Source organism: Physella acuta, unplaced genomic scaffold (assembly GCF_028476545.2).
Source record: "Physella acuta isolate Inbredline_101_S28 unplaced genomic scaffold, ASM2847654v3 ptg000638l, whole genome shotgun sequence".
Classification (NCBI taxonomy): domain Eukaryota; kingdom Metazoa; phylum Mollusca; class Gastropoda; family Physidae; genus Physella; species Physella acuta.
Window position 1 is genome coordinate 36,189 of NW_026732157.1, and position 60,413 is coordinate 96,601.

The following is a 60,413-nucleotide window of genomic DNA, read 5'->3' on the forward strand; positions in this document are numbered from 1 at the left end:
CCTATCGGAAGTGATGTTTAAACCATTAAATAAACGAATCGAAAAAAATTGGCGGGAATTGATTTATTTACAACACATTGGATGAAGGGGAGATGACTCACAATATAATATATATATATACAATAAAAACATATACATACTAAAGTTTCCAGACTACATTGGTCTAACCTAAACAGCCGACACCATGTAATTGACTTAAGGGTGTTAGTTTACATCTTCCTTGCCAGAAAAGTATTTTTTTTTTCATTTCTTTGAGAGTTGTTTAGTTATTTGTTTTTCCTGCTCGCGTCTGCTATTGTATATTTTTCCTTTATATTTATAATTCGCCGTGGTCAAGTCGGTAAAGCTCATGGTAAACCGAAAAGTCTTGAGTTCGAACCCGCGGGCAAATGAGGCTCGATAGCAGGGGACAACTCCAAAATCAAACCACTGCTGCCTTGTAGCTTGTTCTTGGATGGATAAAGGCTATGGAAGTAAATCCAAATTAAAAAGCAGGCTGAAATCGGAGTCAACCTCTATAAGTCTATATGGCGCATAACAAATTGACACGTATACTTATTTGTGTTGGAGGGAATTTCCCCCAACACTAAAGTTAAGAACGAAGAAGAAAATCACTAAAACATGTCTAGTTTTTAAAGTGGAAAAAACATAAACATAAGTCAAGAACTCAATGACTGAAGCTCACATGACTGAGACTTTATGATTTGAATAACATGACTTAATTGATGATCTACGTTCACTTGACTTTTCCTTTACTGCCTTTTTAAAACTAACTCATTAGTATCACAACATCTTCCTATAAAAGCTCTTAAGTAAACGACCTTCTTACTAAAACTTTCTTATCAAACCGCTCACCCCAAACAACACGAAAAACGTCAGTTAATAAATAAAACAAATGTATTACTCCGCCGCCGATGTACATTAGCTGTTTCAGAAAATTCCTCCGAGATCCCATTTCATATTTCTCTACCATCAAGTGTAAAGATCTATTGGCGTGATACTGTCTATGTAGATATGTGTTTGTTTAAGTGCTACTTTTTCTTCCCAGTCCAACGTTCGTGTGGGCAATGAAATGTATGGTAAAATAGTAGATTCTAAGATGGTAGGTGGTATAAGTGGGGAATTACGTACTTGTTTATTAAAAAGTAGGGTATAGTTTTAAGAATGGTGTTTTTTTCTTATATGATTGATTGTATGAATAGATGAAGTAGAGTTTATCAGTTAGAGAAACTAGTCATATGAATGGATTTTAGGGTATTTCGCTAACTTGCTATTAATTTCTCATACTCGAGTCAGGTGCCCATCAGAACCTGTGGACTTAATATATAGAGGGGACAATAATCGAACTCGAGACGTTTGGGTTGGCACCAAATCGCACGGCCTCATGACCGCTTTATCACACCGCTTATTATATTGTAGTGTAAAGTAAGAGTGGTCAGTGGCGTAGCGAGGTCGGGTGTAACCCGGTGCGGCACTTAATGGTGTCACCCCCCCCCCCCCAGAGGCGTAGCGATCCTTCCCGGGGACAAACTTTCAATATTCGATTTGCACCCCCCCTCCCTCAAACTTTCGATTTGCACCCCCCCCCCCCCCCCTCAAACTTTCGATTTGCACCCCCACCCCTCAAACTTTCGATTCACACCTCTTAAAACACTATTTAACACTCGAATTAATTACTTAATTAAGTGGAATTATCGTTTTTCTTTTTATATTTTGCTATTTTTTGCCTTGGTGTCGCCCCCCCCCCCTAAATGGTGTCACCCTCGCTACGCCTCTAAGAGTGGTGTATGGTAAAGTGGTATATTACACAATGGTTGCTTGTCTAGCGATCTATCTCTCTTTCATTGAAATTAAAAACATTAAATCTTTAAAGTTTAACATCGCTTTAAAAGTTGAACTTGATAAAATTAATTTCTTCTCTGTTTGCTGCAAAGGACAATAACTCTTGACTGTGTTATCTCCCCTGAAGTCGTGTCCTTAAACCTATGGGGTTGTTGGTAACTATGTAGTGAAATGCTGTGGCACACACGGCGGGACCAGAGCGCAAACATCTGCTGCTAATCTTGTTGTCTGGTGCCAGACCCAGGGTCTCTAGCGTGACCCTGCATAGATGGGGGTATAGTGCTGTTGTGGTGGGGTTTGGTGGTGGTGGGTGGGGTTGGTTGGTGATGTGAGGGGTTGGTTGGTGGTGTGTGGGGTTGGTTGTTGGTTTGTGGTGTTGGTTGGTGGTGTGTGGGGTTGGGTGTTGGTGTGTGGGGTTGCTTGTCTGTCTGTCTGTCTGTCTGTCTGTCTGTCTGTCTGTCTGTCTGTCTGTCTGTCTGTCTCTCTGTCTGTCCGTCCGTCCGTCCGTCCGTCCGTCCGTCCGTCTGTCTGTCTGTCTGTCTGTCTGTCTGTCTGTCTGTCTGTCTGTCTGTCTGTCTGTCTGTCTGTCTGTCTGTCTGTCTGCCCAGTTTTGTTTAGCAGTTGACCACACTATTAATCTGATAATTCTAGGCTGGGATTAGCCTATGGGTGATGGGGGTGAAGGTCGATTAGTCACACCCACATAAATTAACTCCTTATTTAACTAGCTTTAGCCTTAACCAGAACGTAAGCCCAAACTGTTATCTTTAAAACGACGATGCATTATATTTTACGACTGCTTGGGTTCTGCTAATGGATTAATACCAATGCGGATTGGGATGGTGGGTGGTGGTGGAGGGGGGGGGGGGGGGGGCGGGGAACACGCTACACACTGTGTGATTAAAAGAAAATATAGCTCAATTTGGTCTCATGAGACAATGGATGCACCATCAGAAGTGGAATGCTAGGGGCGCGGGACCTAAGATAGGGAGATCATGGGTTGCCTATGCATCGTGATCCCCCTCTAGTCCTTGGACGGTATAGTCCAAAAGAAATGCTAAGCCTTATGTTGGGTACCAATTTCGGCTGAAGTAGATGCCGAAAGGAAGTCCTGTGATTAAGAAAAGTTACAATGCCATGGCTATAACGTACGCATCTCAACGATGCTCCTCCATAAAATTCATATTCCTAACCCACCTCCCATCAACCCACCTCTCACAAACCCACCCCGTCCAAGACCACCTCTCATATTACATGTCTTCAACGTTAAGATAGTTTTTATGTTTTTAAATATTCTACATTTAAATTGACACCAAAAAATGTCAGCGCTCAGATTCATAATAAATATTTAAAACGTTTTTTTTCTCAATCTAAACTGTTTTCCTTCCAGGAACGACAACTCGATAAGTCTTGGGGATGTAAAGAAGGCGAGGCAACAAGTTAAACGGGAGTTGTATCCCTTTGTCGCTGGGCCATCGATCGTGTCGAACAAAAGATTGCCACACAGGGAGTAGGCGATTACCACTGGGTGATGGTGAGTGTGGGGTATGTGTGGGGGTGGGGGAGTGATAGGGTGAGCTGTGGGGGAGATAAAGGCTGGTATTTTGAGACGGTTGTTAAAACAGGGGCGGGAGGGGGGTGGAGTCGTCACTAGCAGTAACTAAAAGTGCCGTGTTGTCAAAGTTAAAAGAAACAGAATACACGTGTTAAAAACCATATTCCTACCGTTCACGATGTTGTATGTAATGCTAATAGATGTAGGTATCATTTCTTTACACGGTTAAATTAGTCTATCGGACCTAAGAGTTGTTAGAGTAGATGAAGTAGAGTTTGTCTGGTGTTTTGCTTTTGTTTTAATTAAATCTTATGCGCAAATTTAAGGAATAGTATTGTCTTAATTTCCTTGCTTAAGTTAGGCTTCCCATCAGTACTGGGAGACTAAAAAGTCATGGAATCACAGGTTTCAAAAAGCAGTGTTTCTTTCAGGCACCTTTTCAATGGCGTGGGGGGGGGGGGGGGGCAGTACAAAAACAACGAAATAGAATTTATATATAAAATATATACTTTTTATCCGTGTCTGCCTTCTCAGAAAATTTAGTCAACCCCCCCCCCCCCCACCCTCACCCTCCAAAGTTTCAACTGAACGGTATACCTGCAGACAGTTTGGTTCAACTGATCGGTACACCCCCCCCCCCCCACCCCGTCAGTTTGGTCCCACTTAGCGGTAGGCCTACCCCCCCCCCCCCCCCCCCCCCATACAAGAAGAGCTCCCCTATTACCCCCTACCCTAACATCCTTTCCCCTCCTTGGCCAGGCAAGTCACGCCAGATTTTATTACCTGCCTGGTTGGGCTGGAATTTGGCGCCACTGAAGACTGACCCTTACATCGGGGACACGACCTACTTCCTCGGCCGGACACGTGACGGAAAGTGTCACTTTATCCGGGGAGGGGTGGAAGGTCAATTTATCCGAAATATTTGGATAGCTGGCATTACCGATCATATTTCAAAACTTCAAAGCTAATCTAAGCCTCAATTTTGTTTTGAACCATAGCCTTAAAATTTAATCTTACCTTATTTTTAAGCATGCTCTCAAGATAATCCTACATAAACTTAGCCGTAAAATTTGGTTCCCATAAAAATGCGCTACGTAAAAAATGCGCAACTTAAAACTGCGCACACAGAAAAATAAAATTTTCGAATTCTTTATACCAATACACTTTTTAGCGCAATTTCCATACGGACAATTGCGATTATTTTTTCATAGTTCGTTGTTTAAATATTTTATTCAGCCCCAATGTACATGTGGTCATTCAATGCTAACGTCTTTAAATTATAGACTTTAAAAAAAAATTCCCGCTCTCTTTTTAGTTTTCGGTTGTGCACTTTTTTGATGACCCTAAAATTGAACTCAACAAACCATAAACTCACAGTGTTCAAAATTATTCATCTGCTATTCAAATTATAACAACGTGATGGTGCGGTTTGTGGATTTTGGTCAAATTGGGCTTAATTTTTTCTAACATACTAATTTTTTTTTAGAATATTTGTTGTTTTGTTGCCTTTTCCAAAAAAAAAAAACCTAGACGTTTCATAATTTTTACCCAATCAGACTGTTTTGTTTCGTTTTCCTTTCTTGTAAAAACATTAAGTGATAATAGAAAAAAAAACCTCACCCCCTCCCCACCCCTACCCCCACCCCAACCCCACACAAACCAAGTTATAACTTTCCTATCTCCGCCAATGAAGATCCCCTTCAGTCGTCTCGCCAAGTCCTCGTGATTTCTCCCCCTTTACTTCCGGTGTTGAAATGGCACGCGAGTTACTGCAAATTGGCACCGAATTATTTTCTAATCTTCGTCGCCATTTTTTTTTCCTGGTGTCGACAACATTCGTGAAAAAAAAGACAAAAAATTTAAATAATTTGTTTTATGGTCGGGAAACCCTTATTTAATGGAGAGCTTAATTTGTGTGGAAGATATGAACATGTGTCATCTTAGCTCTACCGTTCTACCCATGATTGCATATCCGGCTTTACAAGTCGATTACATACTCTAGTGTAAGCATTACTCACGTGTTGTGTGATATGCTAATTGTAGGCCTAGTAAAAAAAATAATTACGACTTAATTATCAATCTGATAATTCAAACGGGTACTTAAAATGACCATTCAACATTAAATTCAAACGGGTACTTAAAATGACCATTCAACATTAAATTCAAACGGGTACTTATAATGACCAGTCCACATTAAATTCAAACGGGTACTTATAATGACGTCCATTGTTGTGCTTAAGACAGATTGTATCGTCCACTTGATCCTGCTATATGTCGGTCTGTATATTCCGATGTCGCTGTAACGTGCCATTTCTTTAAAAATTTAAAATCTGTGACATCTTAAAAAAAAGAAATTTTAGACGGATGTGGTCGATCTAATACTGCAGTGGGTAAATCTTGACGTTAATCTGTTTGACACCTCCCCCCCCCTCCCCCACTCCCCGATACATTTCTTCTAAAGAGTTGGACATGATAGCCAAATGACAGACATTACATAGCCACGTGGCAGTACAATCTCCCAGCACATTTTTTTTTATTCCGAGTCCATTCGCGTCTAGGTCCTGTATTTTAATGTCTAAAAATCTTCATGAAAATGTACTCAGTGTCTTAATCCCTTGGGACTTCATTGGCGCTACATCTCTCTTCCCCCCTCTCACCCCTAACTAATGACACTAGAATTTTTCTGCCCCCTCCCTCCTTCCCCAACCTCACCCCATCCTTTTTGCATTGTTAGACATGAGAGTATTCTGTTTATTTTTACAAGGGCGGGCGAGGGTGGAAATGCAAAAAAAAAGTACTTTTATTTGCGTAATCTATAACAGGTCATTTTAAAGTACTTTTATTTACGTAATCTATAACAGGTCATTTTAAAGTACTTTTATTTACGTAATCGATAACAGGTCATTTTAAAGTCTCTTCTAAACTAATTTCTAACTTTTTGTATTATTTACTTTAAGGCTAGAATAATGTCCTGTTTATGTGTTTATGTTAAAGATCCTACTCCAAATGCTAACTCTAGAGATGTCGAACCCCACCCCAATTCTCCTGAATGTCCATTATTTCAACGCTTATATTATAATTAGAATTTGTAGACGGTACAAAAATGATGACGTAAATTATTATACTTAGTCTCATTATCATCATCTTTCCTGTGGACCCCTTGTGGGCCCACAAAATATACGTAGTCTACTGGTGAGAATATACGTAGTCTACTGGTGAGAAAATGATGGCTTTCCCCAACTCTGAACAAAACACTAGGGGTGGGGGTAGATAGGCAACACGATGTAGATTGTGATCTTCTTGAATTAACAGATACTGTTTAGTGGGTAAATATTATGTGGACTAGTGTCTGTTGATATAGGCAGCATCAATTTTCTTCTTGCTCAACCACACCACAATACGTGTATTCCTATTACAAACACAACACCACACAGTTCGGCAACACAAAACTTTACAGCAGTTTATTTCACAAAACTGCTTACGGTTTACTTCAACACAATATACCGCACATACAAGATAAATAGATCAACACAAAGTACATAGCCCAACACAGGATTATTATACAGTGCCCAACGCAACATTGCTACATAACACAATACAATTAAAATTAAAAGTTTTAAAATGTAAAGATGCCTCTTTAGACCGAGCGATCCATTGGGCAGATGAAGTAGAGTACATTTGTTTCTTGATCTCGGCGTATGAAGAGATGGTGTGGTCAGCACTATACTCAGCCGCCTTTGCTTTCACTGAGTTAGATACCCATCAGAGTTGGGTGGACTCAGGGACTTTCTACTAACTTGAACCAGGAATCGAATTCGAAACTTACAGGTTAGCAGGCTGGCGCTCTACTGCTAGGCCACTCCGTCCTACACAATTATAGATACTAGAAATAGGATTAAATTTTGAGTCTGACTCTATATCCTACCCCAGATAAAAATTCTACATCTCGTGTCGATTTGAACAGAAAATGTGTCCTGTTTTGTCTAGAATACCAACAAACACCATCTCGTGCTAAATTCTGTTTGGTATATTATAGAAAACATTTCATTGAAAAAAAAAAATAAACCAAAAAGAAATATCAATGTACAGTGGTTTTTAACTTTTTTCGTGAAGTAAAATATCTGAACTGTCCAAATCGTTGTAGATTTATATCTGACGAAAAAAAAATTGCGATTCGCGATCATAGCTTCCGTATTGGTAATTCAGGCCGGAAGATTAAAAAAAAAATTTTTTTTTTATAATATCATGAATGCTTCGATAATAATTCCCCAAATTTTTCCCGACAATTCTTTAAAATGTTTGTAAACGCACAATTTATGCCGGCGAAGCGCAAACGAAATTGCACGTTGGAATTTTTCTGTCCCCCATTTTAAAAAAGAACTCTAGCTGTTAGGGGGAAGCTATTTAGGGCGCTCGTGATAGGAAATTATGCCAAAACAATGAAGTTAGGGGGTGGGGCGGCGAGGGCTGGCACGAACGTGTAAGTATATATGTAAATGTCGTAAGCGCAGCCATTTTGGTTTCATAATGAGTTAATGGCAGGTCCCGCCTTTTGGCTTTTATCGGGAATTCCGAGAGGCTATTTCTGTCAATAGGTACGACGATTGGGTTTACTTGTTCGTTAGCAGTGATTGCCCATTTTATCTACTAAAATGAAAGTCGTGTGAGCGGAAGTGGAAAAGCCAGAAGTGAAACTACGATTTGACCGAAGGTGGAGATAGCGGTGAGTGTGGGTGTGGGTGTGTGGGGTGGTTAGGGGGATGGGGGGATCGCGTGTGTGGTTCAATTAAATGTTCTCGCGAGCACTTTCTCACATCAGACTTCAAGATACAGGCACACGCTACATTAGTACACACACACGCGCGCACACACACGTTCACACTCAGACACCACATTTTTACTCACACACACAGACTTACATAAACATTTACATCACACACAAGCAACTTTTACACAGAAATCACATTTTCACACACACACACACACACACACACACATACACACGCACACACATTAGTTCTCAATAACCGCACTTACTCTAACATGCCACACAAACTCACATATATACACACCACACGTTTACATCCACCCACACACTACACATACAGTCCTACACCACAATTTCTTCTACACCATGCCTTCACCCACACACACCGCACCTTTAAATCCACCCACACACCACACGTACCCTCACTCACAGTACACACTTTCACTCACCAACACACCACACTGTCACTCACCCACACACAACACTTTCACTCACCTACATATATAACTTTTACTCACACACACACCACACATACCCTCACCCACACACAACACTTTCACTCACCCACACACCACACCTAACCAGAAGCGTGACTGTCACTAGCAGTTAACCAGCCTACGACTTCACTAGCTAGAAGAGCGCCTTACGTCTCTATCAGTTAACCAGCCTACGACTTCACTAGCTAGAACGGCGAATCCCGGCTCCTCATTAAGACGTCATTGTAGGACACGACGTCTTTTTTAACGTCGCGTTATTTACTGTCGTGTATTAAACGTCGGAGCTGAAAGCTAATCACGGCTAATCACCGCTGTTAGCCCTGTCACTGTCACTGTACTGTAACTCCTAGGGTTACTTCCCCTTCCTACACCAACTCGCCCCCCCCCCCCCCCTACCTTGATGAGCTGTTATGGATTTGAATTAGCCATATCTCCTTTCACGAAGTTTTTGTCATATTTAACAAGGATGTTATGTCCCTTACATGTAGCGTCCCCTGATTGTGTGTGTGTTCTGTATATAGTTGTAGCCCTTGGTTGAGTGTGTTTTGTATAGAGTTGTAGCCCTTTGGTTTAGTGTGTTTTGTATCTAGTTGTAGCCCTTGGTTGAGTGTGTTTTGTATATAGTTGTAGCCCTTGGTTGAGTGTGTTTTGTATATAGTTGTAGCCCTTGGTTGAGTGTGTTTTGTATATAGTTGTAGCCCTTGGTTGAGTGTGTTTTGTATATAGTTGTTGCCCTTGGTTGAGTGTGTTTTGTATATAGAGTTGTAGGCCTTGGTTGAGTGTGTTTTGTATATAGAGTTCTAGGCCTTGGTTGAGTGTGTTTTGTATATAGTTGTTGCCCTTGGTTGAGTGTGTTTTGTATATAGAGTTGTAGGCCTTGGTTGAGTGTGTTTTGTATAGAGTTGTAGGCCTTGGTTGAGTGTGTTTTGTATAGAGTTGTAGGCCTTGGTTGAGTGTGTTCTGTATAGAGTTGTAGGCCTTGGTTGAGTGTGTTTTGTATATAGTTGTAGCCCTTGGTTGAGTGTGTTTTGTATATAGTTGTTGCCCTTGGTTGAGTGTGTTTTGTATATAGTTGTAGGCCTTGGTTGAGCGTGTTTTGTATATAGGTGTAGCCCTTGGTTGAGCGTGTTTTGTATATAGTTGTAGGCCTTGGTTGAGCGTGTTTTGTATATAGTTGTAGCCCTTGGTTGAGGTGTTTTGTATATAGTTGTAGGCCTTGGTTGAATGTGTTTTGTATATAGTTGTAGCCCTTGGTTGAGTGTGTTTTGTATAGAGTTGTAGCCCTTGGTTGAGTGTGTTTTGTATAGAGTTGTAGCCCTTGGTTGAGTGTGTTTTGTATATAGTTGTAGCCCTTGGTTGAGTGTGTTTTGTATATAGTTGTAGCCCTTGGTTGAGTGTGTTTTGTATAGAGTTGTAGCCCTTTGGTTTAGTGTGTTTTGTATCTAGTTGTAGCCCTTGGTTGAGTGTGTTTTGTATATAGTTGTAGCCCTTGGTTGAGTGTGTTTTGTATATAGTTGTAGCCCTTGGTTGAGTGTGTTTTGTATATAGTTGTAGCCCTTGGTTGAGTGTGTTTTGTATATAGTTGTTGCCCTTGGTTGAGTGTGTTTTGTATATAGAGTTGTAGGCCTTGGTTGAGTGTGTTTTGTATATAGAGTTCTAGGCCTTGGTTGAGTGTGTTTTGTATATAGTTGTTGCCCTTGGTTGAGTGTGTTTTGTATATAGAGTTGTAGGCCTTGGTTGAGTGTGTTTTGTATAGAGTTGTAGGCCTTGGTTGAGTGTGTTCTGTATAGAGTTGTAGGCCTTGGTTGAGTGTGTTTTGTATATAGTTGTAGCCCTTGGTTGAGTGTGTTTTGTATATAGTTGTTGCCCTTGGTTGAGTGTGTTTTGTATATAGTTGTAGGCCTTGGTTGAGCGTGTTTTGTATATAGGTGTAGCCCTTGGTTGAGCGTGTTTTGTATATAGTTGTAGGCCTTGGTTGAGCGTGTTTTGTATATAGTTGTAGCCCTTGGTTGAGGTGTTTTGTATATAGTTGTAGGCCTTGGTTGAATGTGTTTTGTATATAGTTGTAGCCCTTGGTTGAGTGTGTTTTGTATATAGTTGTAGCCCTTGGTTGAGTGTGTTTTGTATATAGTTGTAGCCCTTGGTTGAGTGTGTTTTGTATATAGTTGTTGCCCTTGGTTGAGTGTGTTTTGTATATAGAGTTGTAGGCCTTGGTTGAGTGTGTTTTGTATATAGAGTTCTAGGCCTTGGTTGAGTGTGTTTTGTATATAGTTGTTGCCCTTGGTTGAGTGTGTTTTGTATATAGAGTTGTAGGCCTTGGTTGAGTGTGTTTTGTATAGAGTTGTAGGCCTTGGTTGAGTGTGTTCTGTATAGAGTTGTAGGCCTTGGTTGAGTGTGTTTTGTATATAGTTGTAGCCCTTGGTTGAGTGTGTTTTGTATATAGTTGTTGCCCTTGGTTGAGTGTGTTTTGTATATAGTTGTAGGCCTTGGTTGAGCGTGTTTTGTATATAGGTGTAGCCCTTGGTTGAGCGTGTTTTGTATATAGTTGTAGGCCTTGGTTGAGCGTGTTTTGTATATAGTTGTAGCCCTTGGTTGAGGTGTTTTGTATATAGTTGTAGGCCTTGGTTGAATGTGTTTTGTATATAGTTGTAGCCCTTGGTTGAGTGTGTTTTGTATAGAGTTGTAGCCCTTGGTTGAGTGTGTTTTGTATAGAGTTGTAGCCCTTGGTTGAGTGTGTTTTGTATATAGTTGTAGCCCTTGGTTGAGTGTGTTTTGTATATAGTTGTAGCCCTTGGTTGAGTGTGTTTTGTATATAGTTGTAGCCCTTGGTTGAGTGTGTTTTGTATAGAGTTGTAGCCCTTGGTTGAGTGTGTTTTGTGTATAGTTGTAGCCCTTGGTTGAGTGTGTTTACATGGAGCGAGAAGTGTTCACGTGAAGATTGTCAGTTGACGGGTGACAGAGCGTGTGCTAGAGTTTGTGGCAGTTGGTTGGCGTGTGGGTTTGGAGGATGACGTGGAGTGTGTTAAGTATTGTGGATCGTAATTTGTGTCGTAAACCTTTAACATTTACAACAAAATTATAGTATCAAATATATATATATATATATATATATATATATATATATATATATATATATATTTATATATTTATATATATATATATATATATATATTTATATATTTATATATATATATATATACTAGCCGTCCCGGGTCCCGGCCAGGCCCTGCTCTGGCCTCTGTGAAAAACCTATCTGTAAAGGACAATGACATGTGTGTTTTGTAATCAGCATATACCCGGCATTGCCCACCCTAACCACAAGCAACCAAAACCAAAACACACAAAAAAAGAACTGCGAAAATAACACAAACAGACACAACACAAACACAACATTAACACAACAGAACCACAACACAACCCAACACAAACACAACACAAACACAACACAACACAAACCGGAAAGGCTAGTATTATATAAAATTGTATATCTTCTTGTAGTTTGGTGCAGGTGCAGGTGTCTATAAAAGAGCTTTCTGAAACCTATCTGTAAAGGAACATGACATGTATGTTTATTAATCAGCATATACCCGGCAGTGCCCACTTAAACCACAACCAACCAAAACAAAAACACAAAAAAGCAAACATAACATAAACGCAAACAAAAATACCCAAACCCAACCACAAACACAAAGACAAACGAAAACACAAAACCAGCCACAAACACAAATATAAATACAAACACAAACCCAAAGAAAAAAAACACAAACGCAAACGAAAAAGAAAGAACAAAAACGAACCAAATCAAAACGCAAACGCAACCACTAACGCAAACCCAACCTAAACACAAAAAAACACTAACGCGAACATAAACGCAAAGTGCTCACAGTCTAGCCCGGGGCGCCAAATCGCACCATGCTGGGGCGCCGGCGGAATCGCCTGTTTCAGCTTAATAAACGACTATAGTACCCCAACTTATTCATAGTCTTTTGCACTCACTTAAACGAAGTAGGCGCCAAACCGAACACGGGAGGCCCGGGGCCCCAAATAGCACCCTGTCTTGGCGCCAGAGGACGCCCGGATTCTATTCACTTAAAGACTATAATAACCTTTCTTATCCATAGTCTATCGCACTGTTTAAAGCGAAAATATGCATTATAGTGCTCACAGGTTAGCCCAGGGCGCCAAATCGAACCCTGCTGGGGCGCCGGCGGACGCGCCTGTTTCAATTTAGTGAACAATTATAAGACTCCAAGCTTATCCGTAAACGGAAACAAATAAAAATTTAGGACATGAAGGACCTGGCTTTCTAACTGTTATTGATTAAAAATAATCAGAAGAAAACAGTACGTTCAGTGTATGGAATAAATAAAATGCAGTATTAAAAATACCAATAACATTGCACTTAATCAATCCCCGCTAATTATATAATTTTTTTTTCCTAACACCAAAAACAAAGTAATAAAAATTAAATTCTTTCTCCCCCCCCCCCACCCCCGATTTAATGGGTTTTTTTAAGGGAAGTAACTGTGTTTTCCAAATCAAGGGACGTTATGAGAACTAAAGGACAAAATGCATATACATTTCAGACACAATTTTAAAAATTTTATAAACGCTGATACACTTTTTTAAATTTTTTTATGTAATGTTCATAACTGAAAATTATTATTCTAAGTATACAAAATGAAAATTGTTTTAAAAGACTTTCAATAGTAATTTTTTTAACTCATAAATTTATACCTTGAGCACTTTAATAATCTAACACTTGAATCCATCGACGTATCGTTTTTTTTTTTTTCGTTTTTTCTTATGTTCCTTTGTAATCCACGACAAACATTTTACATACAAACATACAGAATTGAACTTTATATTATATATATATATATATATATATATATATATATATATATATATATATATATATATATATATATATGTGTGTGTGTGTGTGTGTGTGTGTATATATACGTATATATATGTATATATATGTATATATATATTTATTATATATATATATATATATATATATATATATATATATATATATATATATATATATATATATATACATATATATATATATCAAACACCATAGTATTATTTCTTTTTTTTTTGACTCCTTATTATTATTTAGTATCACCAGTAGCGGTATCTCGTCTGATGCATCGTGTGCTATACGTTGTGTTGTCCTAAATACCGCTAGATAGAAGAGCCCAACAAAGGTTGTTCATGTGTAATTAAGCCCCAATCAAATATGCGTTAATTGGTGAAAATGAAACAGATATGTGCACTTTGTTTTATAACTGCTGTTTTATACATCTTTCTATTTTAACACTTTCTGTCATATAGCACTGATACCTTTTTATCTTCATTATCTCCCTTTCTTTACAATCATAGTAATCTCCCTTTTCTTTAACGTCTTCGTATTCTCCCTTTCTTTAATATCCTCATAATCTCCCTTTCTCGTCCTTGAAATCTTATTTTCTTTACTGCCTACCCAACAAAGTTCTCCACCGACCCGGCGACCCCTTAAGGAATCGACCCGGCGACCCCTTAAGGAATAAACCCCTCGACTCTCTCACAGGATATCACGTGGAATATGTCACGTGTTCGCGCCATTGGTCAAACGGGGCAACTTCCGGTAACGTTGGTCTTATCTGGGGGCATTTAAACTTCAATTAATGAAGCGTGTGTACGACGCATGAACAGATTCCTCCGCTCCGTTTAGCGCCATGCCAACAACACCGACAGGCTGGGGGCATCACAACTGTCCAACGATTCGTCTCTTGTCAGAACAATCTTTTATTTAAAGCTCTCGACTCTTCTTCATAACTTGACAAAAAATATTAACTTTGGAATTTTTATATATTTTTTTCGCATAATTACTTTAATTATTATCTTATTTTGTTTTAGATTTGTGTAGTTTTTAAAACGAAGATATTTTTCTAGTATTTTTGTATGTTTTTATTTTCATTTTTTTTTTTTGGTTATTTTTCTTGAGCCAAACGCGATTTTTTTAAAACGTCTCATATTTCTTGTTTCATGCATCATCACTCGCTTGTTTATGTAAATACGTCCACTCTAAGAACTCCCTCCCCGGCGGATCACGTGATGGATCTGACCAGTCATATCGCAGCAAACATACAGACGAGTTCTAATCAAAATTACATCCGCTGTGTTTGGCCACTCGTTTCTTATTTGGCAAGTCGGCTCGTGTAACTTGTCTGGCAGCCATGTGGCCCAAGGGTGAGCCTCATGCTTGAAAAACACATCTGACCTTTGAACCGTGACGGCGTTCCCCCCATCTCTCTCGCTCCACAACCGGCGGGAGAATCGGGCAATTTGTGGGCTTTTGACCTTCAGCCCTTCAGCTGAGGGCGTTATTTGCTCCAAAAGATTGGCAAAATGATATTTTGTATAATTGCGTGCATGATTTTTTGCAATGGAGTTGTACGCTGTTGCACTTTTGTTCATCCATCTTTTTATACATCCATTTATACGCGTTTCCATACGTCCATCCATCCATTTATCAATCCATCCATCCATCCATCCATCCATCCATCCATCCATCCATTTATCAATCCATCCATCCATCCATCCATCCATCCATCCATCCATCCATCCATCCATTTATCAATCCATCCATCCACCCATCCGTCCATCCGTCCGTCCATCCGTCCATCCGTCCATCCGTCCATCCGTCCATCCATCCATCCATCCATCCATCCATCCATCCATCCGTCCATCCGTCCATCCGTCCGTCCGTCCGTCCGTCCGTCCGTCCATCCATCCATCCATCCATCCATCCATCCATCCATCCATCCATCTATCCATCCATCCGTCCGTCCATCCATCCATTCATCCATCAATTAATCCATCCATCCGGCCTTTTCGTCCATCCACCCACCCACCCACCAATCCATCCGTCCACCAACCATCTATCCATACGTCCATCTGTCCATCCATCCTTCCTTTCACTCATTTATTCGTCCATCCACCCATCCATCCATCCGTTCAACCACCCATCCACCGATACATCCATTCACACATTCATCAATTCACCCATCCGTCCATCTATCCATCCATACGTCTAACATCCATCCCTCCTTCTATCCATCCCCTCTCTTCCCACCACCTATTATCCCCCTACTCCCCCCCCCCCCCCCACCCTAATGATTACACAACCCATGTCGTGCAGAAAGCAAACAGTTAACCAGACATTAAATTTATCGACATCTGTGCTAATCAACACAATTATTGAGCTGTAATTATGTAAAAAATAATATCCAATTACCGTTCTGTGGAACTCACGCATGTAATAATATCTATTTACATTGGTAGAGGGAGCCAATTAAATTACATAAATACATTTGTAGTATGTTTTGTGGAGTAATATAAGATAATTTTCATTATGAAAGTTGTAAACGTTGCCCCAAAAATGGTGCTAGATTAGAAAGAACTAGTTAGCTGGATATTTTAATACCCCTTCCCCCTCCATTATAACACTCCATCATTCTTCTTTTTATCCTTAAAAATTTTAATCAGCAATTTAGATTAGATGTTTTAATTTAGATTAAAGTGTTGTTGTTTTTTACTGAAAAAAAAAATATTTTAAAAGTTTTTTTTTCACATTCTTGAAAATCACCTCATTATGTTAAGAATAACATTTTGTGTTGTTGTTTTATGCTAATGTATGCGTCTACGCCCTACGTAATATGATTATATGGCCGTAGTTTTTAACCTCTTTTGTGCGAACTAAATATAAATCAATAGTTTCATCCATCGCAATTATTAAACTGTTCTAGCCGGTAGCATTGTTCGAAAGTAATTCATGCTGTCGATTTATGAAGTTAGCATTGTTCGAAAGTAATTTATGTTGCCGATTTATGAAGTTAGCATTGTTCGAAAGTAATTTATGTTGCCGATTTATGAAGTTAGCATTGTTCGAAAGTAATTTATGTTGCCGATTTATGAAGTTAGCATTATTCGAAAGTTATTCATGTCGTCGATTTATGAAGTAACATTGTTACAAAGTAATTTATGTAGTCGATTTATGAAGTGAACTATTTTCTCCGATGTGCCAATATACTGGTAACTCTGCCAAGGGGCGTTACTCCGTGTTATTTACTCGTGAAGCAATGTACACACTCGTAGAGAATATTTTTGGCAATGGCAGCCCTGTGAACGCTTTTGTTTTGAATGCAATCAATAGCTTTAAAAAAGTGTGTGGGGGGGGGGGGGGGGGGGGTGGAAGGCGAACCACACCGTGTGACACCATTTATGTGGGTGGCACCAAGTCAAAACATAAATCGCGAAATTTACCGATTAATATATTGTATTGTTCTTTCAAATTAAGAATTGATTAGAGTTTACTCAGTTAATTAAATATATTTTGACACCATATCAAAAAAGGGGTGACACCAAGATAAAAATGTTTGCTGATTAGAGTTAAAAAAACAGATTGACTACAGATTTAAAGTAAAGTAAAGATTCCTCTTTAGACCTAGCGATGCATTAGGCGGATGTAGTAGTCATGTGTTTCGACCTCGGTGTATAAAGGAATAATGTGGTCAGCACTATGTCCAGCCGCCTTTGCTTTCCTTAACGTAAGTTGGTTACCCGTTAGAGCTGGGTGGACTCGTTTGATTCTCGGTCTGGTGTCCATCTAGCTTTGAGTCTGGGAAAGTGGTGATAGCTTAACATTACAAAAACAAAAATAAATAAATAAAAACTCCACTTTGTATATTCTATGAATTTTTTTATCTGAGTAGGGTACCAAACCATACTTTTAAATAAGATGGAATTCTATAATTAGATATATTACTGTATTATTAAACAGCGAAAGAGGTAAATAAAATAACCAAGTTTCAGAGAACGATAGACGCATAAAAGATAATAACGATGTTGCAATGCTATGTATCATAGTTTAAAACTATGGAAGGGGGTGTAGAAAGGGGGGTGTACGGACCATGTAGAATTATTCGCTTTCGATTCGGGGACTTCTCCCGGGGGACGGAAAAAAATGGCTAATTTATGGTAGCGGTCTGCTGCCCGCCCTGCCCGTTCTGCCCGCTCTGCCCTAGGGGAATATTTTATTTTCAATTAGCTGCGAGATGTAAGCATCGTGTTACTCTAGTACGACAATAATGGAATATGGTTACATGGGAAATGGGGGAGGGGGGAGGGGGGGGGGCAGCTAGGACAAGTGTGTCACTGCAGGGGGCGCAGGGAGAGTGGGGGTGGGGGTTGGGGGGGTGGGGTGAGAACGCCTTGAGGGTATGTGTGATGTAACTGCTATTGACGTTATTTGAGGGTTGCTCATAGTTTCCAGAACATTCTTTGATCTTTGGGCTGGTGGTAGTGTGTTTGGTGCTGTGTCTGGTCTTGAGGGCGTGTTGGGTTTGAGAGAGGTGGGTGGTTTGTTGCTGGTAGATGGTGAATTTTTAGTGTCTTTGTGGTGTTTTTGGTGTTTTTAGGTTTGGTCTTCTTGTGTGTTTTTTTCTTTCTTCTACTGATTTGGTGTTCTTGATATTGGATGTATAGACATAGTGTTTCTCTGTGGTTACCGATGAGTGGGACGGAGCGGTCTAGCGGTAGAAAGCTGGATTGCCAACCCGCAAGTCGCGAGTTCGAATCCTGGTTCAAGTCAGTAGACCGTCCCTGAGGCGGCTGGGCATAGTGCTGACCACACTATCTCTTCATATGCCGAGGTCACAGAAACAAGTGAACTCTACTTCACTTGCCCTATAGACCGTCAGGTTTGAAAAGGGAACTTTCTTACCGTTGAGTAGTTGTGTATCAGCCCATCGCCACTGCTGTGAATGATGAAGAAAAAAATCGTAGGTACGAGTTTGGATTTTGTCTAGATAAGCCCCTCCAAAAAGTTACCCCCCCCCCCCCCCCCCCCCGCATCCCAAACAAAAAGGTTATAAGAGGATATGAAACTGGTACTTTTAGATTTTTTTTTTATTGAACAAGGTGAAACTGGGAAATGTCATTAATAATTTCCATGAAAAGGACTGTATTTTGGTACCTTTAACCCTAACCCTAACCCCAACACTAGATACGGACAAGAAGTTTATATGACGTGTGTTTAAATATTCAAATGTCTAGACACCAGCAATGGGTTACAAGTGGCGGGGCTTAACTTTTCTTCCATACACTTGTTGCTTATCTGGACAAGATCCCAGAGTTTAATGCTCGAAACACCTTTAATTCTTTGAATAAACCGATGGTTTAGTGCATTTTGTATTGGGTGAAACATCGGTGGTTGCGTTTCTTTATCAGGTGTTTGTGTCTTACCATCACATATGAGTGTCTTATCATCACATATTAGTGTTTTGCAATTATATAAGTGTATCTTATCATTTTATTAACGCGTTTTACCTACAAATAAATTATATTATTTTCATCTTTTTTGGTAAAATTAAAATAAAAATCAAATATTTGCTACGTGTAACTTACCTTGTGATTACTCCAATGTTTGTTCCACCACAGCCACACCATCATTATCATACAGCTCACACCACCAAACGATACGATCAACCTAAATTAACGCTAATTCTCACCACCAGAATATAATGTTTCAGCAACACCTGGTAATCCAATAGATTAGTACAGCTAATCGATACGACCCTCCCCTTTCAAATCTTTACAACCACCACATTATACCAGCTACAGCTTCTCCATTACCCCCCCCCCCCCCCCCCCATATCGTCATTCCCCTTCAGTCTCTTACCCCCTACCCACGGCCCCCAACTCTCACTAGAAACTAAGTCCCACCAGCCTCGCTACATTGTATTTTTAACTACCAATAAATTGTAAAATGTTCATAATAAACTTTACATTTCGACTTCCTCTGCAATTATCTCCCTCCCACACCCCCCCTCCCTTACCTTCCCCACATCTCTTTTAAAACTTGACCATTCCATTTTATTTTTTACCAGCAGTAAAAAAAAACAAATTAAAAAAAAAAAACAACCTAACCGGGTTTTCCCCACACCCAACTTTGGTCAAAAAAAAAAAAAAACTTTTTTTTTTACGAAATAAATTTGTCTCGGTGATAAAAGTTGTTATTGTGGGAGGCCCGCGTGGTCGGCTGCTGGGGTTACGTTTAGTGCCCGCCATTTTTGGTCTATCCCATAACTCAGTGTACCGTCTAAAGAACGTAATTTCCGGTTGGACGGGAAACTATCATGTTAACTTTAGCCTTGAAGCGCATGCGCCAGTCATAAGGAAAACAAACACTACTATCGTTAACAATGAGTTGTTGTTTTTTTAAGTATCGCCGCCATTAAAATGGATGATGATTTTGTTGTTGTTGTACCATTACATTTAAATTATAATTTTTCCTTTAAGGTCAGGTACAGTTTATGGTTTCAAATAAATCCTCTCATTACAAGGTTTAAGTTGCTTTTAATATACAGACGCTATTTTCGGAGTGAATGTCGCAATCGAAAATGTATGTTTGAACAAATTACAAATATGAAGGGGAGATCAGTGATGTTGATACGTTATGTGGTGGTTCTTGGAGTTCGCCCCTTGTGGCGCTACAGAAAGAGTTGTTTTCTCCTATGGAAAATGTGTAGAAACCTTCATTGGCGCAGGTTAACATTGAAACATTCCTTCAATTTCTTTTCCAGGTGAGGGAGGGCAAATGAAACTTCCGTAGAGAAAGTGGGAACGGACATTGCTGTTTAAAATATTTTTACTACATAAATTACATATTTTAAATATTTCAACCCCCGGGGGTTGGTGGACGTGTTTCAAGGGTAGGGGGAGACAATGCACCCAGAGTTTCTTCCAGGCATCCCTTCGGGGGGGGGGGGGGGGGGCTCCCCCGAAGAAAGTCTACCGCCTCCCCCCCCCCCCCCCCCGAACGAGATGGATTTATATAGTAAACATATACTTTTACTAGTGCCCCCCCCCCCCACCGGAAAATGTTGACCGCCCCCCCCCCCCGATAATGGAGAAAAAAGTCTGGAAGAAACACTGACCGCCGGAGATGTGCCTGAAAGAAACACTCTCGTTTTTTCGTGTTTATCGTCCTCTCATTGAGTCTAACTGCTCTGTCTGGTAATCTAGTGTGGATTTCACGCTTTTGTTGTTGGTGAAATTACCTCCCTTTTCCCCTTCTACACATATGTTCGCAAAAGTCTGTCCCCTCCAAATTTTTTATGGTCAGTCTTTTACCTCCATACCTCTCCCCCCTCCCTGTATGACACCCACCTTACCATTGCCTAAAATAATTTTTCTAACCTGATGTATGCCTAGATTTCCAACAGTCGAATATTTGTAATCGGGTCTGGCCAATGTATTGTTGAAGGGCAGCTCTACTAATTACTGACCAAACGTTGGGTCCTGTGTGTTATGCCTAGGTCACCTGTCATTTCTATAAGTCCTATAAACAAAACAGATTTTACATTTGTGCTTATATTCTGCGCTTTGTAGTTTTTCACAACACTCTATTCTGGTAAAAATGTGGATATATGTTTTTCCTCGATAAGTCTGACCAGAATGATTTATTTTTATTTGGAACTATTCTTACACTGAGTTTTTGTGCAGCTTTTATTCATCTTGATTTTAGTTGAATTGTTGCTGGTTTACTTATTACTTAGGTTTTACTGATGCTAAAACGTTACTGCAGTAACTCGTTTTATAACGAAAAGATAAAAGGTGGAACTTTTATAATTTGATGGCCCATTATTGCCAGATTTGGCAGGTTTTGTGATGATGTTATGTTAAAAAGTTATTTAACCGTCTGTAATTTTTCCAACTTAGGCTGAGTACCGATCAAGGCTGAGTAATTCAAAAATTAAAAAAAAAAACTCGAGACCAAACTTTTTAGCTAATTGATAAATGTGTTTGCTCTATTGACCTTCCCCGCATTATTCTGCCCAGGTACATACACACACAGCAACACACACAAGCACACACACAAGCACACACACTTGATGTACATGAATATTCAGCAATGACTCACACACTTACCCACCGTTGAGCGCGACTTCACGGTCCAGTGATCACGTGTTCCAACTACTCACCTCAGCCACACACCTGGCGCCACCAACATTTCTCAATTCTACAGTTAGTAAATTCACTACTAGTCTGTACATTCACATTTCTCAATTCTACAGTTAGTAAATTCACTACTAGCCTGTACATTCACATTTCTCAATTCTACAGTTAGTAAATTCACTCCTAGCCTGTGCATTCACTTTTCCTCTCAATTCTACAGTTAGTAAATTCACTACTAGCCTGTACATTCACATTTCTCAATTCTAACGTTACTTTTTCACTAGATTGTAGATTGTACATTCAGATTTCTCTATTCTACAGTTAGTAAATTCGTCACTAACCTGTACCTTCACATTTCTCATTACTACATTTAGTTAGTTCTCTCGAAGCTCACACATTCACATTTCTAAATTCTACCGCTAGCATCTAGATCTATCCCATCGCTTATTTATTCAAATTTCTTTTCCGGTATTCTTTGTTTTTATCTTTATTAACTGTAATTAACATATTCACGTTCGCTTATTATATTATATAATGTAATTTCTTATTAAAAGGACACAGGATGCTCTTTCTGTTTGTCTGATCATCAAGATAAAAAACAATATAGGCGTGTATACGTATACAACTTAAACAGTATGCCCTTAGGTATGGATGAAAATTAATTTATGTTAATCAAATGTGCAATTAAGAAGTGCACTTTGTAGTGTATGAAATGAATAGGTAATTAGGAGGTAACAACAGTCAGCGGCTAATGAAGGGAGTGTAAGTTTGGTAGAATACTCAGCCTAGTTCGTGTATGCATAAATGTGGGGTTGGGTGGTTGTTGGGGTTAAAGGTTAACAGTATGTGCGAGGCAATGGTAACAGACCCAGCCAATGAGCAGACGATAGCAGGTTTTGTTGTGGGGGGGGGGAGGTCTGGTGGTTGTTGTTTGGTAATGGAAGACTAGGCCGCACACACATACGTCATACGTCAACACTGGTACCTCACAACTACACACACACACGCCTCACATACAAACACACACAAATGTGTTCATGTTGAGTTATTGTTATATTCAAAGGTTCTAAATCTGTCGACCAGAACACAGCTAGTCCTAAAAGAACTCAGTAATTTATCAGTTGTTGTGATTGGGGTAGGGCAAAATTACAGCACTATATGTGTGTATATATATATATATATATATATATATATATATATATATATATATATATATATATATATATATATATATATATATATATATATATATATATATATATATATATATATATATATATATATATATATATATATATATACTCTGCACTATTATATTATTCTAGCAAAAGTGGGGGGAGAGGGGGTGGGTGTTAGAATGTACCATACGATGTCAGTGCGATAAACGGCATCAATACAGGTAGGATGCGGGTGTAACAGTATGGTAAAGAATCCTCTTTAGACCTAGCGATCGATTGGGCAGATGAAGTAGAGCTCATATACTAAATTGGGATTTGAAAAGATCAAAACTTTACATACAAATCTCTGTGGTACTGTTTTACGTTCAAATTTCACACATTTGAGAGTCCTCGAACTAAACTATTTTCAAGCTAAATTGTCACTTCAGATCTAGATATAATTGACAAGTCTAGTGTGAACTAGTAGCCTGGTGGCAACATGTTCTTGTTACTGAAGTGGCCAGGTGTTTTAATTGTGGCTCATGCAGGCACACTGAATGCCACATAACGACGTTGCATAAAGTCGGCTTGGGAGCCGTTGGATCATTAGCAAAACGGTTTGTAATTTATACTGCGATGTATTGTAGTTAAGACAAGTGTAATTTATACTGAGATGTATTTTAGTTAAGACGTGTTTAATTAATTTTGAGGGAGATAATTGTGACTAAGGCTAGAGTACACATGACCCAGTGAGTTCATTGAAATTAGCGTCAGGTTAGTGAGTTTATTTGTTTTGATTCTATTTATAAAACTGTAACACCAACAGTGTTGTTCAAATTTCTTAGATGTAAGCTAAATAGTTTAAAGATTCGTGTAGGTTAGTTCTTTTTATTTCGACTTTCATTGATATTGGATCTTTATTTTTCACCAAATTGAGTCGGGTACCAATTACAACTGGATAATCTTGAGACATATGACCGAAGAATGTATGGGTAGTTGTGTCTTCTACTACCAGACCACAATTACAATTTTGTATTAAAAGGAAGATTTCGCGAAACTTGTACTTGTATAGGATGGTACCCTCGTCCTTTAGGCGGTGCAGTCTTTCTTCAAGACGGTAAAAATTCAAGAACAGCATTCTTCGGTTCTCGGCGTATGAAGGTGTGGTCAGCACTTTGGCCAGCCGCCTTTACTTTCCCTAACATTAGTTGGGTACACATCAGAGCTGGATGGACTCAGGGGATGTCAAACTTACTCATATCTGGACCGAGATCCGAACTCAGTACTTTTGGGTTAGTGGGCGGGTGCTCTACAAACCCGACCACACCATTCTCATGTGGCATAGGGAATCCGTCAAGAACCATTTTATGCTACGTAGGGCTGTTGTGTGTACGATGACTTATTATTTACCTACACACTTTTAGAGGGGTGTTACCACTATATTTGTCAGTGTTATTGTTAAAGTAAATTTCCCTTTTCAAAACTAAGGGCCCTTGGAGCAATGTGAAGTAGAGTTCAACTGTTTCTGTGACCTTGGAAAATAAAAGGATGGCGTGATCAACACTAGCAACCTCCTTTACTATCCCTTGCGTGAGTTAGGTACTCATTAGAGCTGGATGGACTCAAGGACGTTGTACTGACTATTCACAATGTCCTCTGGCGCGTATTTCTAATTTCCGTTCACACTAGCGCATGCGCACTGAAACCGATTTGCCACGCCCGGAAACAGAATACTAAACACTCTCAAACCTGACACCTTTTGAACAGACGACTGGACTTCTGGTTCCAGTGTCAAGCAAAAACACGAAAACCGACGAGATTCTCGCCTGATCACGCGGTTGGCTGATACAAGGTGCAGTGGCATCAATCTTCCCGCCAAAAGTTGGCCGGAGGGTTTGGGAAGGGGGGAGGGTTTTTTTTTTTAGTAGGAGGAAGGAGGGTGGGATTTCGTTAGTTAAGAGAAACATGACCGCGTAACGAAAGTCACAGATCAATAATCTTGAGCCTGTGTAATGTACGGATGTTCGTATCTAGAAATGTATACATAGATGGGTTTTTATATGATGCTGTTTTACTGCTCGACTATATGTGACCTCACATTGTTTATATCATTTCCATTCGTGTAGTCGTCACAAATAAATGTCGTCAGGAACCCTCCCCCCACCCCCATTAACCCACTAAAAATGCTAACTAAATACTGCTTTTAACTGGGTTATTTCATGTACCTATAACATGCAACGTCGGATTTCTTAAAACTCCCTCATCCTCGCCCATGTATCTTACCGTCTCAATGTCGCCTCCACTCCCACCGCCTCTCCTCTTTACATTTCATGTCTTTTATAGAAGACCCCCCCCCATTCCCCCCCCCCCCCCCCCCCCCCTCCCAGCAAAAAATTATAATAATTCAACTTTAACTATAAATTCCGCTTATTTAACCTATATAGCACGACATTTGGGGAGTTGTTTCCAACACGAAATTTCCCACTGGATAAGAGACAATATAGAGCGCTAATTTAAACTATCAGTGTCAAACAAATGGCACGTGTATCAGTAAATATATTTTTATGTAATGTATGGAAGCCCACAAACCCACTTGTTATAAACCAATAAAATGTCACATAATAAGTCTCACATAAAAACACGCAAAACCACTTGTCACATATGAATGACATATGTCGGTTTTTATCATAATGATGATGTCATATATTTCGTCCATATATACATATATATATATATATATATATATATATATATATATATATATATATATATATATATATATATATATGTGTGTGTGTGTGTGTATATAAAGGTAGTCGGCCTATATCCCATGTTTTATGAGAGCAGAAAAATGTGCTTTCACGATACTCACTATAATGTAACTAAAGCATTGAAATCGACACGATGGCTGTATTAAAAATTGCTCTTCAAATTAAGAGGAGTTGGGGGAGGATGGCGGACAGCAAAATTCTTTGTTAAATACATAATGTCACATGATATAACTCCTGTACGGAAACACAGCCTACCATTTTTCTTAAATCTGCGCAGCGCCGCCTGTTATTGTTCTGACAGTGGTACACCATGATTCGTTCAAAAGTTCTTGAAACTTACACACAAAGGTTAGCATAAATACGTTAACAGAATGCTGCTCCGCGTAAGAATACATTACAATGGGGTCCCGTGGACTACATTAATTGCGCAGAGATCGGGAGCTGTTATTCCTAACGTAGAAAAAGTATTATGCCCCCCCTCCCGTCAGTCCTCCCACCCCCTCCCCCTCCCCCAGTAGAACACCTGTCGACTAATTGTGTCTCAGTTTCTTGTTACGTTGCTACGTTCAATGTGAGTTCATTTGTAGCTGCTGTTGTAGTCAGCATCAAGTGCTGGTCTGTTTTGTTCGCTGGAGTGTTTATATGGTATGTAGATGATGTAGGCGTTGATTTAGGGTTTGTGGTAGGTTCAGATAATGTAGTACGTAATTTAGAGTTTGTGGTAGGTAGATGATGTAATCCTTGATTTAGGGTTTGTGGTAGGTAGATAATGTAGTCGTTGATTTAGGGTTTGTGGTAGGTAGATAATGTAGTCGTTGATTTAGGGTTTGTGGTAGGTAGATAATGTAGTCGTTAATTTAGAGTTTATAGAAGTTCAGATAATGTAGTACATAATTTAGAGTTTGTGGTAGGTAGATAATGTAGTCCTTGATTTAGGGTTTGTGGTAGGTAGATATAGAAGTCGTTGATTTAAAGTTTATTGTAGGTTCAGATAATGAAGTTTATAGTAGGTTAAGATAATGTAGTCCATGACTTTGAGTTCGATATTTTTAAAAATTGTCATTGCCTCTTATTTAATGTTTTACAAACTAGCACCGCTCCTGATTTAGTATTCTTGCAATTAAAATTAGTGCTGTGCTTATGCTTAGAGCAGAGGCGTAGCGACCCTTCCCGAACTTTTCGATTTGCACCCCCCACCCTCAAACTTTCCATTTGCACCCCCCCCCCTCCTCAAGATTTTGATTTGCACCCTCCCCCCCCCCCCTCAAGATTTTGATTTGCACCCCCCCTCAAGACTTTGATTTTCACCCCCTCCCCCTCAAACTTTCAATTTGCACCCCCCTCAACCTTTCAATTTATTTTTCCAACCCATTTTGGCGCCCCCTAAGTTCGGCGTATGCCCCCCCCCCCCGCCCCCCCCCCCCCCCCCCTCGCTACGCTACTGGCTTAGAGATAGGATTTGTGATAACGTTTAGGATAAGCTAATACGAGCTAATGTTATGATAATGGTAGGGACCAAAATATTTGAGGGTAACATGATGGAAGATTAGCGCCTACTAGCTTGGCAACAGATCTACTTTTTTAAAGTTTCTTTCTCCCCACACCTGACTCTCTCTCTCTGCGATAACAAAAATAATAAAAATAAAAATATTTTCCCCGTGTGTTTATCAAAGCACACATCAAATAACTTAATCCCCCACCTTTGTGTTGTGTTCCAACCTGGTCTATTCATCGATTCAGTGTAATCCCATTTCACGACAATTCTTCCACGATCTTTCTGCGATAAACACGGAAGCCGATTTTTATGCGAACCGCGTCACAGCTGCGTACAATTATACGCGCCAGGGGAAGCTACTGGTGAAAATGAGATTTTTAAACACTGGGACTGACGTTGGCAAGACCAGGGCTCCGATATCATATTTGGCTTCATATTTTTAATTATCGAGACTGCGTCGAATACGATACCATATATTTTGTAATCTTATCTCTGTCAAGAGTTTTTGTTTTAATAATAATCGAATATCATATTTGACTAGAATGTAATGGAACTTTACGTAAGTTAGTGAACATTTAATGTAGGATACAAACTAATGCTCGGACAGTATGTAGTAGAGATATACCATATATATATATATATATATATATATATATATATATATATATATATATATATATATATATATATATATATATATATATATATATATATATGAGAATATTTATTCATTTCTACCTGCGTTCATGCTACTGGGCAAATACAATCGCAGTACATTAAAATTGTTGATGTAGTGAAGATTTTAAATCTGTTCATAAGACTAGGTTCTACCGAGTCAGGTTAAACCAACAGTTTAACAAAGGAATTAAACCACAAAACATGTACAACCAATGACCTCTTTGTTGTGCTTTTAAGTTATAATTTAAACATCTGTTAACGATGATTAGAAGAGTGATGTTTACTCTAAGCTTAAATGCTTAGAGAAAATAATGAATAAAACAATATAGATTTTTTAAAGTTATTGCATTATTCATGCCGAATAGAATTGTATCCATAGCAACGGCAGCTTACATTGACGTCCACTCGTTGATTTCCTCTCATGTTTCATTGTAAAAATGTACCTCATCTTATCATTTACTTTCAGCGTGCTTTGAGTGATGACGTCAGCGGATGCCGTCATATTTTTAAACGAAGCCAAGATGGCGTCTTAAGTGTGAAGACTGAACCTAAGACCTCGTTGGTTTGAAGAATCTAAGTTCAACATGTATGAAGAATGTTTTCAGTACACTACAGAAACAACAACGACTTTAATCTGAAACAAAATCCCATGGATTCCCAGCCCGGGAGGTACAGTTTCTCCACCACTGGTTCTACCATTTACCCAGATCTAACCTATGCCATACCAGACACCCGCGTGGGTTCGCCTTGCTTATCTCACCCGCAACATTACAGCGCAAAAAGCGTAGCGCGACAACCTTTTGTGCGTCATCCATTACGCAAGAATTCATCTCGCATTTCCACGATATTTCAATGCACCTGTTTATACTGTACGTCCGAAAAAATCTCAACCAACGCATATTATATATATTCATCTTTTGTTATCATTCGCTTAAGATATTCTGGCGCCTTAGCTTTAATAATTATTGTACAAATTCTAGGACGATTGCGTTGTGTTTTAGACACTGTGATTAAAATCTCGGGCAAGAATAATGATGACGTATGTGCAGCTATTAATAGAAATCTTACAGGAAACGTGGCAGATTTCTGTAATCCCAGGAGTCTCCAGGTTCTTTGTTTAGCTCCAAAGATGGCACCCACATCCCATAATTTCCACCCTGCTTGCCTATTTCACCACGTTCTCAAAATGCCACAAGTAGACACAAGTGATGATGTCACAATTCAGAACCATCATAATTTAAATTGTTGCCATTTAATCTTGCAGCCTGCAGCTTTGAATCTCTGCCAGACTGGATATGATAATTTCACGTTGCCAGTCCTGTGTGTGAGCTGTGGGGTAAGTAGCATTCACACCCCGATCAGTGCTACATTACCTGTGAAGGTGCTTGGTGTTCATAGTCAGGAGGATTGTACCTGTGGTTCTGAGAATTCACGGCCAAGGGAACCGCCATTTTATGATACGGAGTGTTCTAATCTTTCCCTTAATGCGCAGCGATCTTCATCGTCCCGGGATAATAGCTCCTACAATTATATGAATGAAAATGTCTTGCCACACGGTGACTGTGTATCACGTGATACGACATCCCGCACTACGTCACGTGGTATGAAGCCCTCCAAGTTATTGAAGTCACGTGACATGAGACTCCATTGCTCTAAAAATCCGTCTTCCTGTTCCGATCACTCTCCAAGGGCGGCTACTCTATCGCTCAAACAACACAAAACACCTCCAGCAAGCATGCGGTGCTCGCCCCTGGACGTGTTACTTCTGGCTGTGCTCCTATGCCTCACCCTCGGCTCCTCCCCTGCACGGGGCGCCCCGCCCCTCGTCAGCCTCCACTCCTTGTTCCCGAAATCCATCTCGATAAACGACCTGGGCAAGGAACAATCCAGCACCCTCCTCACCTTCAGACGACGCTACGAACGGATCGCCATGAACTACACCATCAAAGAAGGAACCCACAGCATGGCGTACGACTCGCCCAGAGAGATTCTGGACACCTTCTGTAAGGGCATGTTTCCCAACCACGTGATCACACTCCTCAACATCAACAACCCCCTGGGTATGAGCAGGAGAACCAGCTCCAACAAGTACATCCTCAAACTGGCTGAGTTCCTCGGCCTGCCCATCATTTCTTGGGATTCTGAGTACGTCGGGGATAGCCAGGTGAGTTCATTTCAGATTGGTGAGCTAATTAGGTATAGTCTGGTAAGCTAATTAGAGATAGTCAAAAAAGCTTAACCGGTTTACCCAGGGTACTCATCAGAAAAGGCTGTTTTATCCTACACACTTGAGTTAGGAAATCATCAGAGCCGGATAGAGTTCTATAAATTTAAGACAGGTAACGATCAGATCTGGATTACTTTTGTCTTATAGACTTGTCAGGTAACCCTCAGAGCTGGGTGAACTTTGTCATATAAACTTAAGTCAGTTAAACATCAGAGCTGGATGGATTTGAGAAGGCCATACGGCTACCTTTCTCATATCTGCTTTGTAATAAATCTGACAATTGATCGTGTTATCCCCGGTAACAATATCACGACAAGATAAAATAGGTTTAAATTGGAGAGTCTTCTTAAGATCAGAGCGATTAAATATAATAATATAGTAACAACAAACAGAACTAGATGAGGCAAGTTGGAATGGAATACGAGCTAGCAAAATACTTTACTTTTATCGACTTTGTTTGGTACGCCATAATTATAGTGATATTAACACTCACGTGCACACACGCACACAAAAGTAGTTAAAAATGGGATTTTATTAAAGATTGAATATCAAACAAACGTGTTTTAAATTATTTTAGAAGCAATAGAAACTTACGCGGGTTTTATTGAACAACATTTGCTTTTTTATCAATGCCCTTGCCATTATCACAGCTGAAATGTAAGACTACTCTCAATGGTTTGTGGATTTTAGAGCCATCGCAGTTTACCTAAGTTCCTTAACCTAAAAGTCGCATGAAGAAACAACCCATTGCCTTAAATATTCACATTTCACAACTACTGTTTCAAAATGAACGTTTATTTACAAACAAGAGATGTTAGTATTCTTAGTGTATGACTGTGTGATTTTGTAAGTGTAGTAATGTGTATGATTAAATGAATGTGTGTACGGAATGATGGTGTGTATGCGCGAATGTATGATTGTGCTATTGTATCAGATAATGTGTATGATTAATCGTTTGCGTAAGTAATTGTATATGAGCGTATGTAGTTGTGTAATATTCATGATTGTATGTATAATAGAATGATTGCTTGTTTGAATAAATGATGGGTGTGTGTTGTACAATTATGTGTATGACATTTAGGGAGTCATGATTGTGAACATGACTGAATGACTAAATGTATGACTGAATGATTGTGTGCATGTGTGTATCATTGTATGACTGTACAAAGAACAAGTTATTCAGCATTATGTACCCACAAAGTCTAAACTAAAACTCCAGCCTAGCTCCAATAATGCCTCACTACAACACAGTATAAATCTTAGGGTGTGGGATGATGGCTGGCAATTCCAGACAAAACAAAAAAAAAGTGTTATTCTCGCCCCTGAAACCAATACCGACAACTCCTAAAGTGCTTGCGTTTTAAAATTTTAAAAAATTAATCATTCATAAGATATTTGCTAGGAGAATATGCGTTGAATAATTTAAGAACTCGACTATTAATATCGCGCAACGTTGTTTGTGAACCGGTTTATATTTATTTAAGATACTAATACTGTGCTGTATTGATCGTATGTGGGATGGCACTTAATTTTATATTAATTAAATCCGGTTTCTAAGTTTTATTTCTCCACATATAAAATATATAAATTGTACGAAAGGAACGATGCCCAAAAAATATTTAAAATTTACAATTTATAAACAAAATCTTTAAATTTTAATGTATAAGATAAATGCCTCTTATATGCTGCTGCCATAGTATAAATTATTAACATAAATAAAAAGCAGATTTAAAACTTTACTAGAACTAATACAATCTCCTTCTCAGTTCAACTCAATTTCTCTGGAACACTCGTGTCTTGTCTAGGCCGGCTCAATATTAGCATTTCTCTCACTCAGGTTACCAGCCGCTAGATCCGTGGGTTTCACCACGATTTGGTTTCCTTCCCCCCCCCCCCCATAGTGTATCGCACCCCGGGGGTTCGGACATGAGGGACAGTTAGGTCACGGGACCATCTACGCTCTCGTGGGCCCGGGTTCCAATCTCGTGACTGTCGGGTGAGCACGCGCTAGACCACACATCCTCCTTTCAGCCGTCAACTAAATGTCTCAACCAGTTGTTTCTTTCAGGCATCTCTATTGGGGTGTACAGCCCTCCCGTGTAGGAGTTCCAACCAGTTTTTCTTTCAGACTTTTTTTTGGGGGGGGGGGGGGGGTAGGGCTTGAAATTTTTGTAGGGGGGGGAGACGGACTCAAATTTCCGGGGGAGGGAGGGGGCGGACACTGTTAAAAGTATATATTTTCTATATAAATTCCATTTCGTACGGGGGGGGGGTAGACTCATCGGGAGGGCTCCGCCCCCCACCCCCACCAGAGATGCCTGGTAGAAACACTGGGTCCGAATCCGCCCCCCACCGGACAAAATATTTTTTAAATGTATAATTTATAAAGAAAATAGTTACTTTTGTGAGACGAGAGACGCGAATCTTTTAAGAGCCCCCCACCCCTCTCCAGAGAAAAATATCTGAAAGAAACCCCTGGTCTCAATTTCCTAGCGTGAACCAAATACCTAAAAAAGATTCCCTGTTCTCTGTACACTATTTCTGATCCAGCCACACCATAAACAACATCAACCCACGCCTAAATAATCGAAGATATTAATCTAGACGTCTCGTATGCAGGGGAAATCACTCTACAATACTCTACATGGTTTCATGTTATTTACAACACAGCCACAAAAGCGATAGCGTTAGCGTTTCACTCTAGCTGTTCCCAAAAAGTAGGTTTTGGCCGATAATCAAATATACTGTAGACTTCGCAATGTGTTGTATGATTAAATTAATCTATATGTCTACGCTTTGAGCCAAATTGAATAATAATTAGATAAAAATGAAAAACAGAAGCGGGTTTATATTTTTTTCAATAAAGTTATCTCTAATAAAATTTCCATTGATTTAGTCTAGAACAGTCCAGCTGGCGCCTACGATCGAGCATCAAGCTATGGCCATGGCTAGTCTCCTGGAGCGGTACAACTGGACGACCTTCACCATCATCACCACCCCGGTGGCCGGACACAGCCAGTTTCTCAGCTCCTTTGAAAACATCGTCGAGGCTAGCGTGAAGAAATCCTTGTCGACGCCCGCAGACTCAAGGAAAGAGAGGTAACTCAATTTTGACAACTCAAATTACTCACCCCATAAAATCGAAAACATTATGTTTTTTGTTTATTTATTTGTTATTTTTTCGGATTTTTTTTTTATAATTAATTTTTATTTTATTTATTTTTAGAATTTATTTATGATACTTTAATCTTCTCAGGGTTGTTCATAAACGACGTCACACCTCTATGGGTGAAGAGGGTGTGGGGATGTGTTCGAAATCGAGTGATGATGTGTGATGAGAGGGTGGGCGAGGGGGTGGGTGGTTAGAAAATATGACGCCTTTTAAAAAGAAACTTAATTTTAGCCGTTATTCGCATTTTAAAAGGGCTATTTTTGTAAATTGAAAAAAAAATTCAGTGTTTATCGAGTTCAGAAAATATTTGAGAAAGAAATCAATGATTTTTTAAAAAATAAAAAAAAACACTGGAAGGGGAGAGGGTTGTAGGTTGAGGTGTGGCGTTACTTTGGGAGGGGGGAGAGGGGTGGAGGTCTGACTTTTATTTTGACGATGTGGGGAAGGGGGTTGTTAAAATCGTCAAAAAAGCATGACGTTATTTGTGGATGACCCCCTTAAAGCAGAGACATTAAGAAAAAAAACATAACGATGTCCAAATTTTGTATACAGCTTGGAGATTCTATCCACCATCCACATCAGGGAAAAGTCCGAGATCCGGTCCCAGCTGTCAAAGGTCAAAGGCACGGACACACGGATATTCCTACTACACAGTAGCAGGTCAGTCTAGGGTCAATAGGATATTCCTTCTACACAGTAGCAGGTCAGTGAGTCAATGTCTAGGGTCGATAGGATATTTCTTCTACACAGTAGCAGGTCAGTGAGCAAACGTAGGCCTATAGGGTCAATAGGATATTTCTTCTACACAGTATCAGGTCAGTGAGCGAACGTAGGCCTATAGAGTCAATAGGATATTTCTTCTACACAGTAGCAGGTCAGTGAGCAAACGTAGGCCTATAGGGTCAATGGGATATTCCTTCTACACAGTAGCAGGTCAGTGAGCAAACGTAGGCCTATAGGGTCAATAGGATATTTCTTCTACACAGTAGCAGGTCAGTGAGCAAACGTAGGCCTATAGAGTCAATAGGATATTTCTTCTACACAGTAGCAGGTCAGTGAGCAAACGTAGGCCTATAGGGTCAATGGGATATTCCTTCTACACAGTAGCAGGTCAGTGAGCAAACGTAGGCCTATAGGGTCAATAGGATATTTCTTCTACACAGTAGCAGGTCAGTGAGCAAACGTAGGCCTATAGGGTCAATGGGATATTCCTTCTACACAGTAGCAGGTCAGTGAGCAAACGTAGGCCTATAGGGTCAATAGGATATTTCTTCTACACAGTAGCAGGTCAGTGAGCAAACGTAGGCCTATAGAGTCAATAGGATATTTCTTCTACACAGTAGCAGGTCAGTGAGCAAACGTAGGCCTATAGGGTCAATGGGATATTCCTTCTACACAGTAGCAGGTCAGTGAGCAAACGTAGGCCTATAGGGTCAATAGGATATTTCTTCTACACAGTAGCAGGTCAGTGAGCAAACGTAGGCCTATAGAGTCAATAGGATATTTCTTCTACACAGTAGCAGGTCAGTGAGCAAACGTAGGCCTATAGGGTCAATGGGATATTCCTTCTACACAGTAGCAGGTCAGTCTAGGGTCAATAGGATATTTCTTCTCCACAGTAGCAGGTCAGTGAGCAAACGTAGGCCTATAAGGTCAATAGGATATTTCTTCTACACAGTAGCAGGTCAGTGAGCAAACGTAGGCCTATAGGGTCAATAGGATATTTCTTCTACACAGTAGCAGGTCAGTGAGCAAACGTAGGCCTATAGGGTCAATGGGATATTCCTTCTACACAGTAGCAGGTCAGTGAGCAAACGTAGGCCTATAGGTTTAATAGGATATTCCTTCTACACAGTAGCAGGTCAGTGAGCAAACGTAGGCCTATAAGGTCAATAGGATATTTCTTCTACACAGTATCAGCTCAGTGAGCAAACGTAGGCCTATAAGGTCAATAGGATATTTCTTCTACACAGTAGCAGCTCAGTGAGCAAACGTAGGCCTATAGGGTCAATGGGATATTCCTTCTACACAGTAGCAGGTCAGTGAGCAAACGTAGGCCTATAGGGTCAATAGGATATTTCTTCTCCACAGTAGCAGGTCAGTGAGCAAACGTAGGCCTATAGGGTCAATGGGATATTCCTTCTACACAGTAGCAGGTCAGTGAGCAAACGTAGGCCTATAGGGTCAATAGGATATTTCTTCTACACAGTAGCAGGTCAGTGAGCAAACGTAGGCCTATAGGGTCAATAGGATATTTCTTCTACACAGTAGCAGGTCAGTGAGCAAACGTAGGCCTATAGGGTCAATGGGATATTCCTTCTACACAGTAGCAGGTCAGTCTAGGGTCAATAGGATATTTCTTCTCCACAGTAGCAGGTCAGTGAGCAAACGTAGGCCTATAAGGTCAATAGGATATTTCTTCTACACAGTAGCAGGTCAGTGAGCAAACGTAGGCCTATAGGGTCAATAGGATATTTCTTCTACACAGTAGCAGGTCAGTGAGCAAACGTAGGCCTATAGGGTAATGGGATATTCCTTCTACACAGTAGCAGGTTAGTGAGCAAACGTAGGCCTATAGGTTTAATAGGATATTCCTTCTACACAGTAGCAGGTCAGTGAGCAAACGTAGGCCTATAAGGTCAATAGGATATTTCTTCTACACAGTAGCAGGTCAGTGAGCAAACGTAGGCCTATAGGGTCAATGGGATATTCCTTCTACACAGTAGCAGGTCAGTGAGCAAACGTAGGCCTATAGGGTCAATAGGATATTTCTTCTACACAGTAGCAGGTCAGTGAGCAAACGTAGGCCTATAGGGTCAATGGGATATTCCTTCTACACAGTAGCAGGTCAGTCTAGGGTCAATAGGATATTTCTTCTCCACAGTAGCAGGTCAGTGAGCAAACGTAGGCCTATAGGGTCAATGGGATATTCCTTCTACACAGTAGCAGGTCAGTGAGCAAACGTAGGCCTATAGGGTCAATAGGATATTTCTTCTACACAGTAGCAGGTCAGTGAGCAAACGTAGGCCTATAGGGTCAATGGGATATTCCTTCTACACAGTAGCAGGTCAGTCTAGGGTCAATAGGATATTTCTTCTACACAGTAGCAGGTCAGTGAGCAAACGTAGGCCTATAGGGTCAATGGGATATTCCTTCTACACAGTAGCAGGTCAGTCTAGGGTCAATAGGATATTTCTTCTCCACAGTAGCAGGTCAGTGAGCAAACGTAGGCCTATAGGGTCAATGGGATATTCCTTCTACACAGTAGCAGGTCAGTGAGCAAACGTAGGCCTATAGGGTCAATAGGATATTTCTTCTACACAGTAGCAGGTCAGTGAGCAAACGTAGGCCTATAGGGTCAATGGGATATTCCTTCTACACAGTAGCAGGTCAGTCTAGGGTCAATAGAATATTCCTTCTCCACAGTAGCAGGTCAGTCTATGTCTAGGGTCAATAGGATATTCCTTCTCCGCAGTAGCAGGTCAGTCAGTCAGTGTCTAGGGTCAATAGAATATTCCTTCTCCAGCAGGTCAGCAAATCTCTAGGGTCAATATGGTTCTATGGAATCACAAGCAGAGGTACAGGGAAGGTGTGGATTAAGCCAGAATATTTACTAACCCTAACTCTAATTCTAGTTACCACTAAACCTAAACTCAAATCAATAATTATACACTATATTATATATGCATGAACCAAATCATTATCCTAATCCTAGCTTTAACCCTAGCCCTCAGGCGTAACCCTAGCCATAGCCCACGCCCAATCTTCAGGCTCTAACCCTAACATCACCTAACCATACACATAGGGTTAGGTTTAGTGTTAGGATCAGGTTTATGTTCGGGGAAGTTTGTAGTCGACACGTTGAATAGTGTCCCATTTCAATTTCGGGGTAGGAGATAATAGAGAACTGATGAGAAGGCTTTGCATGCTCGTATATAATACAATATATACATATATTTGTGTGTGTGTCTGTGTGTTTGTGTGTGTCTGTTTCTTTACGTTTTGAATTATGTACACACATACAAAATTACAACGAAACCCAACTGTACTTTCCATAGTTTCTGGTCCATGGTCAAATGAAAAATAAAATACAAGGCAACCGAAAACAGCCGAAAACATCCGATTCAACTTCCGAGCACGGAATATTAAGATTTAGCACCGTCTGGGATCCAATGGGGGAATGAATTTATTTGACCAAGTGGCTCATTTACATACCAGATATTGCGACCAGTCAATGATTTAGTTTGGCCATCACGCCACGTTTTTTTATCTGGCCACATGATGGCTGTGATCGCTGAAATGCGGGTGGATTAAGGAACGGACGCAAGGTATTTGCGTTGGGTGCGGTCCGTAATAGCACCGCACCAATGGTGTTCGGTTCGTTTTGAGTGCTTTTTCTCAGAAGCGTAGCGACTCCTACATACCTCCGGGTCGGTCGGACCCCTCCCCCGATTAATTACAGCTCCGGTTTTAATTCAAATGTGTGCTCAAGTAGAAATAATAATGTTATCTAGCGTTCAGATGCGTAGCGAGGGGGGGGGGGGACATATGTCCCCGGGCGCCGATCTTAGGGGGGCGCCAAATTGAAAGTTTGAGGGGTGCAAATCGAAAGTTTGTTCCCGGGCGCCGGGAGGGGTCGCTACGCCTCTGCTAGCGTTAGAATATGCTATTTCTAGTCGTGAAATGAACCAAAACTCTGGACCGTTGATTGTTACCTTGGATGAACTGTCCCTCGGGTCCAAACCTGGTAGTGTGATACAATGGGAGGGGGGGGCGGCTGGCAACATAGGTGAGAGAAATGTTTGATTCTTAACCCTGATCCATCATGTACGGTTAAAGAGCATAACTCAAGTCGGTAACCACTGGGTACTCTACAGAGAGATGAGATGGTTGAGACTACAGAGGGAGAGAGAGAGAGGGGGAGTAGTGGTTACACCTGCACTGTGAGGATATATAACCTTCTGTGACAAACTTTAGTGTTGGCTATTCCCAAAATATCATTAGAATACCTCCATTGGTCGAAACACAATATGAGGTTTTCTATTTTTAAATCCACCTACAAGGGTGTAGCTTTCGAAACATACTGCTTTGTCTTAAACACAACCCGTGCAGCTTTAAAGTTAAACATGTTGTGGACAGGCTAAATAAACACTCTGAGTTTGTGATAAGTTTGTGATATATTTGTGATGTTATAAGTATACTGATGTTATAAGTATACTTATGTTATATAAGTATACTTATGGGTATACTGATGTTATAAGTATACTGATGTTATGAGTATACTGATGTTATGAGTGTACTGATGTTATGAGCGTACTGATGTTATGAGCGTACTGATGTTATGAATATACTGATGTTATGAGTATGCTGATGTTATAAGTATAGCCTACTGATGTTATAAGTATAGCCTACTGATGTTATGAGTATTCTGATGTTATAAGTATAGCCTACTGACGTTATGAATATACTGATGTTAGAAGTATACTGATGTTATTAGTATAGCCTACTGACGTTATGAATATACTGATGTTAGAAGTATACTGATGTTATTAGTATAGCCTACTGATGTAAAGAATATACTGATGTTATAAGTATACTGATGTTATGAGTATACTCATGTTAGATTTAACCTCTAGACATTGAAACCTCCACGCCCCCCCCCCAGTCTACAATCTAATAAGGTCAACTGTCCAACCTCCACCCCCCCCCCCCCCCCCCCGTTTAGATCTCCTACATGGATGAATGTGTTGTTCTGGTAATATTAAATTATATTTTTTTCTAAAACATTTATCTACACCGATTGATTTCATGGATGGTAAATGTCAACGTATATCATTCGTTAACAAACAATCCAAGGAAAACAACTTTTTTTACATTTAATTTTAAATTTAAAACGGTAGACTGCGTGGGCTGTGTTAGAAATATAGTGACCCGTGTGTGTAATAAATACACTGACCCTGGTTGTAGAAAATACAGTGACCCAGGTTGTGCTAAAAATACAATGATCCATATTATAGTCAATACAGTGATCCATATTGTAGTCAATGCAGCGACCCAGGTTAAACTAAAGGTTCCCAGAAAGAAGCGCAACGGAAAAAAGCGCAACGGAAAAAAGCGCAAAACAAAAAGCGCAACGGAAATAAGCGCACACGGAAAAAAGCGCAAAGAGAAAAAAGCGCACACGGAAAAAAGCGCAAAGAGAAAAAAGCGCAAAGAGAAAAAAGCGCAAAAAGAAAAAAGCGCACACAGGAAAAAGCACAAACAGAAAAAAGCGCACACGGAAAAAAGCGCAAAGAGAAAAAAGCGCACACGGAAAAAAGCGCAAAGAGAAAAAAGCGCAAAGAGAAAAAAGCGCAAAAAGAAAAAAGCGCACACAGAAAAAAGCGCAAACAGAAAAAAGCGCAAACGGAAAAAAGCGCAAACAGAAAAAAGCGCAAACGGAAAAAAGCGCAAACAGAAAAAAGCGCACACAGAAAAAAGCGCAAACGGAAAAAAACGCAAACGGAAAAAAGCGCACACAGAAAAAAGCGCAAACAGAAAAAAGCGCACACAGAAAAAAGCGCAAACGGAAAAAAGCGCAAACGGAAAAAAGCGAACACAGAAAAAAGCGCAAACGGAACAAAACGCAAACAGAAAAAAGCGCACACAGAAAAAAGAGCAAACAGAAAAAAGCGCAAACGGAAAAAAAGCGCAAACAGAAAAAAGCGCAAACAGAAAAAAGCGCACACAGAAAAAAGCGCAAACGGAAAAAAGCGCAAACGGAAAAAAGCGCACACAGAAAAAAGCGCAAACGGAAAAAAAACGCAAACAGAAAAAAGCGCACACAGAAAAAAGCGCAAACAGAAAAAAGCGCAAACGGAAAAAAGCGCAAACAGAAAAAAGCGCAAACAGAAAAAAGCGCAAACGGAAAAAAGCGCAAACAGAAAAAAACGCACACAGAAAAAAGCGCAAACAGAAAAAAACGCAAACAGAAAAATGCGCAACCAGAAAAAACAACGAAAATTGTGCAAAAGAGAAATTTAGCACAAATACCTATATCGACTAGATAAACACATTTATACATGACTGTTAGGGCTGCTGTAAGAGTTTCGTGTTTGATCACGTGATCTACTACCATTTAAAGCGTACCACTACCATGTGCATTCCCCTTAGCACGATACAGGCGATAATCGCTTTACACAATGCCTATTATTTTCTTGCTCAATAATTATTCAACTACTATTCTCGTATAAATAAACATAAAACTATCCTTGATATCGACATTACACGAAGTATCTCTCAATATCTGTGTGCGCTTTTTTCTTTTTGCGCTTTTTTCTCTTTGCGCTTTTTTCTCTTTGCGCTTTTTTCCGTGTGCGCTTTTTTCTCTTTGCGCTTTTTTCCGTGTGCGCTTATTTCCGTTGCGCTTTTTGTTTTGCGCTTTTTTCCGTTGCGCTTTTTTCCGTTGCGGTTCTTTCCGGCCACCAAACTAAAAGACACAGCGACCCACGTTGTAATAAATACAATGACCCATATTGTAGTCAGAGTTTCTTCCAGGCATCTCTTCGGGGGGAGGCATATATACTTTTAACAGTGTCCGTCCCCCTCCCCGAAAATTGTTGTCCGCCCCCGCCTCCCCCCCCTCCCCCCCCCCCCCCCCCGAAAATTTCAAGTGCAATCCCGGAGAAAAAAGTCTGGAAGAAATACTGATTGTAGTAAATCCACTGACCCAGGTTAAGCTAAGAAATACAGTGACCCGGGTTATAGTAAATACAATGACCCGTGCTGTGTTAAGAAATACAATGGCCCACGTTGTGTTAAGAAATACAATGACCCGTGTTGTGTTAAGAAATACAATGACTCGTGTTGTGTCAAGAAATACAATGACCTGTGTTGTGTTTAGAAATACAATGACCCGTGTTGTGTTAAGAAATACAATGACCCACGTTGTGTTAAGAAATACAATGACTCGTGTTGTGTTAAGAAATACAATGACCCGTGTTGTGTTAAGAAATACAATGACCCGTGTTGTGTTAAGAAATACAATGACCCGTGTTGTGTTAAGAAATACAATGACCCGTGTTGTGTTAAGAAATACAATGACCCGTGTTGTGTTAAGAAATACAATGACCCGTGTTGTGTTAAGAAATACAATGACCCGTGTTGTGTTAAGAAATACAATGACCCGTGTTGTGTTAAGAAATACAATGACCCGTGTTGTGTTAAGAAATACAATGACACGTGTTGTGTTAAGAAATACAATGACCCGTGTTGTGTTAAGAAATACAATGACTCGTGTTGTGTTAAGAAATACAATGACCCGTGTTGTGTTAAGAAATACAATGACTCGTGTTGTGTTAAGAAATACAATGACCCGTGTTGTGTTAAGAAATACAATGACCCGTGTTGTGTTAAGAAATACAATGACCCGTGTTGTGTTAAGAAATACAATGACCCGTGTTGTGTTAAGAAATACAATGACCCGTGTTGTGTTAAGACATACAATGACCCGTGTTGTGTTAAGAAATACAATGACCCGTGTTGTGTTAAGAAATACAATGACCCGTGTTGTATTAAGACATACAATGACCCGTGTTGTTTTAAGAAATACAATGACCCGTGTTGTGTCAAGAATTACAATGACCCGTTTTGTTTTAAGAAATACAATGACCCGTGTTGTGTTAAGAAATACAATGACCCGTGTTGTGTTACGAAATACAATGACCCGTGTTGTGTTAAGAAATACAATGACCCGTGTTGTGTTAAGAAAAACAATGACCCGTGTTGTGATAAGAAATACAATGACCCGTGTTGTGTTAAGAAATACAATGACCCGTGTTGTGTAAAGAAATACAATGACCCACGTTCTATTAAGAAATACAATGACCCGTGTTGTGTTAAGAAATACAATGACCCGTGTTGTGTTAAGAAATACAATGACCCGTGTTGTGTTGCCTCCTCTACAGTGTGATGACCCTAGAGATCATAGAGGAAGCGAACCACCTAGAGCTTACAGGACGAGACTACGTGTGGATCCTCACGACCACAGCCATACCAAACGCCAAACATGTGTCCAAAAGCTTTAAAATTGGACTTATGGGTGAGTTTTGTTTCGTTAGTTTGGGTTTTTTATTTGAATGGGTGTAAGGCTTCAAGGACGTTGGGGTATAAGGAGGGCAGCTGTAAGGAGGATAAGTCTAGGGAGCGATAGATGTAAGGAGGAAGGTGTTTGGTGTTAGGGTAGGTATAATGTGGTTGGGTACCAGGGAGGATGGGTCAGGGTGGTGGGTGTAAGGAGGGGCGGGTGTAAGAAGGGTGGGTGTAAGGAGGGTGGGTTAAGGAGGGGAGTGTAAAGAGGGTGGGTGTAAGAAGGTGGGTGTAAGGAGGTGGGTGTAAGGAGGGTGGGTTAAGGAGGGGAGTGTAAAGAGGGTGGGTGAAAGAAGGTGGGTGTAAGGCGGTGGGTGTAAGGAGGGTGGGTTAAGGAGGGGAGTGTAAAGAGAGTGGGTGTAAGAAGATTGGTGTAAGGAGGTGGGTTTAAGGAGGGTGGGTTAAGGAGGGGAGTGTAAAGAGGGTGGGTGTAAGGAGGGTGGGTGTAAGGAAGGGGTGTAAGGAGGGTGGGTGTAAGGAGGGGAGTGTACGGAGGGAGGGTGTAAGGGGGTGGGTGTAAGAGGGGTGGGTGTAAGAGGGTGGGTGTAAGGAAGGTAGGTGTAAGGAAGGTAGGTGTAAGGAGGAGGTGTAAGGAGGATGGGTGTCAGATGTCGGGAGTGTTGGTCTAAGGAGGGTGAGTGTGAGGTTGATCTAGAACTGCAATGACACTGTGTTGAGGACTAACATTACTGCTGTAAGCTCACCTTTAGCTGCTATACCGCACCCGTCTTTATTGAACTCTCTACCAGATCATCAAAACTCTCTTTAGCTGTTCAAACTCTTTCACTGTCTTTTTCTTCGCTTAATTTAGCCATCATACTCATTAATTAAAGAAACTGTTCTCATCAAACCAGGTATCACCTTTGAATTCGACAAAGAGGCCATGAAAAGAGTGATACGTTGGGGTGTCAAACTGTGGCTAACGGCCCTGATGAACATGGCCAACACTCGGGGTCTGCTTGCCAACATGACCATCCCGCCCAAGTTCGCCTGTAACGCCACACAGAAGGATTTGTTCTGGAAAGATGGGGAGATACTCTACAAGTAACTCAAGCTTCACGTGCTTGTTGTTTTGTTTTGTTTTTCTGTAACCAGTGGCGTAAGCAGGGGGGCGGTTAGGGGGGTTACAACCCCCACACCCGTGGATCCCTCTGTAAAAAAATGTTTTACTGTCATAATACCAATAGTACCACTTTTAATTATTTAAATCTATTTCTGAATCAGTATATATGTAGAATTGTATATGTATGTTTAGAATAGTCATCTAAAAACTGACGCTATGTTCACTCTGTCAGTTATCCCTCCCCCCCCCCCCCCCCCCCACCTCATCACCACAGTTGTGTAGAGTGACATTAATGTTACACCTAGGCATACACTGGATAGGATCATTCACCTAAAGTGGCTGGACAGTGGTGAATGAAGTTGACCCCCTCTCCTTAACCCACCCCGAACTGATCTGTTAAGTACCTTTGGGTCTGTAACGAAAACATACATTTAGTGCGGTTGAATAAAAAGATAACGTAGCTAAACATACGACTGTAGAAGATGTAGCGGTTGGATATAAACATAATGCGTTACGCAGCATCGCCGAAAAAAGTGTTATTAACATTTGTCCAACGAATTGTCCAAAAAATGACGTCATGCTATTTTAGACAATATATTCCTTCCCCGCCAAATATTGTAACACGTAGTCACAAAAAAAAGCCCGCCCACTCGTATCATATTAACGCCATATACTTTCACCCCCTCTCTCTTGAAATTAAGAACGAATGAAATCTCTATTAAAACGTTTTTTATCATTTCAGTGTTTCTTTCAAACTTTTTTTTCCTCCGATTGGTGGGGGGGGGGGGGGGACACAGGTAAAGTATAGTATATATTTTCTGTATAAATTATATTTCGTTCGGTGGATCGATGGACTTTCTTCCACTGCAAAGTGCCGACTACACTATCTCTCATATCAATGTTACAGCTATACAGTTTCTTCCAGGCATCTCTTCGGGGGAGGGGGGGGGGTGCGCCGGGCGGAGCCCCCCACCCCCCGAAGAAAGTCTACCGCCCCCCCCCCCCCCAAACGAAATGGAATTTATATAGAAAACATATACGTATACCAGTGTCCGCCGCCCCCTTCCCCCCAGGAAAATGTTGACCGCCGCCCCTCCCCCGAAAATATCAAGTGCCCCCCCCCCCCCAAGAAAAAAAGTCTGTAAGAAATACTGCAGCTATAACCTCATTTCGATTTCAATGCTTTTGTTTTCCACAATACATTAATAGTTTTACGATTGTATAGGTATTACTAATACGTAGGAACCAGTGGCGTAGCGAGGTCGGGTATCACCCGGTGCGGCACTTAATGGTGTCACCCCCCAGAGGTGTAGTGACCCTTCCCGGGGACAAAGTTTCAAATTTTCGATTTTCACCCCCCCCCCCCCCCTCAAGTTTTTCTCTATATATTTTGCTATTTTTTGCCTTGGTGTCACCCCCTAAATGGTGTCACCCGTTGCGGTCCGCACCCCCCCCCCCCCGCTCGCTACGCCCCTGGTAGGAACCATATGCATGTTTAAAAGAATGTAAAAAGTTATTATTTGCGTGTAAGAAAATTTCACATCCAAACCATTAGGTATATGTTGAATGCCTCTGTACTGAATGAACCTCAACTTGTTTTCAATGAAAATGGAACTCTTACATCAACGGAGTTAATAATATTGAACCTGCAGTGGTCAGACAGAACAACAAACTCAACAGCCTGGAGAGAGGTTTGAATATTGTTGTATTGCAGTCTCACACGTAGGTCCATTTAACTATATAGATCTACTAAATATTCTTGGCGATTCAGTCTCTGTTTCCATTTTTTAAATTTTGTAGATCAACTGCTTTTCTCATTTATTTACTAAACTTGTTTATCTAAAATTATTGTGCAAAGTTTATATTTCAATACGGGGAGATAACTTTTGAGTCGTGTATAATTGAAGTGCAAACAAAACTTTTTATTGTAGGCCCTAAGATTTCCGTTACTTGCTATAGTCTTAAAAATTTCCATTAGTTAAATATTCTTTTAATTTAAAAAAAAAGGAATCAGCATGAAGAAAAGAATTTTATAAGTATGAGAGGTGAATTGTCCAAGCATTAAAAATTAATATAGGCCTACTTTATAAATTATAATTTTTTATAATAATAGTCAATCGTCTAAAGATTTTTAGCGCAATTTCCATTCTGGAGAATTGCGTTTATTAACCCGTCATTTCTGGATGTATGAATGTATGAATGAATGGATGGATGGATGGATGGATGGATGTGTGTCCGCAGCTTTAAGTCGTATCTCCTCCTCAACGAAGCAATATCGATGACTAGTTCCAAAAGCAATTATGTTAAGCAAGTTACGAGGATGAGCATAGGCCATACAAATTCCGGGTTTCTTTCATGTATTTCCCGGAAAAGCAAAAAAACCTCGAAAAAAAGCAGTTTTTGGCCCATATCTCGGCAACCAGACCACTTAGCGACTTGAAACATGTACCAATCGATTCCTGCCATAATTTAGAACAATATTGCCGAAGAAAGATTTCAAAAATATCCTTTCGTTCAGTCACAAAAAATGTTTTGAATTAATTAAAATTTGGACCGAATTAGTAGGCATTTTATGCAACCACACCACACGCGTCATCACGTTCAATAGCTGCGCCATCACGTTCAATGGCTGCGACGTCACGTTCGGTAGCTGGGCGCGCAATGGTTTTTAGTTTTTAGTCATGTTACTCTATTGTAAATAAAACATGTAAAATACTGAAAAAAAAAATTAATAAAAAACGTTTTAATAACTAACCAATGGTTTTACTAACCCTGCTGTTGATTTACGCTACGACAGAGCTATTTTTAGATAACACAAGGAAATTGCGCTAAAATTGTCACTAGACTTTTTTAATTACTTGTTTATTACTAAAGAAATATAAATCTCAGCTTCTCCTTGAATTTATTTACTGTTGTCATCCACAAATAAATGACACACTTTACTTGACTTTTCATGATTTTTGGGACTTTCTAGAAGGAGACTTGATCTATGTATAAGTATAGTTAGTGTGGCAATACTAAAAAAACCATTTGATTCAGGGTGTGCTTATTTTGTTCTTAAAAGTACAAAGATGTATCTATATTTTTGTGCGAATAATTGCTATTGTATTCACAGGTGGGTAGATGGCAAGGTCAAGGTTTAAAAATGGCTGATATCACCTGGCCAGGAGGTTCATCTGTTCCACCAACAGGAAGGCCAAAGAAAACATTCCTCAGGGTTGCCACATTGGATGAAGTGCCGTATGTAATCTACAGAATGCCAGAGGAAGATGGAAAATGTGAGGAAAAATCTTTAGACTGCTATGTTTATCCACGGAACGAAAAGAAAGAGAGGCAAGTTCAATTTTTAGTGTATAGGCCTAATTCTTGTAGTTGAGAAAATTACAAAAATTAATGCTCACTAGGAAAGTATTTATTTAGTAAAGTAATCATGACCTTTTAATTGGTACAACTTAATTATTTTGTATAATAAAATAAAAAAATGTGTTTATGTTCAATAAATAATTTTATCCAATCATTATTTTTATTAGATAATTAATTGCATTTATTAACCTTTATGCAACACATGCCTAATTCAGTTTATATCCATAAACCTATCTTCCCATCAACCTCATCATGTAGAATATCATCCTTTAAACTCTGCAGGATGAGCAACATGACAGTCCTGCGCTGTTGCGTCGGCTTGAGTATGGACCTGCTGAAGGTTCTGAGCACTCAGCTCAACTTTGACTTCTCTATCACAGAAGTCAAAGATGGGCAATGGGGAGCCATCAAGGTCTGCTTTACCTGGATATTTTTAGTCTTTCAAACACTTTTAAAAACACATTTAATTAATTTTTTTAAATATATAAGAAAACACAGAAAACCATACTCATTCAGAGGTTTAAAATTTTATTGCATGCGTAAATACACACACAATTGCATGGAAGGACACAAACACACATATAGATAAATAGTGATTTCCATTCAGTTTTCTAAATTAGCTAATTTCATGTAGCCTATAACCCTCTTACCACCACAGTATGGCTTAGGAAAATATTTTTACTTGTCTCTCCAAAAGCTTTTATTTTTATATTTTTTTCAAATACTTAGTAAACTAAAATTTCCTATCTTTTAGTCTAAAACCTGGAATGGCCTTGTGAAGACACTTCTGGACGGTGAAGCGGATATCGTGATGACCTCATTAAAAATTAATCCGGAGAGAGCCAGTGCAGTTCGATTCTCTGTGCCATATTTGGAAACTGGCATTAAAATAATTGTTGCCCTTCGGGACGGTGCTATTTCACCAACTGCCTTTTTAGGTAAGTTCATATTAGACTCAAAAGTTTTATAAAACTTATATATGTATGTATGTATGTATATTTTTAAAACACTGTTGAGAAATCAGTAGTTCATTTCAACAAAGAACTTATTCTAATATTGTTCTGTAGTTAATATTTTTGGCTTACCGATCTTCTTTGCTAGAGAGAGATCATTTGTAATGAACATTTAGAAGTGGATTTTCAGATTGCTATGTGGCTTCTTCTATAAACAGATATATACAGACAGTTGCATTGAATTTATCAAAGGTTTGCAGACAACAATTCAAAATATAATCAATTAATCAAAGATTAATTGAAATGTTTTTGTACTTAGAATAAAAGGTTTGCAGTAATGGTTAACACATTTAAAAAAATATATATTTAATCACAGGTTTGCAGACAACGATTAACTAGCTCATTTTCTTTTGTATAGAATTAATCAAAGGTTTGCAGACAACAATTAATTAACACATTTTTTAATATAGAATTAATCAAAGGTTTGCAGACGACAATTAATTAACACATTTTTAAATATAGAATTAATCACAGGTTTGCATACACAGTCTTATGCTGTTCCTTGTTCCTGACACCATGTTGTTGTGTGTATATCTTGTATAGCTAGCTGTCCATCATTTCAGAGCCCTTCATATATATCATGTAACATCATAGGTCCATCATTTCGAGCCCTTCAATATATATCATGTAATGCCATCGGTCCATCATTTCATAGCCCTTCATATATATCATGTAACGTCATAGGTCCATCATTTCATAGCCCTTCATATATATCATGTAATGTCATAGGTCCATCATTTCATAGCCCTTCATATATATCATGTAACGCCATAGGTCCATCATTTCAGAGCCCTTCATATATATCTTGTAACGCCTTTAATTCAGAGCCCTTCATATATTTCTTGTAATGCCCTCAGTCCGTCATTTCATAGCCCTTCATATATATCTTGTAACGCCTTTAATTCAGAGCCCTTCATATATTTCTTGTAATGCCATCAGTCCATCATTTCAGGCCCTTCATATATATCTTGTAACACCATCATTTTAGAGCCCTTCATATATTTCTTGTAACTACATCAGTCCATCATTTCAGAGCCCTTCATATATTTCTTGTAACACCATCATTTCAGAGCCCTTCATATATTTCTTGTAACACCATCATTTCAGAGCCCTTCATATATTTCTTGTAACACCATCATTTTAGAGCCCTTCATATATTTCTTGTAACACCATCATTTCAGAGCCCTTCATATATTTCTTGTAACACCATCATTTCAGAGCCCTTCATATATTTCTTGTAACACCATCATTTTAGAGCCCTTCATATATTTCTTGTAACACCATCATTTTAGAGCCCTGCATATATTTCTTGTAACACCATTAGTCCATCATTTCAGAGCCCTTCATATATATCTTTTAACGTCATAGGTTCATCATTTCATAGCCCTTCATATATATCTTGTAACGTCATAGGTCCATCCTTTCAGAGCCCTTCATATATATCTTGTAACACCATCAGTCCACCATTTCAGAGCCCTTTGACTATTTCTCCTGGATGCTGATCGTCTTGTTGTCTGTGCATATCATGGCAACAGTAATCTTCCTGTCTGAGTGGGCAGTGCCCAAGAAAGCCAGGTTGGAACAAGGTAGCCAAGGGCAAACAATCCAGGCAATTCCCTTGATCTTTTGCATTAGAAAAGAAACAAAAGAGTTATTGTTTATGTATTGCACAAATCCCACACCTAGTTTATAATTTTTGTTTTGTTTATATTTTTATTTAAATATCAACATGCTGCACATTGCAACGCTTTAATTTACTTTAAATAAATATTGTTTGGGTTTATTATAAAAAAATGTTTGATACACGTAAGAAATTTTTAAAAATAATTACCAGCCTTTTTGGCACCTTTTGTAGCACTTAAATTTTCAAGAATATTTATTTTGAACTTTGAAGTTTCTATAGAATTACAATTATATAACTTTTAACATAATTTTGTTTATAAACAACACAGTAGCTTTGGCCAAAGTTGTTATAAAAAAAAATCGTGTAAATGGCTAATAGGCCTAATATTTAAAATAAAAATTCTTTGGATGGTTGTTTTAAAAATGCATTACAATTTCAAATATTTTCCCGGTGTATTGTTCTATGTTTAGAGGATTGAAGTCTGACCCTATTGGAGCCTGCGCACTGATCACAGCTTGTTTCTGGCTACTTTTGTTGTCCTTGCCTTCAAACTATTTGAAAATTGTAATTTAAATATATGTCACATATAAAAAAAAACATCATTTTGTTTATTCATACTTATATAATAGGCCTACTTTATAACAAAACCTACATTAATATGTGGTAACATTTTTAAAATTCCTAATAGATTACAATCTTTATAAAGGTTTATTTAGTTTAATTTATTTCCATCCATTGTATCTTTTTTTAATTTAAGACTGACATAAATAATTGTTTATCGCAACATAATTTATTTACTCAGAGCCCAGGATGATGTGTTGCTTGGCTATCTTGTTCCACAAACACTCTTGACAAAATACACCCACCTCTTAGGTGTATGGATTCAATATTAAATTATCACTGCATTTGTCTAATCATTATTGAACTGTTTTATTCACTTATCCTTTTTAAATTGTAAACATATATCTACACATTTTTAAAAAATATTTACATTCATTATTTACATGTATTTTCTTTTTAATAATGATCATTTTCAAAACCTGTACACATGCAGTCATCCATAAATGACCTTAAGCTTACTTTTTTAAATTTTACCTCCTCCCATTCCATTTTCAGACCCCCCCCCTCCCCCTTCCATTAAAATAACATCACAATTCATCCTACACCCACCTTGCAAGTTGCATTTTTAAAAACAATGATTTCTTTTTATACTATTTACTGATCCTTGGTTATCTTTAGGTGTATTGATCAATTTTCTATTGCAATTTTTCCAAAATAGTCTCTTTTAAAAAATAAGAAATAAGTGCTGAAATTAAGTTTCAAAAATTATTCTTTTATATGAAAAGTGATGCTACATTTTCTAGACCCTACCCCACTCCTCCGCCTTGCTACACTTTTTTACAATATACCTCCCTCTTAGAAGTGTGAGGTCATTTATGGTTGACCCCTATGCAAAAAAAAAAAAAAAAGAGCCTCACAGCTGTTTTTTTCCACTTAGATCTTTCTTTGTCTCTTTCTCACAAACACAAACAGAGCCCTACGACTATGCATCCTGGTCACTTATCCTAATCTTCAGCGTTCATGCTACTGGGTCATCGATTCTCATCTTTGAATGGCTAAGTCCATATGGGCTTAACCGCGGACTCACGCCTATGCGAGGTAACTGAGGTAAAACTCAGGGAGTAAGTTATTGAGCACAGTAATCCCCCTTTGGGCAGATAACTGGGACTTGTGTTACAAAAAGACAAAACCTTTACTGATTAAAATAAAGTATCTAAACGTTGAGTGTTTTATTATTAGTATTTTTATTGTAATGCTGTTTTTTATAATTTTCAACTAAATAAACAAGAATTTAAAAAAAATATTTTTTAATCTGGTTAATATCATTTTAAGAAATTGTAAACAAATTTAAAACATGTTTGGCTATTTTGAAAATGAGTTCAACTTAATTAATTGGTGCCATGTTTAATATTTACTATTAGTTAACCTATAAATTGAACTCTCTCTGCTACATACAATTCTTATTATTTAAAAACAATATCATGCTATAAAAAAAATTGAAGTAAGAGATATTTGTTTATAAAATCATGTAGATTTAGGAAATATGTTTTATTTATAGTTCGTATTTTCCTGTTAAAAAAAAACAGCCATATTTCAAAAACATACTTTTTCTTTGTTTTCTATTTGCTTTTTGTGTGTGACATTTATTCACAAAAGTAGCTAAATCTAGATTTCACTCAACTTCAATATTTGCTTTTACATATGCACAATGGCGCATGAGTTTCTTAACTATTATTTTTTAATACTAGTTAATGTATAAAACTGTTTTATTTAATATATATAACTTTAATATGTTTTTAAATAAAATAAATATGGTTAAATAAAATAATTAACATCCTTCTAACTAAAACAAATCAATGTTTGTGTTTTTCTTGTATGTGTATTTTAATCATCTAGAGTTTAATTTTAATTCTTGTTCAGAATTTCAAAGCAGACAGCAAGATTTTAAAAATGATATAGTTAACATAAATCTTTTGAAATTTAAACAACTTAAATGAATTTTTTACTGACCCATTGAATATAGTTCAGTCCTATTGAATATCAACATGACATTTACCGTAGAACAAAAGAATAACTTTATAACTATAACTAGACATACCTTCAACAAATTTACTTATAGATATTTGATTTAAAGATTGATATTGAATTAAATAGCTTTAAAAAGTGCATGTGTTCTCTTTAAAACTTCATTATTAACTGCTTGTAAAGTCTGAAAATTTTAAAATTTGGTTCGCTGTGAAAATTAACATGTATTTTACTAATACCCTTTTTTAAATATATTTTTTGTTAAAATTTTGAATGAACACTTGGAAAAAGTGGTCATCAAACATTTGATATTGATGTGTTGTTTGTGAGCAGAGCACAAGTTCTCATTGTTCCGGTCCTTCTGGCTCATCTGGGCCATGCTGTTTAGCACGTCCGTACAAACAGACAGTCCCAAGGGAATTGCCAGCAGATTCTTGGCTAACATATGGGCCTTGTTTGCTCTTGTATTCCTGGCATCATACACAGCTAACCTGGCAGCATTCATGATAACAAAAGAGGAATTTTATGATTTATCTGGCATACAGGATTATAGAGTAAGTAAACCGTTTAAAACCAGATATAAGTTTATGGTCTAATTAAAGGAATTTTTAATTTTGAAAGAGTAGTTGATGATATGTATATGTGTGTATATATATATATATATATATATATATATATATATATATATATATATATATATATGTATAATTTATTAAAGGTAATTCTATCTTGACTTTTCAAGGTGTTTTAAACTATTCATGATTAAAACTGTTTTCTGTAATCCAAGACATAGCCACTGTTATTTAAAAAGTGGACAAAATGTAACAGAATACTTGACTGTAAAGGATGTAAATAAATCTGAAAAACTATTCACAATTATCCCTTGTCGTCCCCGTCTCCCCCCCCCCCCCCTCAATTCTCTTGTAAAACCCAGCTTTTGTTATTCATTTCTTTTTACCAGCTTCAAAATCCGTACACCATGAACCCACCATTCAAGTACGCCACCATTCCCAATGGCAGCACTGAGGCCAACATTCGATCCAATCACATAGACATGTACAACTACATGAAAACCTACAACCTGCCTGACATTAAAGCAGGGATCACAGCACTTAAGCAAGGGTAAGCCAGCAAGCACTATGTTCTTGTATGCTACAGTACTTTATTGGTTGGTGGAGTCAAGCGGTAGAGCTTATAACAGTAAGTCTCATATAGGTTTCAGTCCTAAACAACTGGTATGCTACAAGTTATGGATGGGATTTTTTTTAGTATGCTGTGATTCAAATTTAATAATGCCTATGTAGACAGAGAAATTGTGTGAGAATGGCAAAGATGAACCCATAGGTCATGTGACTTCCAGGGGTGCTATGTTAGACATGGAGTGTGAATCACTTAGAGGGGGGCACTTGGTATGAACAATCAGCACACACAGTGTTTCTTTTAGACATTTTTCTTGGGAAGGGGTGGGGGGGGCACTTAAACTTCTAGGGGGTGGGTGCAGACACTACATAAAGTATATATTTTTTCTATGTATATTTATTTATAGATATATATATATATACGATGTAACTATTTTTGCTGTTGTTAAACACTTTAACTCAACATAATCTGATGCTTTGCTTCCAGAAAAATTCAGGCATTCATCTATGACTCCTCTGTGCTGGAGTATTGGGCGTCAAGGGATGAGAAGTGTCGCTTGTTGACTGTGGGCAACCGCTATGCTATGACTGGCTATGGCGTTGGTTTTCCCCCAGATTTTAAAAATCCGTGGATTGACAAATTCAATAAAGTGATCCTCAAACTCCAAGAGAATGGTAAGTTTAATTTTATACATAAGTTTATTTGATACATAAATTTATTTGATACGTAAGTTTATTTGATACATAAATTTAATTTGATGCAAAGCTTGCTGGACACAAAAAACTTGACTCAAATAGAACTCAGTCAGTTTAAAAAAGTAGGACAAAAAAGTTGTAGGGTTTCAGTGTCTTAATTGTAGTATTGATAATTTTTTATTATTATTATAACCTTAGGATTACTATAACTATAAGAACCACTATCAATTTTACAAATAAATAAAAATGATAATTTGTATCCTACAGCTCTAATTATATCACCCACTTAATAGAGCTTTAATATAATATTAAAAAATTAGTATCATGGCACAACCCATAGGCATTTTTTTTAAAGATGAAATAGTCAACTTCATCGGCTTAAATGAAACATCTGGTATAAAGATGAAATAGTCAACTTCGTCTGCTTAAATAAAACATCTGGTATAAAGATGAAATAGTCAACTTCATCTGCTTAAATGAAACATCTGGTATAAAGATGAAATAGTCAACTTCATCTGCTTATATGAAACATCTGGTATAAAGATGAAATAGTCAACTTCATCTGCTTAAATGAAACATCTGGTATAAAGATGAAATAGTCAACTTCATCTGCTTAAAAGAAACATCTGGTATTAGCTGGTACCATTCTTACTTTTTTCTTTCCTTTGTCCTTAATTCTAGTGTTGTAAGAGATTCCCTCCAACACAATTAAGTATTACATGTCAACTTGTAATGCACCATATAAGGATACTGACTCCTATTTCAGCCTGCTTTTCTTTTTGGATTTGCTTCTAAAGCCTTTGTCCAACTAAGAACAAGCTACAAGGCAGCAGTTGTTTGATTTTGGAGTTGTCTTTCCACAACTGTCAAGCCTCATCTGCCAGTGGGCTCAAACTCATGACTTTTCAGTTCAGCAACCATAAGCTTAACCGACCTGACCACACCAACCTCCTACCTTTCTTACAATTATTATATTTTATGCTTTGCTAAGACTGTTTTAATCTATTTTGTGCAGGTGAAATGGATCGTCTCCAAAAGTTCTGGTTGGCCGGGGCATGTGACACCAAGAAAGAAAAAGGCGTGTCTAACAGAACACTTGGAATTCTCAACTTCACATCCGCATTTATATTACTCGGCTCCGGAATTTTGCTGGGGCTGCTTATTTTAATATTTGAACATTTCTATTTCAAATTTTGTCGCAAACACCTAAGAAAATGGGACAAGTGTGGTTGCTGTGCTTTAGTCTCTCTGGTAATAATCTCTGTAAAAACTATCTGTCTCTCTGGTAATATTTTCTGTAAAAAACTATCTGTCATAATTTATACAATTAAAATAATTTCTTTAGAAATAAATCCGTATTTTTTTTTCCTTGATTTAGTTCTCAAAACTAATTTTAGTGACATCAATAATATAAACAATCCAGCTCTATTGCTTTATATAGGAAATGCTGTACTATAACTTTTACTTACAACTGTACTTATATTTTTAATATTGGTTATATTCCCTATTATATTTTAAACAGTTTACTTGACATAAATCAAATAGCAATGTTTAATGAAGCTGAGTTACTAGCCTTTATGGAATAAAACTTACTTCCAGTTACATCTTGGAACAATGGCTTAGAAAACAAAATTGTGTAGAACTACTACTTAAAAGGTTTCCATTTCAAATTTTTCATTTGCAGTTTTTTTTTTCTCTCACAGAGCATGGGTAAATCTCTCCAACTGAAAGATTATGTGGATGAAGCCATGAATGCCTACTCCAAAACTCGCTGTAAGGATGCCTTGTGTGAGGTTCAGATCTGGAAACTTAGACATCAACTGGACATGGCACTGCTCAAGATTGACCACCTTCAGAACCAATTAGGGTAAAGAACTCTTTTGATAATATAATCATTTAATTACACTACTAACTTTTAATGTGATTTACACTCTTTTTTTATTAGAAAAAATTTAAGTAAATCTAAATTTTTATTTAAGGCTATAAATTTTTTAAAAATAGTTTGTAAAATGGTAACTACTGAACTAACATCGCTATAATAAGAAATTGTGTCAGTAAGAAATTGTGACAGTAACTTCTCAATTATTGAACGGTGACCTGTTGATTTGATCTGCATTCTTTTTCTAATTCACTTTTAGTAATTTTTTAAATTATTATTTGTCAAGAATAATTATCTTAAAATTTTAACCCCATCAACACATGTTTTTCTTTAAGATACTGAATTAGTGACTAACTCTAAAGAAAAACAATTTAATCATTATAAAGCACAAATCAGTCAATTAATTTGGTTTTTCTCATAGTTTATATTTTTCAATTTTTTTTTTAATCTAGTGATTTTGGAAGTGATCTCCTTATGATCATGCCCACTACCACAATTGAAAATGAGCAACAATTAGACGACAGAGAACACCAACCCATCAAAGCCAATGGAATGCAACAAACGGTTGCAATCAGGGAGCCTACAAAAAAACAAAAAACCTCAGAACATGCGCCAAAATTTTCCTTCTTCAACAGCAGTCCTATGGACCCGGCCGAACTGGCTTTTATTCGAAGCCTTGAACTTCAAGACGCTGGGAGTTTCGTGGAGAGATTTGAGCAACTGGTGGATCATTTTGACAAACAACGTACATCACCCGTGTCGGATCATTTTTGTGACCCTTACCTACCTCCCCCACCCCACGGGGAATCCCCACTGCTCAGTGAAAGCGTCAGTAACGATGCGGCTGGTGGGGGGAGCAGCAGTTATGGGGGTGAGACGTACTTGGGTTTTGATGACTTTAACAGTGACGTCGGCAGCGTGCGTAGCATCAGCGCTCTGGCAAGACGTTCCCCCGCTGTTGGGTCATCGCCAGGAAATGCGCTGCGACGCACGCCTAGCTACACGTCCGCTGTAGGGAGAGAAAGCGGGTCCGACGCCAACAGTGAAAACTCGCCTAACATTTCCAGTCGTGTGAGACAGTACGATGGTAAAAAGTATATGGGTGTGGAAAGTACTAGTCCTGTTACGTGATATTTCAATTAGTTATACACGCTTGTAAATACATACAGATTTTGACTACTATCAAATTTTATATCAATTGAATCCAGTTAATTTAACTTTTATACACCTAGTCATTTGCTAAATGATTTAGTGTACTTATATTATGACATCATTGGAAAGTTGTGTAGTGATTCAGCCATCTGTTATCCATGATACAATTCTTTGTGTTTTCTTATGTAGGCTAACAAACCAAATACAAATATTTTTTTTTATTTTTAGCAAGAAAAATATGTTCAGTACTTTGTACTTTCCTTAACTGTAATTTATTTTGACTATTATGTTCATTTTTTGTAGAGAAAAGTTAAGCGTTCCATCTACCAGAACAAAACAAAATTTAATTAATGATCCTAATACTTGTTTTATTGATAAGCAAACAATTAAAAATTTTATTAATTTTTTTTTGTAATGTAGACCTACAGCATGATTTTTTCTAATCAAGGGAAAGTTATGAATTATCACAGAAAAAAAAATATTTAAACCTGAAAAATAATAATTACACAAGATCCTCATGTAGACAAGATCTGCACTGACTATACTGTAAGTGTGCTGAACAACCCTATCCTCCACTTACATTCTGATCTACAAAGAGTAACTAAAATTAAAAAAAAAAATTTTTGCATTTAGATCTAGATCTATTTCAATAAAAAAATTGGAGAGAGAAACTTGTTTTGAAGCTCCTTAAATAGGACAGAAACTAGTTAAAATTAATTGTTGGACCTACCTATTCTATTCTTATTGTATTTATTTTTTTTTAACAGCATTCAAGTTTTTCAAAAACAAAAATTCACATTTTGTAAATTGAATTTTTTTAAATAAGCCATGTAACCCAGTTTTGGAAATAAGATTAAAATATCTTTTAACAATGCATAGTAGTTAGTGCTTAAACTGACTTGTTATTAAAAGAAAAAACTTAGCTGTTTAGTGTTATGGTAGTGAAAACATTAAGTTATGCCCCATTTTTAGTGAATTTGTCAACAATACAAACCATACTGAAAGAAAATGACTGAGTGTTAAATACTAAGGTAATTTTCGTTTCCAGTGTGTGAGGTCAAACTTCTTTTGCCTGGATAATCAACTTGTGTCAATTTATGTTGTTTTTTTTAAAACGAAATCTGAAACATGTGCTCTTGCAATTTGTAGTTAGATCTATATATGAAATTATTACAGTTCTGATATAACTACAATCTATTATCATTATATTAGAGATTTTTAAATTCTAATTTATTTCTAATACATTTTATTTTTGGAGAAAAAAATTAATGTGTTATGATGTTAAGTTTTGTTTTTTTGTGCGGGTGTAAACATTGTGCTGATTGTTGTGAGCAGACCTTTACAACGATATATCCATATTTTAATAATATATTTAAAAATCTCATTGTATTCATAAGTTTCATTTTTTCTGTAACCCTTGTCTAAAATCAACTAAATATTATGTGGTTCTATAAATAGATTACAAGCTGTGATTGGGAGGTTGCCAGTTACTCACTGACTAGGCAGACCAAAATACAGAGCTGAAAATTATTTCATTTAAACCAAACCCTCATTTGTAAATTATAGTTCACTATTTCTTTAACACTTTATTTGTTATAGTTTGAGGCAATTTATCATCAGTATATTTCGCACTGCGAGTCAGAAATGGTCCTGTTAAATGCCAGCATATCTTTCTATTGTATTCTGTCTGTAGCTGTTCCACTATAGGTTCTGTTTCCACAGTGTCATTCCATCACAAACTATTTTCTCGCATTAAAAAAATTGTAAGAAGTTTTAAATGTGTGTGATAATATTTGTGTATCCATTCATATTTATAAAACTCTTAAAATGTTGTTTTTTTTTTAATTTTGTCGTTGCCAATTTCTTAATTTATTTTATGGTTAGTTTGACAAATTAAACAAGTATTTTTTTCATTTCATAAAACTTCAAACCACTTTTTAGTGGTTTTATTTTCAACTTCATAGACTGTGTCTTGGATGGTTTAGATGTGTGCAGTGAAATATTTATATCCTATGTGATAATAACTCATATTATATAATGTATGGATTTCATGTTAAAGCTATTTCCTTTGCATCATATGTAGCCTATGAAATTATGTGTTTGTTAATATTGTAGTGCTAAAAGTGTTTTTATTCGTCTTCTCATATAGCTCCTCTTTAGTGGAAAATTATTGTAATTTGATTTTAAAACAGAGAAAATATGTATTTACAAATGAAGCCCCTTTGTTTTTTCTCAATTGATTACAATTGAAAAGGTGTTTTAATAAAAGTGAGCCCAAACAGAATTTAATCTTTTTAATACACAAAATTTCAAAATTACATTTTTTTCCACTTTTATAATTTGTGCGTTACTTTGTAAGTTAGCTGCTATCAATTTTAAATGTTTAGGATTAAAGACCCTTTTAATCAGCCCACATAAGGCATTAATTATGATAAATGAAAAATTCTTTTAAGGAGAATACACACTTGTATTACTTTTTCCTTTTATTATTAAATAAAGACGTAAATACCCTTAAGCTTAACATATTCTTATTGGGAATAAAATCTATAGTGGCCTATATAGGCTACTATACGTAAGTGTGGTATATTGAATATTGGATTTCACAGATTTTTCTTGAACTAAATATAACCTTAAAGTATGTAAATTCATATTGATGCTAAAACACCTGTACTACCACTTCCTCATTCTAATTCATCTTTTTAAATCATTATATTCAACGATAAACTTTTTTTTTATAAATACTGGTTATATGACCATACACATTGATGATATACTTCTTAACTTGTGAGTTTTTGGACATGCAAATAAAAACATGAATGAACAGATGTTTGGGCTACTAGAATTTATTTTGTGATCTTTTCTCCAGTTATACATTTGAAAGAATGTGTTGTAGCAAAGTACTAATTTATAGAAACTTACTCATTTTACAAAAAAAAAAGTTTTTTCAACAGTTTACGTCAATATTGAACATTTCCTGAAGTCTTGCTTTTTATTCCTGAAATCAAGTGGATTCTTACATATATTTTTTTTTGGTTTCACTTTTTGGCAGAAGAACAGCATGCCAAATTCAAGATATATTTGGAATCTCATTTAATTATTTATGTAAATTTGCGATGATAGGCATAGACCTACTTAATTTGTAATGAACACGGAGACTCAGTGTGTAAACTAATTAACTTGAGGTTCTATTTATTAATACACTAAATGACACATTCTGGCATAGGCGTAGCTGGGGGGGGGGGGCAGCCGCGGGCGCCGACCTTAAGGGGACGCCAAAAGGGGTAGAGAAATTCATTTGAAAGCTCCATTTTAACCTGAAGTATCGAATTATACACTGTCAAAGCTACGAAAAATAAACGACTACAAGGCTTCACACACTGATTTAACAACTTTGTGACACCGAAATAGAAATTGTTTCAGAATATTAACTGGTAAGAAGCGCAACAAACCTTTTCAACTGAGTGGAGGAGCGCTTTTTCACAGACAAGAATAACTTTATATAGAAATAGGGGGAGGCGCAAAATCGATAGTCCGCGCCGGATTAGGTCGCTACGCCTCGGCATTCTGGATGCACTGGATTTATTGAATCAGAAGAT

The 60,413-nt window shown here is 38.2% G+C and overlaps 1 protein-coding gene across 1 annotated transcript; it reads left to right on the forward strand.

Moving 5' to 3' along the window:
- Window positions 1-3,271: 3,271 nt before the first annotated feature.
- Window positions 3,272-59,614, forward strand: LOC131948318 (glutamate receptor ionotropic, NMDA 2B). Its single transcript, XM_059309893.1, has 17 exons — window positions 3,272-3,376; window positions 28,244-29,941; window positions 32,901-33,103; window positions 33,729-33,836; window positions 42,122-42,255; window positions 43,157-43,346; window positions 44,921-45,056; window positions 46,481-46,698; window positions 47,011-47,140; window positions 47,483-47,666; window positions 50,899-51,024; window positions 52,285-52,505; window positions 52,913-53,073; window positions 53,578-53,765; window positions 54,802-55,037; window positions 55,490-55,653; window positions 56,118-59,614. The coding sequence occupies exons 2-17, from the start codon at window positions 28,373-28,375 to the stop codon at window positions 56,794-56,796; spliced, it is 4,647 nt and encodes a 1,548-aa protein (XP_059165876.1). The 5' UTR covers window positions 3,272-3,376; window positions 28,244-28,372; the 3' UTR covers window positions 56,797-59,614.
- The last annotated feature ends 799 nt before the right edge of the window (window positions 59,615-60,413 follow it).

What these genes read in the sequence shown, in the direction of transcription:
- LOC131948318 (XM_059309893.1), top strand. Translation starts at nt 28,373, where the DNA reads ATGTTTTCAGTACACTACAGAAACAACAACGACTTTAATCTGAAACAA. An exon ending in CCTCAAACTCCAAGAGAATG is followed by an intron (nt 53,766 to 54,801) that starts GTAAGTTTAATT and finishes TATTTTGTGCAG; the next exon opens with GTGAAATGGATCGTCTCCAA. An exon ending in GCTGTGCTTTAGTCTCTCTG is followed by an intron (nt 55,038 to 55,489) that starts GTAATAATCTCT and finishes TTTCTCTCACAG; the next exon opens with AGCATGGGTAAATCTCTCCA.